Raw genomic sequence first — 69,112 nt, 5'->3', positions numbered from 1 at the left:
CAGCTCTCAGTGTCTGAGATCACCAATGCCTGCTTTGAGCCAGCCAACCAGATGGTGAAGTGTGACCCTCGTCATGGCAAATACATGGCCTGCTGTCTTCTGTACCGTGGCGATGTGGTGCCCAAAGATGTCAATGCTGCCATCGCCACCATCAAGACCAAGCGTACCATTCAGTTTGTGGACTGGTGCCCTACTGGCTTCAAGGTTGGCATCAACTACCAGCCACCCACTGTGGTCCCTGGTGGGGATCTGGCCAAGGTACAGAGAGCAGTGTGTATGCTGAGCAACACAACAGCCATTGCAGAAGCCTGGGCTCGTCTGGACCACAAGTTTGACCTGATGTATGCGAAGAGGGCATTCGTGCATTGGTATGTAGGTGAGGGCATGGAGGAGGGAGAATTCTCTGAGGCTCGGGAGGACATGGCAGCCCTGGAGAAAGATTACGAGGAGGTGGGCATGGATAGTTTGGAAGGGGAAGGGGAGGAAGAAGAGGGAGATGAGTACTAAAGAAAGAACTGGAAGCTTATTTCAAATAAAATGCTTTATCTTCAGTGTCCATGTGTGTCCTCATTTTGTCTATGCTTGAGAATTAGAAATTTGATTGGGAGTTGGGGTTCTGACTTTAAAGAGAAATAGCAATAGGTTCCTCTCTATCCCACTAATTTTCTATTCAGGCTCTGAGTTTGCTTCTCCTAGACAGGAGGAATTAAGGGAGATAAATCAGCTTCTTTAGGGTGCGAGTTCATTGAAAAAAAAGAACTTGACCCAGGTTACAAGATTTTATAATCAGAAAGTACAGTAAAGGATCGATAATCACAGCTAACTGGGACTCAACTATTTCTGCATTTTTCCTTGTAAGGAATGCACAGGACTGGGGTGGTGGGAGTGGTGAGGGGACTTCAAGACCCAGAGAAGTTGCACTCCCACTACAGCTCAGAACTCTTGAGCTCAATTGATCAATCAACTCCCCCTTAGCTTCCCTGGTGGCTGAGATCACAGGCATGCAACAGCATGCCCAGTTCACCTAGACTATTGCAATAGCCTTCTAATTAGTCACCCTGTCTCAAGTTTCTCCCACCTTGCCCCCCCCAACTCCAATGGCTCCCTATTACTTCTAGGAATAATTACAAAAGTCCTTTGTTGGCATTTAAAGCTCTTTACAACCTGCCATATCCTGCCTCTCTCGTCATACACTCTATTCCCCTCCACATACTCTATAATCCAGTCATCCCTGACCTACTTCTTCACACAATTCTCTATCTCCTACCTTTGCAAACATTCCCCAAGCCTAAAATGTCCTTCCTCCTCACCTCTGCCTCTTAGGATCCCTGGCTTTTTCAATACTTAACTCAAGCATAACCTTCAAAAAACCTTTCCCAATCCTCCCAGCTGCTAGTGCCTCTCCCTCTAAGGTTACCTTCTATCTACTTTGTTTCTACCATCTCTCTTTTCTCTCTCTCTCTCTCTCTCTCTCTCTCTCTCTCTCTCTCTCTCTCTCTCTCTCTGTACCTCTCTGTCTCTGTCTCTATCTCTCTTCATCTTTCTTTTTCCCTCCCTTTTTCTCATCTATGTATCTATCTATATATCTATCATCTATCTATCTATCTATCTATCTATCTATCTATCTATCTATCTATCTATCTATCTATCTATCTATCTAGTTTCTCTCTTTAGAATGGAAGCTCCTTGAGGGCAGGGAATGTTTTTTTTTAAACTTTTCTTTGTGTCCCTAGAGCTTAGCACAATGTTTGGCATATAGTAAATACTTAAGTGCTTTTTCATTGCTTGTTTAATTTGATTGTTTCAGGTCAAGTTTGGTCATTTTCATATGACAGTATTCACTTTCAACCATTTTGTTTTTGTTTTTTTTCCCCATTTATATCATCACGGTCATTTATACTGTTTTTCTGATTCTGCTTGCTTTACTTTGTGTCAGATAATTTGTCTTCTGATGCTTATCTGTATTCATCATATCTATTGTTTCTTTCAGCTAAGTAGGACTCCCATACATGTACCGCAAAATACTTTGTTTCCAGTCTTTTGATACTACAAATAGTGACTGCTCTTAATTTTTGGTTTGTATGGAGGCTTTCTTTTTGTCATTGACCTCCTTAGGATATATACTTGGCAGTGAGATCTTTGGGTCAAAAAGTATGGACATTTTAATGAGTTTCATAATTAAAATTATTCATCAATTCACAGCTCCATTAATAGTGTATTGTTGTATGCATTATTATATCTATCTTTTCGCAATCCCTCCACCAATGACTATTCCCATCCTTGTCCTTTTTGCCAGTTTTCTGGGTGTGAGATTAAATCAATCAACAAGCATTTATTAAGTCCTTACTATTGGGCAGACACTGTGATAAAACACTGGGAGAGTAAAAGAAAATAATAAATACTTAGAATTTTGATTTTGTCAGTATATGGAGTTCTGAGTAGGGAACTCCCTTTACTAATGCAACTCAGTTCCTATTCTGCAACTTATAGTCTTGGAGAGTTGTCTGGGGCATGAGAGGTGATTTACCCAGGGTCACGCAGCTAGTATGTATCAAAAGTGGAACTTGAACTCAAGTCTTCCTAACTGGAAGGACAACTCTATCCACTGTGTCAGATCGCCTCACATAAACGTTAGCAATACAAAGACAAAAGCAAAAAGTAGTCCATTACAATGGGTAAGACAATGTACACCTATACAGGTACATATGTGTGTATGTATGTACACACACACACACACACACACACATATATATATATACACACATACATCACACACACTCATATACTTGATAAATATGCATATACTTCTTTACACATGTATATAAACAATATGTTTATAAACAACAGCATATATACACATATACCTATATAAACATATGAGGTAGAGAGATATAGTATGAATGTATGTATATATATCTATATATACATCTATATATCTATCTATAGCTACATATACCCATCTCTCTATATGTATATACATATGCATAGGTGGCATATGTATGTACATATATACAAACATATAGCTAAATGGTACAGCAATAGAGTTCTAGGCCTGGAGTCAGGAAGACCTAAGTTCTAATCCAGCCTTAGACAGTTAATAGCTGTATGGCCCTGGATAAGTCACTTAACCCTGTTTGCCTCAGTTTCCTCATCTATAACATGAGCTGGAGAAGGAAATGGCAAAACCACTCCAGTATCTTCGGCAAGAAAACCCCAGATGGGTTCATGAAGAGTTGTACGTAAATGAAATGACTGACCAACAGAAAAAGTATATGCGTATGTATATTTGTGTGTGTATACACACACACACACACACACATAATGCAAAGTAGATACAAAGTAACCTTAGAGTGGGAAGCACTAGTAGCTGGGGGGATTAGGAAAGGCCTTTGTGTGAGTCAAGTGTTGAAGAGAGCCATAGATACTAAGAGACAGAGGTGAGAAGGAAGAGCGTTTTAGACTTGATGAATATTTGCAAAGGCATGGAGAAAGGAGATAGAGCGCCGTATGAAGAATAGAAAGCAGGGCACAGATGACTAAACTGTAGAGTACATGAAGGGAAGTAAGAAGGAAAGAAATAAGCACTTATTAAGCACCTACTATGTGTTAGACACTGTAATAAGTGCTTTACAAATATGATTTCATTTCATCCTACAACAATCCTGGGAGGTAGGTGCTATTATTATTCTCATTTTATAGTTGAGGAAATTGAGGCAGATAGAGTAAAGTGACTTGCCCAGGGTCACTCAGCTAACACAAATATCTGAAATCACATCTGAACCCAAATCTTTCTGACTCCAGGTCTAGGGTTCTATCCACCATGCCACAGCAGCCAGGAAATCAGGACAGGCCTGATTCTGAAGAGCTTTAAATGCCAAACAGAGGGGTTTATAGGTTTTCTCAGAGGTAATAGGGAGCCACTGGAGTTTTCTGAGTAGGGGGCTGTATGTGGGGTTGGGGGTGAGGAATGACATTATTTGCCCATGATTTTGGTAAATCACTTTGGCAGCTGTGTGCCGATGGATTGAAGTGGGAAGAAACTTGAGACAAGGAGCCTAATCAGAAGACTATTGCAATAATCCAAGTGAGAGATGAGTGGACAGATGTATTCAAAAGATATTGTGGCAATAGAAACAAAAAGATCTGGCGACAGACTGGAAGTGCAAAGGTAAGTGAGAGAGGAGTGAAGGCTGGAAGAACGTGGTGCTCTACACAGCAACAGGGAAGTCTGGAAGAGGGGAAAAGCTAAGGAGGTCTGTTTTGGACATGTTGAATTTGAGACGCTTATGGGACATCGGGTTCGAAATATCCAATAGGCAGTTCATGACACAGTCATGGAGCTCAAGAGAGAGTTTAGGGCTGGATATATAGCTCTGGAAGTCATCTGCATAGAGATGAGAATTGAACCCACGGGTGCTAAGGACACCACCGAGTGAAAGAATCTTTCTATATTCCCTCTATCACTGACAATTTCCATCCTTTATGATCTTTGCCAATTTTCTGGGAGATGAAATAAACATAAAATAAATAAATATGTAAAAAGCATGAATTTACAGAGCACAAACCTCTCACTCATGCAAATGATCTCTGTGGTTTCTCTTCGCTGTGAAGCGGGTTTTGATGAGACTAGGACAACTCCCCAAATCTTACTCGAGAGCCAGGGTACCTTCGAATCACCAGGATATGTATCGAGCTAAAATGTAACTAAGGCAAATAAAACTGTCATCTTCTTAACTACATTGTAACATCTGGGATACTATTATGGAGTCTGCAAAAAGCAGAGCCAAGTGATAAAAGTCTGCATATACCCGGCAGTGCATGGGGGGTCGGGGAGGTGGGAGAGGGAGGGGGAGTCTCTGATTCTAGCTGATTGTTACAAATATTTTAGGCAGACCACCCCCAGTGTGAAGGATAATTCACCACATTACCACAACTTGATGGAAGGATCCTGAAAGAAAATCCAACTTTGTTCTAATCCTCGGCTCACCGAGAAACCTTCTGGTTCTTTGTAAATTGGTCTCCTAAGTGGACTTAACCACCAGGAGGGAGAGCCCATGTAGACAACCGGCACTGGTTTTCTTGCCAGCCAGATCTCCCATGTAAATTAACAAATTGGCATTAAGGTTTATTATGTCAGTCTCTTGTGTGTCTGCTGTATGTGAACCAACTCCTCGGAGCTCCAGCGTAGGCAGAAAAAAATTAAGCTGTTTAGCTTGTAAGGGCTGAGCACCTGGCCGGGAGTTTTCACACCAGCGTTGCCAGCACAAGGAGGTGTAACCTCGACTCTCAGGCAATCTGTCTCCTTACTCATCTCTCCTTTAGCTTCATTTGCTTTTCCTGATCTCCCGGTGGGCTCACTGCTCACACAACCAGCGCCAGCCTTTCCCCTCACGTTGCTTTCTCTACTTCCCCAGCACTGTGTGTTCACAAGTCTCATTTCCCTTAGTTCAGTTGAGACAAAGTGGGCTTTTTCAAAAGGAACCTTTAATAGGAAATGAAAGAGGGAAAAAAAACGATAAAAGCATAAAAAAAGAATGAGTTTCTGCTAGGTATACACTCCTAAAGAGTTCTAAGACAAAAAGGTCCTTCATAGACCATTCACTGTCACACTGTGATGACAGAAAATTAGAAACAAAGTAGTTGCCCATTGATCAAAGAATAGCTAAATAAATTGTGCTGTATGAATGAAATAGCATGTGATATATGGAACGATGAATATGAAAAATTCAGAGAAGCACCATTTTATGGTTAGTGGATGGGGAACATGTCCTAGAGTCAGAAAGACCTGGATTCAAATCCTACCTCAAGGACTAACTAGCTGTGTGACCTTTGGCAAGTCACCTTTTTGTGCCTCAGTTTCTGTATCTTAGCCTACAGATAGGCTTCTTATCTATAAAATGAGGCAATTGGACTTCAGGGTCTCTCAGTTCACTTCCAGTTCTAAATTATTCTATGAACTGATGCAGAGTGAAGTGAATAGTTCCAGGAAAATAATTTACAAAATGGCTACAATGTAAATGGAAAGAATAACAACAAAGTGGTGGAGTTGTGAACTGATCCAATCATTCTGGAGAGCAATTTGGAACTATGGCCAAAGAGCAGCCAAACTGTGCGTACCCTTTGATCCAGCAATACCACTACTAGGTCTGTATTCCAAAAAAGATCTTAAAAAAGGGAAAAGGATCCACATGTACAAAAACATTTATAGCAGCTCTTTTTGTGCTGGCCAAGAATTGGAAATTGAGGGGATGTTCATCAATTGGAGAACAACTGAACAAGTTGTGGTATATGAATGTAGTGGAATACTATTGTTCTGTAAGAAAAGATGCACAGATAGACTTCAGGAAAACCTGGAAAAACTTTTCTTTTTGTTACATGAACATTTTTTATTATGACAAAGACATCATACAATTTTTATGACCTTGGTCTTTCCTTCTTGCCTTTGTACAAGGCCAGAAGAGAAACATTTGCAACTTTTACAACCTTGAATCGGACTCCAGGAATATCATCAACAGCATGACCTTTTCGACCAAATCCAGCAACCAAAACTTCATCATTTTCCTCAATAAAGTTCAAGCAGCCATCACTGGGAACAAAGGCAGTGATTTTTTTTTTTGCTGTTCTTAATCAGCTGGACTCTCACACACTTCCTGATGGCAGAATTGGGCTGCTTGGCTTCCACACCAACTTTTTCCAAGACAATCCCTTTTGCGTGAGATGCTCCTCTAAATGGGTTGGTCTTCAAGGCAGTGCCCAAATGAGCTTTCTTATGTTTGTCATGCCACTTTTGGTCTCTCCTGTGGCTTTGGAGCTTTCTAGCAGTACAAAGACCACAGCACTTACCCATGCTGCTGCCGTTGGGGCCGAGAGGAAAGAGAGAAAGCTGGAAAAACTTTAATGAAGTGATGCTGAGTGAATTGAGTAGGACCAGGAGAACATTGTACACAGTAACACCAATATTATGTGATAACCAACTTTGATAGACTTACCTCTTCTCAGCAGTACAATGATCTAAGACAATTCCAAAAGACTCATGAAAGAAAATGCTATCCACATCCAGAGAAAGGGCTATGGAGTCTGAATGCAAATCAAGCAAAGCATACTATTCTCTCTCTCTCTCTCTCTCTCTCTCTCTCTCTCTCTCTCTCTCTCTCTCTCTCTCTCTCTCTCTCTTTCTTTCTCATGGTTTTTCCTTTTGGTTCTAATTCTTCTTTACAACATGACTAATGTGGAAATATTTTTAATATGATCATACATGTATAGCCTATATCAGATTTCACACTGTCTTGGGAAAGGGGGAGTAGAAGGAAGGGGAGAAAATTTAGAACTCACAATTTTATGGAAGTAAATGTTAAAAACTAAAAAACAAACAAACAAATAAAAGAATAACAACAAAGTAGTATTCCAAACTGAACTCTGTATAATGATAAAGACCAAGCTTGTCCTGGGAGAAGAGTTGACAAAAGTGAACCTTTCCAGTTTCTTTGTCAAAGTGAGGGATTATGGGTGTGGACTATTGCATATACAGTCAGATTGGTGTAATTTTGCTGATTTCCTTTCCCCACCCCACCCCCACCCCAACTCTTTTTTTATTCTTTGTTATGAAGGATGGATCACTGATGGGGGGGGAAGGGGTGTAGTCATGGTGGTGGTAATGGTGGAAGCTGCAGTCAGAAAGGTAAGTAATATAAAAATAAAAGATATCAGTAAAAATGAAAACAAGTAAATTAAAAATTCCCCCCACCTACCTGACAAAACATAAAAGTATAGAGCACATATTTCATACTCAGATACTCAGAATGATCTGTCAGCTCATTGATCTGGATGATTTCTCCATCAGTGCAGGTTATGACTCATCCAATGTCATCCTCTGGGACTTATGTCCTTGTCCTTCTATAAATTCACCACATGGGGTTCACTGAGCACACTGGAGGCCTTCTTACCCTAACTTTAGATACTCTAGAAGTCACAGGTTGGTGTTGCCAGTTCAGGGATGCTCTGATCCCATTCCTCTACTCACCTTGAGGTTGGGGACTGCTGAGTCACTTTAAATTCCCATGAGCATTGTTGCTGGCCCTAACAGCATTCTCAGTTCCTTCCAGACACAGCTTCCTTTCTGTGCTGCATTCCTGTCACATTTCTGCTCTATTCTGGCCCTCCGAAAAGCTTTCCCTTGTCTTTGGGTAAAGCAGCTACCTCTTACTTGGATCCCATAATTCTTCTGCTGGGCTATCTTGCAGTATAACCTCAGAGTCAATGCCTCTACTTTCTTGGAAGTCTCTGTGGTGTCAGGTCCCTGGAAGTTTTATTCTTTTTGTTTTGTTTTTTGCTAGGCAATGGGGTTAAGTGACTTGCCCAGGGTCACATAGCTAGCCAGTGTCAAGAGTCTGAGGTCAGATTTGAACTCAGGTCCTCCTAACTCCAGAATGGGTACTCTAACTAAGCACCACCTAACTGCCCCGCAAGTCTTATTCTCGACATTGGCTTGTTTTTTCTCTGCCTCATTCCTTTTCTCTGAAGTATATTCCCTAGCAGGCTGTCACAGTTACTTCAACAAGAAATGGAGTTTCACTAAATTTGAACATTTAAATTCGAACATTTAAATTTGAGTAAATTTAAGCAATCACAGGGCTGCTGTAGTTTGCTGGGAAAGCAAAAATTGTAACAATTCTTATCAGAGAAAAATTCCCTCTGCCCTGTGTCTTGTTTGAACAGATGTTTCTTAACTATAATCACCTGTATGGTATATCACCTATAACCTACTTTGATTTTCAGTACCATATATCACTTATATTTTGGGTTTATTTTTTTAAAAATTCATTTTACTTTTTCAATTATCAAGCATTTTTTTTCTCTCTGTCTCATCCCACCCCTCCTAACTGAGGGAATGGGGGAGAAAAGAAAAAAAAATAAAAACAACAAACCCAGAATCCTTGTAACAAATATTCAGAGTCAGCAAAACAAATTCCTATATGTACAAAATGTGTGTCCTATTCTTCATATCTCTGTCAGGAGGTTTACCTATAAAGTAGAAATTTCTTAATAATGAGAATGGTCACACACACACACACACACACACACACATACACACACACACACATACACACACACTTTGCTAGTGTAGCCAATCAGGATAGAGGGAGTATTTATTTTTATTTTGTTGCTTTTCTATATAAAATAAGTCATCTTACAAAATCTAATTGTGTTTATACCGAGATATATCTCTTTTTTAATCTCCCTTGCATTGCAAGTAAAAAAAAATCTGGTGACTAACGATTGCATATTGGAGTTTTTCTTTCAGCTGTCACAATACACTCTTTGACTGAAGCTTGGCTTCTTCAATAATTATTCTAAGTTAACATCTGGGCCTAGTTTCCCAAGAGTCCTTGTGGCCTTGATTGTGGAGATCATTTTCCTTGGAGTCTGCTTTCACTGTACCAGTTTCCTTTTGTGTCAGAATCTCTGCTTTCTTATTTTAAAGCTAGTACTCCCTTTTGTGGGAATCTTTAGGTTCCTGTCTGAAAAATATCTCCCATCTTCCCTCCCTTACAGAGCAGATGACAGATATCTCCAGTTCAGTGATCCTTCTCATCTAGTCTCAGGTTACGGGTCCCCACCCACTTGTCCTGAGTTCTCTAGTGACTCATTGCTTCCTCACAAACATTAGAATTACTTTATATATAAAATAGTCATAACAGGCCATATTTTACTAATGCTCTTCAAGGAGCTTCCATTGCTTTTTCTTACCTCATGGAAAGGCTGTGTCAGGTTTAGTACCTCTCCTAATATCCAAGGTCAGAGCACCAAGTGTAAGAAAGAAAGAAAGAAAGAAAGAAAGAAAGAAAGAAAGAAAGAAAGAAAGAAAGAAAGAAAGAAAGAAAGAAAGAAAGAAAGAAAGAAAGAAAGAAAGAAAGAAAGAAAGAAAGAAAGAAAGAGAAGAAAGAAAGAGAGAGAGAGAGAGAGAGAGAGAGAGAGAAAGAAACTGGAGCAAATTGTTCTCTATTCTCTGAACATCTCCATTAACTCCCTGCAACTCTGGTCCACCTGCCCCAACCCTGACCTATCCATCATTTTGAGACCTTTCCTCATCTTCCTAGTTACTGGTACTTTCTTTTAAAATTATATATACTTAGTACTTACTTGTACTTAACTGTAAGCTCTCTGAGGACAAGGACTAGTTTCTTTTTTTGTTTTTGTTTTTGTTCTTGTTTTTTGTTTTCTATCCTCTGGGCATATCTCTAGGCATACCACAGTACCTTGACTATATTGGGCACTTGATAAATATTTCTTTAATTGAATTGAATTGAATTGGAGTTTTATCATAATCTGAAAGATAAGGGAAGCAGAAGGAATGAGAAGAGGAGGGTGAAAAGGAAGGTGAGGAATGATACAGAACACTTAGTTCACTTCCAGAAGCAACAATGGGAATCAAATCACTAGAAGAGGAACCAGGGCCTTCATTACCTCTCTTTCTCTGAAGCCCTTTCTCTGTCCCTTTGTTGCTTCTCCCTCTCTTAAGAGTAGGGTAGCTGGATCTCAGTTATGCTCCCTGTCCCAGGGTAGGAAGGACTCCATCTTTCCTAATGCCTTTTCTCCTGGGTCCACCTGATACTTTCATGCCCAGACTGTGACTCAGTCACCTTAGAGGGAGGGAAGGGTATTTGTCTCTCCCTATTCAAGACATCGGAATATCAGGCAGGTAGGACACCCTGATGTGGAAAGGGGAAATACAGCTGTCCTGGAACAGGACTCTGGGCTTTCAGCTTTAATTAGAAAGAGCTTCCCTGGCACCTGAGGTGAGCTTGAAGTTAGGGCCACATTGAAGGGGGAGATGAAGGATGAGACTGAGAAAAAGGGAAAGAAAGAATGGAAGTAGATAAGGTAGAGAGAAAAATGGTTGGTTGATAAAAGGACCTAGGAATTGGGAGGACAGTCACCCAAGGTCTCCCCCTGCTTTAAGAGGTTTGGGAATGTTCCAAGATTTTAAATATTACAGTATTACTGGGAACTGAGTTTTTATGTTGGGAAAGAGTTTGTTTTTGTTCTAAAAGCACTTCCTAATCTAGCCCACTATCTTCCTTCTGTTCAATTATGAGCCCAACTCATCATGAACCTGAAGTGTCTGTCTTTGATATATGAACTCTCTCACTGGACTGGCTATCCAGTTGCATGTCACAGTCTACAAACAGACATGCTTTTGCCATGTTGTTTTTCCTCTATAGATTGTTAAGCTCTTTTCTTTTGATTAATCATCAATTTATTGAGGAGGCCTGGGATATTGATGCAATCACTGTCATATCAATGACAGTACAACCACTATATTTGGACTCAACACTGCAGTCCCTGACATGCTAAGTGAGAAAGTAGAAATAGTGCTTAAAAATACAAAGTAAGGCAGAATGGTTATACCAGTCCAGTTAGTCACCAAAGAAATTTGTGCTAGAGGTGATGGAACATTAAAAACATTGGGAGAATCATTCAAAAACTTTTCTTGAGAAGGCAGATGACAAAAGAATGGGGGGAGGAAAGAAATCACATTTGCTTTTGTTGAGGCATAGGGGTTCTGGGACCCCAAAACAGTGACACATAGGCCCTGCCCAAATGAATTTGACCCAAGCCTTCTTTCAGCCGAAGACAAAGTTTGTTAAAAACACTGATGGAGGGTTGGTGAGATTTTAAGAATCTGCCACATTGGCCAGATTCTTAAGGAATCTAAGGAAGAGGGCCAGATTGAATCTGAGCCCTTTCATGGAGGCCACGATGGATCTTACATACAGAAAGGTCACGGAAGGGATCTAGGAGTGGCCAAGTAGTCTGAGGTAACTATGAGGAGGGGTCTAGGGAATATCTGGATGAGAGTGGCCAGTAAGCTGGGGTGACTGTGAAGCAACAGAAAAGGACAAGAATGCCAAAAACCTGGACCACATGGCTAAGGGATACAGGGAACTAGATAGGTAAGAGGAATGGAGGTTTTGGGTGGGGCTAGATGGAGACAATGAAAGGGCAGTTAATTAACTGGGAAGGGTCTATGCCTCAGGCAAACACCAGAGACTTGACCTTACAGGGAAATTCAAGGAGAGTTGGGGGTGGGGTTTCCAGAGCCTGTACCCTGTCAGTTAAAAAAGGAAATGAAGAGAGGACATCAATAATTACTAAACCCTAGCCTGCTTTCTTGTCTTAACACAATATCTACAAGAAAGATCTATATCAATGGCAAAAATAACTTCCATGAAAACATGAGGAAACAGGGGGATTGTACAAATTATTTTCTTTGGGGGAAAAGGTTTTGGTGATGTCGTTTGTTTTGGAATTTTAGATCACATTTCTTTCTGAAAATATATCCCCCCATTCTGACCCAGAAAGCTTTATACAGTACCAATTTAAAAAAACAAAAACAAAACCAAACAAACCCCAAATCTTCAAAAATAATCAATTTCTCAACTGGGTTCAAGAGTATATATTTCATTCCACCTTTCCAAGAAAAGGATGGCAGTACTACAAGACTGAAGAATGGTAAACTCATTCTAATTTTCCAAGAATGGAAGAGAACAGAGTCAGTAAACTATAAGCCAATGAGCTTAACTATGATTAATGGGAAAATTCTAGAATGAATCATTAAAGAAATGGTAAGCACAGGAGACAGTGATATAGCCATCATGGATGTATCAGCAACAAGTCATTCCAGACTAAATCTATTTCCTTTTTTTGGACAGGGTTACTAAACTGATAGAGAAGAGAAATGCTGTACATATAGCTTACCTCTAGTGTCTGACAAAATATGTCATATCATTCTCATGGGAAAGATGGAAAGATGTGGAATAGATGAAAATGTAATTAGATGAATTTGAAACAGGTTGAATGCTTAGACCCAAAAAGCAGTTGTTAATAGTTCCACATCACCTTGGTAGGGCTCCATCTGAATGCCTCAGGGAAATGTTCTTGGTCCTCTGCTAAGGTATTCACATCAGATTTGCAGAGGACACAAAGCCGGGAAGGATACCTAACTGACCAGATAACATAAGACTTTGACAGGCTAGGTCAATGGGGCTGAATCCAAATTCAATAGGGAATACATGTAAAGTCTTATGGTTGGCTTCAAAAAATCGACTTAAGAAATATAGGAAAAACTGTTTATGACATTTTAAAAAATTCATTTAGTTTTAGTTTTCAACATTCACTTCTACAAGATTTTGAGTTCCAAATTTTCTCCCCATCTTGCCCCTCCCCACCCCAAGATGGCATACATTCTGAATACCCTTCCCCTAGTCTGCCTTCCCTTCTATCTCTCCCCCCCTTCTCTTATTCCCTTCCCCTTCTATTTTCCTGTAGGGCAGGATAAATTTCTATACCCCATTCCCGTATTTCTTATTTCCCAGTTGCATGTGAAAACAAGTAAATTTTTCTTGTCTATGACATTTTAAAAAAATTTATTTTTTTAGTTTTCAACATTCACTTCCACAAGATTTTTGTTCCAAATTAGGAAAAATTGGAACTCAAAAGTATTATAAAAAATCAATGTTAAAATTGTCTTTACATGTAACTGGAAGAAATAAAATACTATTTTAAAAAAGAAGTATAGGATAGAATAGCGGTTTGTTAGCAATCAGTTTTAATGAACTGCAAGCTTAATATGAGTCAGAAGTGTTATGTGGCAACCAAAAATCAAATATGATATTGAGCTATGTTAAGACAGGTGTAGCTTCCAGGAATAAGGAGGAGAGAGATTCTTAGCCACAAATTTCAATGGATTCATTTACTTGGATGGGGAAAAAAAATGACGTCTTAATTTCATTAACCTCTAACTAAAATTTAGCCTTTCCTTCTGTTACAAATGTAGGAAAGAAATGTTATTTTGAGAAGGGGTCTGTAGACTTCACCAGATGACCAAAGGAATCTATGACACATAAAAAGTTCAAGGACTCCTGGATTTATACTCTGTGCTGACCAGATCATATCTGGAGTATGGTGTTCCATTCTGGGTACCAGAGCTAACAACGGACCTTGTAAGTAAAAGACCATCTAAAGGAGGGAAATCAGGGGCAGCGAGGTGGTGCAATGGATAGAGCACCAGCCCTGGAGTCAGGAGGACCTGAGTTCAAATCTGGCCTCAGACACTTGACATTTACTAGCTGGGTGACCATGGGCAAATCACTTAACCCAGATTGCCTCACCAAAAAAGCAAAAATAAAATAAAGGAGGGAAACCAGGATAGGGAAGGGCCTTAAATCCTTGTCATATGATGGATGTTTGAAAGAACTAGGAATGTTTAGTTCGGAAAAGAGAAGACTTTGGAGGACACAATAACAGTCTTCTTCAAGCTTCAGTTTCCTCATCTGTAAAATAAGGATAATAATAGAATCTACATCACAGGGTTGGTGTGCACATTAAATAAGATAGTATAGGTAAAACACTTTGCAACCCTCCCCTCCCAACTCTATGTAAATATCAGCTATATAAAAAGTATTTGGCTATCATGTGTAAGAGGGGTTAAATTTATTTTGCTTGGGCCATAGAAGGAGTAACTAGAAGTAATGAGTGGGAAGTTTCAAAGAGGCAAATTTACATTTGATGTCAGGGGGAAAACTTTTCTACAATTAGAGCTGTCCAAAAGTGGAATACATTGCCTCTAAAGGTGATGGAGTCTCCTTTATTGGATGTCTTCAAGTAGAGGCTACTTGATCACTTACCTTGTACATTATTATACTGGGCATTCGTGCAGGGTGTGGGCCAGACTCAATAATAGCTGAGATCCTATCCAGCTCTCATCTCTTCTCTCAGACAAAGCTTGGTCATGGTAATTAAAAAGCGTTTGGTTTCATTGTATTCTCTTTTTCATTCATCTTGTCGGCACCTTTGTACATATTGTTTTCCTGGCTCTGCTTACTTTAGTGTTCATGTAAGTCTTCCCATATTTGTCTGAATTCCTTATATTTCTTGTTTTGTATTCCCCAATACAGCAGCTAGGTGTCGCAGTGGGTAAAGTACTGGATCTGGAATCAGGAATACCTGAGTTCAAATCCAGCTTTAGACATTTAGTTGGTATGTAACTCTGGGCAAGTCACTTGACCCTGTTTACCTCAGTTTCCTCATCTGTAAAATGAGCTGGAGAAGAAAATGGCAAACCACTCCAGTATCTTTGCCAAGAAAACCTCAAACAGGGCCATGAAAAGTTGGACGTTGACTGAACGACAAAATTCCCCAATTAATGTATGCTCACTTGGCTTCTAGTTCTTTATATAGCAAGGGCCATCCTATGGAACATGTGCATTCACAGGCTTTGTTTCCTTTGCTGTTTCTGGTGATTCCTGGCTCAGTGCTAAAGGATTTGTGCTTTAAAGGGAAAAAGCAATTTCCTTATTGGTTCCTTGATCCCCTGACAGGAATAAGGGGAGTGGGGTTTATTTTTAGACTATCAGTCACTGATCCAGAATGAACCATACATTCAGAAGACTGTAAAGGAAAAGACAACTTCTGTTCTTGTTTTTTTCTCCAAGACTCTAGAAAGTTGTTATGGAACTCTCTCTTTATTCCCTCTGAAGGTGGGGAAGAAGGCCTCTTCTTAACCTTCAGCACTGATGCTTCCACATGACAGCTAGAGTGAACCTGAGCCTGGGCTTCAGGCCCCTGGCTGCCTCTATTACCTTGTGTTTCTTTCTTGAGCATAGGTGCCTGACATGGATGTTTGTGGCCCTGCAACCCTCATGTGAAGCTGAGCAGCAGCAAAAGGAGCTTTCTGCAATAGCATTCTTCTTCTTTGGAGGCAATGGAGGTTAAGTGACTTGCTCAGGGTCACACAGCTAAACAGCACTTTTATTTTGCACTTTGCATTAGGCCATCTTTATTTTTTTTTTTACTTGCCATGGACCTTTTTTTTTTTAAAAAATTTATTTATTTTTAGTTTTCAACATTCAATTCCATAAGATTTTGAGTTTTTAATTTTCTCCCTCTCCCTCTCCTCACCCTTCCCAAGATGGCATGTAATCTGATATAGGCTCTACTTAGACATTCATATTAAGCATATTTTCACATTAGTCATGATGTATAGGAGGATTAAAACTAAAGGGAAGAACCATGAAAAAGAAAAAATAGAACAAAACAACAAAAGAAAAGGAGAGCTGATAGCATGCTTCCATCTGCATTCAGACTCCATGGTTCTTTCTCTGGATGTGGATAGCATTTTCCATCATGAGTCTTTTGCAGTTGGCAGATCCTTGCATTGCTAAGAAGAGCTAAGTCTATCAAAGTCAGTCATCGAACAATGTGTGAATAGCACTCTTCCTGAAGATGACCACTGATAGGAAGGTAAGTCAAGCCATTGTCTCACTTGTCAGGAAATGTAGACTTCAAAACTGATACTTAGAACCTAACTCATGAGACGGTGGAATTTCTGAACTGACATTTCACCTTCATCTTGATTCTACACTGTCTGAACAACTCCCTCAAGGTTCACATCTTCTGGTAAGCCAATTCAGGGGTAGGGGTCATTATCATATTCGTGGTAATCTTCTCTGAGAAGGGTATATATAGTTCCTGCTGCCAATCAGTTCTGACCAAGGGACTAGGAATTTCCTGGCTTCTTGAATTCACAAGGAAGCCTCCAAAGCAGAAAACATTTATCTCAGGATCACTGCTTAATCACCTATGCTCAAGGAGAGAAACAAAGCCAAAGAGACAGCTCAGGCCTCAAGATCCCAACTCAAGCTCACTTAGATGAATATATACTCTAACTTTCTAGTATTTGAGCATTCAATGAAGAAGTGGGAGGGGGAGGGGGGTAGAGAAGTACCCCTCATAGGAAGTCAAAGAGAGAGCCTCACAGAATCCCTGTGTACTCAGTAGGTGGGAAGAGAGATCAATGGCAGAAGTTATCTCTTCCTGAGGAGGTGGTTCTTTCTGGCTCAGCGGCCAATCCTCTTTTGAAGCATCACCCCTCTCCTTCTGCCATCACAGGAACTAAGATATTGCTGAATCATTCCAAAACACAAAGTCCCTCAGTGCCAAGTCAGAGCACAAGTGGCCTGCCAGAAGTGGCCAGGAAACTCAGCCCAGCTCCACACATGCTTCATGAGTCATACTCATGGGTCATGTCAAACCACGTGAGAGTGGGTTGGGGTTTGTAATAACCTATGTTATATTGTTTATTATCTATATAGTTTATTTTGACATCTTTTGACAATTTATATAGTATTCCTGTTTAACTTTTTCATAAGCATTTGCTGTTTCCCAAATTAGATATTACAAGGTCCTGAGGTATAGGCACCATAGCAAACCTCATTTTATCTCAGCATTTAGCCAGTGATCTGCACATAGTAGGTGTTCAATAAATACTTGGTGTTGTTGATGATGGTGGTAGTAGTGAATGAGAGGAAAAGAGACAATAAATGTGCTTAACCACATAGCCTTAACTATGCAGAAGCAGTGAGGAGCCACTCAAAGATTTTTGAGGGAGATGGGGTGGAGTGTAGGTAGGAGGGTGACATGGTTAGATCTGTGCCTTAGGAAGATTATATTTGCAGTTTTTGAAAAAGGATTAGAGTGGTGAGAGGCATAAGGCTTTTCAAATAGTCTAAGTGAGAAGTGCTGAGGACCTGAACTAGAATGGTAGTAGTGGGAGGTGGAGAGAAGAGAATGCATGCAGAAAATGTATCAATAGAATTGACAGGGATTGGCAATTGATTGGTTATGGCATGTGAGGGTGAAGGGAAAGTATATGATGAGGCTGAGATTTTGGCCCTGAGTGACTAGAAAGATGCTGATGCATGCCCATGATAGAAAAAGAGAAGGTGAGAGGAGGTTTAGGAAGTTGTCGGGTCTGGAACATGTTGAACTGGAGGTGCCGGGAGGGATGTGCAGGGTGGATATGTGTTGCAAGCAGCTGGAGCTTTTAGATTAAAGTTTTCAGAGAAGTGCTTAGGGCTGGGCTGGATGCATAGATTTTTAGAGTCATGTGCACAGAGGTGACAATTGAATCCATGGAAACAGGATGAGATCACCAAGGAAAAGAGTGGAGTGAGAAAAAACCTAGGACAGAGCTTTGGGGGACACCCACACTTAGGAGGAGGGAAGAAGATGGTGAACCAGTAAAGGGAATTGAAAAGGAGCAGAGAAAAAAGGTAGGAGAAAAATTGAGAGAGTAGAAGCCCAAGCAGCAGAGAAGGTTCAGGAGGAGAGGGTGGGCAAGTATTAAAGGTTACAGAAAACTAGAGGAGCTGGGACAGACAAAATCTAACTATCCTTTCTCAATAACTTTTAAAAAGCTATAGCATTATGTGTTTATATTCTTATCTTTTCAGTTGGGGTGTAAACTTCAATTCAATAAGCATTTAAGTGCCTACAAAGTGCCAGGTGTGGGAATAAAAAGCCAAAATAAAAACCAGTCCTTTCCCTCAAGAATCTCCCATTCTACTGGAGAAATACAACAGTTTTACATTTAAGTCCATGTAAGATAATTTGACGAGAGAGTGCACAAGTGTCTCAGGCCATCAGGATAGACTTCCTGTAGGTGTAGCCTGAGTTGGGCTTTGAAGAAAGGTGAGGATCGTAAGAAGCAGGGGACATGGATGAATAGCCAAGGGAGGTAGGCTACTGCTTGTAAAAAGGAAGGATGAAATTCCAAGTTTGAGGAAAACCATGTAGGCTAGTTTAACTGAAACATAGTGCTCATGAAAAGGAGGAATTGAAAATTAATTTGGAAAGGTTGGCTTGGAGCCAGACTGGGAAGGGCCTTCCCTGCTAAGCATAAGATCTTATAATTTATCCTAGAGACATCAGGGAGCCACAGGAGATTCCCAGGGCAGGAGAGTGACCTGGTCCGTCCTGTACTTTGGAAAGATAATTTAGGCAGATGTTTGGAGGATAGATAGTTGAGATCAGGGACCAGAATCAGGGAATACAAGTAGGGGGTTATTTATAACAGTATTTATGTCATGCTTCATCAATATTATCACATTTAATCCTCATTACAACCCTGGGAGGTAAGTGCTGTTACATCCCCATTTTACAGATGAGGAAACTAAGACAAATAGAAGTTAAGTGACTTGCCCAGGGTCACACAGCTAGTGAGTGTCTGAGGCTGGATTTAAACTTAAATCTTGACTTCAAGTCCATGCTCTATCCACTGTGTAATCTAGTTTTCTCTGCTCTATTACACTAATCTAGACAAAAGCCCAGATTAAGGTGAAGGCCATGTGAATATAAAGAATGGGAGAGATGTAAGAAAAGGGGGGAGGGTTAGAACTGATGGCCCTTCACAATTCACAGGACATAGGGAGAGGAAGACTATGACATAGACATGGTCGACTGAAAGGGATAGATGCCCTAAGCAGAAATAGAGAAGTTAGCAGGAAAGGAAGGCAGGGGTTTGCGGGGAATGGGATAATGAGTTCCGTTTAGGCTATGTTGAGTTTGAAATGACTGTGGCACATCTACAGGGAGGTGTCCAACAAACAATTTATGATGCCTAACTAGAACTCCAGGGAGAGATTAGTGCTGGATATATAGGTCTGGAAGTCATTTGCCTAGAGATGCTAATTGAACCCAAAGGATCTGATAACATCAGCGAAAGGGAGGGTGTAGAGAAAGGAAAAGAGATCAAGCCTTTGGGGACACTTCAGATTAGGGGGCAGGGCCTTGAGGACCCTGGCCATATCTAGAAATTTTCTGTATTCCTCAGTTTCCAGGACAGTGTTGGCACAGGGCAGATGCTGAAGAAATATTTGATGACTAGATGAAAGTAAGCAGAAACTCAGATCTAGCTCTCTACACTTGCATTAAGCAGTGGAACCTGGTGATTCTGGGTTGAGAGACAATATAGAAGGGATAAGTCTGGGGAGGAAGCAATGAATTTAGTAAACGTCTCTTTAACTTCTTTTGGAGGCTCTCCTCCCAGTATTGCTATTGCGGGGATACATTAAGCTTCTTGAGCGAGATTATTTAAGTGTTGTTTGTTTTTAATCTCAGTATACCCCACACCTAGCACTGTGCCTGGAACTCCATAAATGCTTGTAAACATCGATTTGCATGGTGACATGTTTTGCATGATTGAACATGTATAACCTATATCCAATTGCTTACTGTCTCAGGGAGAGGGAAATGGAGGGGAGGGGAAGAGAGAGAAAATCTGGAACTCAAAATTTTTTAAATGAATGTTAAAAATTGTCTTTACATGTAGCTGGGGGAAAATAAAATATTATTTAAAAATCAATTTGAGTTGAAGGGGTTGGTAGTGGAAAGAGTTCTGTGGAACATGGCTGATGAAGAAATTTGTTTTGTATGACTATACATATTTGTAACAGATTTTATTTTTCTTGCCTTCTCAATGAGTGGGGGACGGGAGAGGGAGATAATTTGGAACTGCAAATAAGAGCAAATCTATAAAGAAAGAAAAAAGACAGAGTGCTGGGTTTGCAAACAGGAGACCTGAGTGAAAATTCCATTTCTTCTGAGCTGCATGACCTGTAAAATAGAAGGCAACGGTAGGCACTTAATAAATGATTATTGACCGACTGACTAGAATCAGAGAGTCTGGGTTCGAATCCCAGCTCTGCTGAATAGAGTATCTGTGTGACCTTGGGTAAGTCACTCTCTGAGCCTCACTCAGTTCCTCGTCTGTTTAAGAAGGTTGGATTAGATGGCGTCTGAGGTCCCTTCCCACTCTAGAGCCGCGATGCCCTAGGTTTTCTGTTTGTGGGTCCTTGGGCTGTAATGGCCAATTTTGCGTGAGGGGTATGCGTCTGGGGAGGGCTGTTGCTACATGGCACGCAATGAATGCCAGAGGGAGATTGGCAACTTGTTTGTGTGAGCCTGTTTGCCTGGCTGGCCCTCTGTTTTAGAGCGTGCGTCATCCTTGGAGCGTGTCTGTCTCTGCCTAGGCCTGTCGGTCCCGTTGGTGGTGTCGTCATGGTACGAGCCCAAAATAGCTTCGGCTCCGCCTCCACCTCGGAGCAGCCGCAGCGGCCCGCCCTTCTTCCCTTCCTCCCCCACCTCCCGTCTCCAAGCCGGGCCCCGAGCCAGCGATTCTGTCTAGTATTTTCCCTGCCTCGGGCGCATGCTCGGGCCCCTTCCCTAAGCTAGCGCGGGGCCGAGCTACGCAGTTCGGGAGCCAGAGCCGGAGGAAGGCGGCCAGTGTTAGCAGTTCCCCAGACGGGGGGGCGAGGGGCGGGGCTCCGCCGCACTGGAGGGCTGGGGGCCCGGGTGGCCTGGACGGGGCGGGGAAGGACCGCTTCAGTTTCCAGGGGGAGGGGGCTGCTGGGAGTGAGCGCAGGGAGCTCGGATAGGGCTAGCTGGGCCTGAGCTCTGTTTGCTATGGGGGCAGCAGCCAGGGCTGGCTTGTATTGGGGCTTGCTATAACACCTTCTTGGAGAGGAAGGATGGTGTGGATAGCTCACCCTGAAAGCCAGTGAGGCTCGAGCTACCCTTCTGCCTAGGAATTTTCCCGGAGGGCTATGTTCTTCCCTATCTCTTGGGGAAGCTCTCTAGTCTCTGACAAATTCCTCTTCTGCAGCCTCATTAGGGACAGATAGACAGACGAGCTACTATGGCATCCTACTACGAGATCCTGGATGTGCCTCCAAGTGCCTCCCCTGATGACATCAAGAAGGCGTAAGTGCCCCCATCCCTGGGCATCAGTGAGGCTTCTCCTTCTCTCAGTAAACTTCCTCCCGGCATGCCAGTACTGGTGGGTGTGCTTGGTAGCAGCAATGAGCGAACAAGGCCCTAGGAAAAATCTAGAGCTTTCTCCAAGTCTCATGGATTGAGGAAGCAATGTGAGAAAGCTATAGCAAAATGAAGGTGTTGTCATATAGTGGGGAAAAAAAGTACCAGACTTGGAGTCAGAGATCCTGGGTTTGAATTTAGAAACTCTGTTACTAATAGCTGTGTGATCTTGGACAAGTGAGTTCATCTGTCTGATCTTCAAGTCCCTCATCTATAAAGTGAAGGGATTGGTCAAGATGATCTAAGGTGCCTGCCTGTTTGATGGCTATGATCCTATGAAAATGCTTGTGTGCCTTGCACTGAGGGTTCTCTTCCTGAACCCCATCCCATTAGAGTTTAGGTTTCTTTGCTGGAGATGTCCCTGGGCAGCCTGCTTTCAGGCTTAGGGACCCTGATTATCATGGGATGGAGTAAAAGTGGAGTTGAGGTTGAAGGGGCAACACTTAGGGAAAATGGAGAAAACAATTGTCCTGTCCCCTCACTGGCCACTGCAGGCATGCATAAGGACTCCTGGTACTTCTGGGGTGATCCCAGGGAGGGATCAGAGTGGGGCTGCTCTTCCCTTCATTGCATCATTAAAAGACTCAGTACCTACCTCGTTCAGGGCACTGTGCTAGCTGTTGGAGGGGGTAGGGTAGGGTGGAGGGGTAGATATAAAAGTATTACACACAATCCCTGTCCTCCAGAAGTTTACACTCTAGTTGGGCAGGGGAAATATAGCCACTGAAAGGATATACAACAGAGTAAAACAAACATGGCAAACCACTCCACTGTCTTTGCCAAGAAAAGCCCAAATGGTGTCACAAAGAGATGGAAGCCACTTAAATGATGACAGTGAGGATGATGATGATGGCTATGGGGGCAAAAAATAAACAAGGCAGAGAGTAGGAGGGTGGGGGTGAATTTCCTAGTAAGACTTACTTGTGGACAATGAAGTGGGAGAGAAGGAACTCTGGTAACCTTGGGCAAATATTAGAAGCGAGGAGGAGATGGGAAGAGAGACTGAGGCCCAGGAGGACCCCTCTCACACTGCCCCCTACCCCCCCTTGTAGCTACAGAAAGAAGGCACTCCAGTGGCATCCAGACAAGAATCCTGACAACAAGGAATTTGCAGAGCAGAAATTTAAGGAAATTGCGGAGGCCTATGAAGTGCTGTCAGACAGTAAGGGCCTGAAGTCTGGTTCATTTCAGACTATAATTCTCATCTGTTCCTGTAGCCATTACCCCTTCCACTATAGATTACTTTTCCCCCTTGCCTGCTTCTATTTTCACTTGCAGGTCTCCCTGGGATAATGTATATTCTACCTCCTCTCTGAAGGGGACATCTGGAATTTTCTTTTGCTTTTTTTTGGCTTTAATCCTCATTCATCCATTCATTTTGCCTAGACCTCTCCTACCGGCTGACTCTATACCCAAGGCAACCCCAATAGGGACAATCTTAGCCCGCTCATGGATGGTCCCAGAATTGTGGCAGCCAGGGGAGGGAGTGGAAGCACATGGCTGTGGGGAGAGCTGACATTCACATTTTTTTCTTTTTAGAGCAAAAACGGGACCTCTATGACCGTTATGGCAAAGATGGACTGTCTGGGGCTGGTAGGTAGAGTTGGGAGGGAGAGAGATGGTGGGAAAGGGAGGGGAAATAGTCAGTGAGGGTGATCAAGCCTACCTAGTTACCTTCTCTTGAGAGTGTTCACTGCTCTTGGGAGCAGTTGCATAAAGCTTCTATACAGCACTCCCCTGGAGCAATGGGCCATATATTTGTCCTGTTCTGTTTCCTTCACCCCTTAGCAGGTTCAGAATCTCCAAGGGCTGGATCTGGTGGATTCACCTTCACCTTTCGAAATCCTGAGGATGTCTTCAGGGAATTTTTTGGGGGCCAAGACCCATTTGCTGACTTTTTTGGTGAGTAGGTGATCAGATATCCCTCCTCCATCCTGGTGATGTTTAAAACTAAGGGTGGGAGTGAGAAGACTTGAGTTCTTGAAGAAAAAAACAATTTTCAGGGGTGAGCTCCAAAGTAGTACTATGGGGAAAGAGGGGGATATCTTTGGCGTCTCTCAGGCAAGGGTCCTCAGGAAAGAAAGGGAAGCTAAGAGTGACCCCAGTGAGAATCTTTCCCTCCTTCTGTCCAATCAATACTGACAACATTGCTTGCTCTTTGCAGATGACCTGGGCCCGGGTCAGGGCCCACTGCATTCCAGAGGCTTTTTTGGTTTTTCATCTCCCTTCTCTTCCCACCCAGGTAGATATTGCTGTTCTCGCATTCCAGTCTCTAAATTCCATGATCCTTCAACTCTAACCTTTAATTGTTCCTTCTGCTTGCTTCCCACTGTTTGCTGAATTGATCAGCAGCAGCCCCCTCCCCCTCCCCAGCCTACTCCACTCTGCTTCTGAAGCCTTCCTAGTCAGGAAGTTTCAGGAGGTGTGCTCACTTGGTTCCATAGCTGCTTCCTAAATCCAATCCTTTCTTTGCTGGTGCCTCCAACCATTGGATGAGTCTGTTTTTCTCCTCCTTTTCCCTCATCTCTGCAGCCTTTGCTTCATCCTTCTCCTTCAGTCCTGGGGCCCATGCCCTACGTTCTGTGACCACCTCTACCACCTTTGTGAATGGCCGACGAGTTACGACTCGAAGGTAGGGGGCTCCCTGTAGCAGGTGATGTGGATGAAGCATCCAATCATGGATTGGAAGACTCTAGACTTAGCTTTTCATTCCGGATCTGCCAAATGGCTTTTCATTCCGGATCTGCCAAATGAAAGAGTTGGGCCAAATGATCTTTGAAGCCTTTTCTGGCTCTAAAATGCTCTGATTCTAAGGGTGGGGAGTGAAGTGTGGGGGCAGAAGTTTGGAGATTGTGGGACTCTGGGCAGGAGGATGTTGGTGAGTGGGGTACGACCCAGTGAGAGTAACTGTGCCATCTATTACAGAATCAGGGAGAATGGAGAGGAACGGGTGGAGATTGAGGAGGATGGGCAGCTGAAGACAGTCCTTGTCAATGGTAAGAGGTAGCATGGTTGTGCAGCCCCTAGATAGGAATTCCTAGCTTCTACTCCTCTTTCTGGGCTCCTCATTGGGTGGGAGAAGTTGTCCTTTGGCCTATCCATAGGGCAGGAATTAGAGGGTTAGGGCCATCCATGGGTGTGGGGAAGGACTCTGAGGAGGTGCCATCTACTTGTGGGAATACTCTGGTGACATGGCGCAGAGGGGGACAATACAAATGGAGATATAGAGGGTTCTGCTAAGGACCTGGTCAGAAAATAGGTGAGAACCCTCGGCAGGTACTGGCCTACAGATCAGGCAGAGCTTTGATTATCTCCTACAGGAGTCCCTGATGACCTGGCGCTGGGGTTGGAACTGAGTCGCCGAGAGCAGATGCATTTGACCAAAGAACCTAGTGGGGCTGTGCCCAAGTCTTTCGATGTCTTAGGCCTCTCAGACAATGAAGATGAGGACATACAACTTGCCATGGCCTATAGCCTATCTGAGAAGGAAGCAGCTGAAAAGAAGGCTGCAGGTGGGCGACAGGGCAGTCAACAGCATGGGAGTCCTGGGACCCGGGCCCACGAAGCAGCCAAGAAGAAGGCTGCAGGTGGGCGACAGGGCAGTCAACAGCATGAGAGTCCTGGGACCCGGGCCCACAAAGTAGCTGAGAAGAAGGCCACAGGGGGGCGGCAGGGCAGTCAACAGCATGGCAGTCCTGGGACCCAGGCCCACAAAGCAGCAGAGAAGAAGGCCACAGGGGGGCGGCAGGCCAGTCAGCAGCAGAGGAGTCCTGAGACCCAGGCCCAGGAAGCAGCTGGGAAGAAGTCTGCAGGTGGGCAGTGGGCCCACCAATGGCAGGGACATCCTGAGACCCAGGCCCAGGATCCGGGTGTGGGGGCGGTTCAAGAAGGGGCACAGAGAGTGGCCAGAGAGCCCAGTGTGGCTTCTGAGGATAAGGCGTCTCGCTGTATCATCCTCTGAAGACAAGGTCCCAGTCACCTTAAGTCAGCTCTCTGGGAGGTTCTCTCACAGCTGGAGCTCAGTTCATACCCCTAACACTGTCTAAGCTCCAATCTCACCTCCGTGGCCCCTTGGGCTTCCCTTCTTAACCATTAGCCCTGACCTGGGCTTGAGTCTGCTATGACCATGGGGTTTGCTACTGCCATTGTTACTGTTGATGCTGTTCTTGGCCTGTGTCGGGCACAGAAGAGTCAGGCTCTGTCAGGTGGGACCTGGACCTTGTTATTGGGGAGGGAAAAGTTCATCAGGAAGATTACCCTTGGGCAGGGGTCAGTGGGGGCCTTTAGGAAGAGAACCTGAGGACAGTGGTAGGGGCTGGTCGATAGAGACAGAATTCTGTCCCTGGGACTCATTTCCATCTTGTACATATGATGTGGTTTGTAGGCAAGGTCTCAGCCTGGAGTTACCCCGGATCCTGTCTAGGGTGGTGCACTTTGTGGTCTGGGAGAATTTGTCCTAGACTGGTGGTGGGGAGGGGTGATATGAGTGTCAACTTCTGTTCCTCTTGTACAGTTGTAGGCCATCTGCCCCTTGCCACATGGGTGGTTCTGGGGTGAGGACTAAGGTGCTGTGATGAGATCTGACTGTCTCTGTTGCTTGCCTCTTCCAATTCCTTGAAGCTGTACCTGCTGCTTCTCCTTCCTCAGACACCTCTCTCTTCCCCCCTTCCCTGCTGGCTGGCTGGCTAAGATACCCCCTCCCTTTCCCTCTTCCCCCACAAGGCCTTGGTGCTGAATGAGGAAGAAGCTGGAAGGGCCGTGGGTCTCCAGGGTAGGTAGGCTAAGGAGTATACTCAGTAGCCCCTTGACTCTGAACCCAGGTCCAGTCCATTCCCTCCTTCCTCTAATTGTTCCTATCCTCTGTTGGGCCTTTGAACTGGTTGGAAAATGGGGTGCCCAGAAGAGAGAGGGATGGTTTGGGGTAAGGGATTATCTCCAAAGCTTAGCCCATATGGGGACTGTGTATTCCCTCTCCTCATCTGAACCCCAAGGATGAAGCTTTGGGGGGGGGCCCAGACTTGGCTGCTGTGCTCTGCTCCAGGCTGCTTGGTGCTGACCCTTCTTTCCTGTCACCCCTGCCCTGCTCTCTCCCCAGATGTATTCTGAACTGGATGTCCGGGACCCAGAGCCATCGCAAAGCTCCTTCAGGATGTCACCCTTCCCTGGGTGCAGGGTGGGGGGATTCCCCTCCATTCCTCTCCCCCATCCATGCTGAGCTCGGAGCCATGGCCTGGATGGTGTGCTTCAGGGGCAGGTGGGCGGTGGGTTAGTAGTGGTAGACAACAGACTTCCTAGGGGGCTATGTTCAGTAGCCCTTGGAAACTACATGTCCCATAATGCTATGTACCCCTTCATGAATTGCCTGGGTGAAACTGTGATGTGGGAGCAGTGCATCTTAGGACATGCAGTTTCTACCAGTACCAGCCACAGGCTACCTCTCTTCTGTCCTGTGACTACACAGAGGGATCCTGTCCCTTGTAGAGGTGGAGAGGTGTGGGTACACTGGGGAGAGGAAGAGTCTGGGGTTGGAGCCAGCCAGCTGAACCCTAGGCTCCTCCAAATCTGTCTCACCATTGGACGCTGCTGGTTGGGGGAGGAGCCAAGATGGGGGTGGGGGAGAAATAACGGGGAGGGAGAAACTATTCATCTGTGCAGGGATGGGGCCTGGAAAACAAAGCAGCCGCCCCCACCCCTCCACCCCCAACATGCTGCCCAAAGGGCAGCAGGACCAGCTGACCGAGGAGAGACCTCTGAAGGCAGTGGCTGGGTGGGGGCATGGGTTGGGCAGTTGGGTATTGGTTGGGTGCGGCGTGGAGTTAGGAATGGGGTGCGAAACGGGAAACTGAAACTGGCCCCAACAGGCTGAGTGTGAGTTGTGCTAGGTCCAGTTGAATGGTGCTTGTGAGAGGGAGCTGAAGGGCATGTTGCTGCTTGTATGGCCTCGTCCAGCCTCTAACCCTCTTCCATTCATGATGACAGAATTGCCCTTCCTCTTCTCTGCCTAGTGGAGCCTCCAGGAGGGGAGGAGGTAGGGGTGGAGAAGGCATGACTGCTTCCCCAGGTCCAGCTTGCGAGGGCCTACTGGGCCAGGGTGTGCTTAGTTCAGATTCATGAGTAAAACACTGGAAATTAATAAACCTGATAATATTTGGAGACTGTACTGGCTATCCTTGGAGCCTCCTTTCACGGGCCAGCTCAGGTGAAGATGGGAGAGGCAATTCAAAGTAGCCTGTTGCCTATTCAGGTCTGATGAGTGCATTGTGGAAGATTGACCTGCTCCTTGGACAAATCTCCCCTCATCAGAGTTGGGTTCAGTTTCTGAGCCCTCTGTGGTACTCATCAGAAGCTGAGGCTTGAGTCTGATGTTGGAACTAGAAAAATCAGCCGCGTGGCTGGTAATAGCACCTGCTCACTGAGCGTAGAGTGAGGAAGCGTGGCATATTGGATAGGCTACAGGACCTCTGATGTTGGGTTTGAATCTCCCCTCACTCATTGGATGTGTGACCCTGGGCAGGTCATACATATAACCTATCTGAGCTGCTTTTTCTCCATCTATAAAATGGGGATAATAGCATCTAACTGGGTTGAGATGAAATGAGAATGTGTGTAAACTCTTTACAAACCTTAAAGTGCTTTTTAAATGTGAGCTATTACAGATTTAGGCAGCTGGTCACCTTCAGGTGAGCCTGCTGAGCCAGGACCTGGGGATGCCCTCCAGGAACCCTAAGTGTAATTACATGGAGTGTCTGTGTCATCTAGCCAACATTGGATTCAGCACCACCTGCTTGGGCAGGCTTGAAGGGGAAAGATCGGTTGCAGTGTTCGTCCCTGACTGACGCTTCTCAAAACCAGCATCCCAATGTGTAGCTGTAGGACTACAAGTGAATCTGTCTAGCATGTTGGTGGCACATGTGTCTTGTGGCGGAAGAAACCCTCAACAGAAAACTGGCAGGCTCTGGTTTTAAACCTACCTCTGATGCTGCCTGGGACCTTGGGAAAATTTCCCCTTTCTGTGCCTCAGTTTCTATTATCTGTAGAATGAAAGCATCATATGCCATGAGCTCTAAAGGTCTCTTCCTGCTAAGCAGTATATGAAACAAATTTTGCTTCAGTTTGGGGGTTCGTGGATGGAAGACCTCCAGTGGTGGAGAGATTGGGGTGATATTTGGGACCATAGGACATCAAGGTGGTCCAGAAGGTAGAGGAGGGAGGTTGACTCATTGACCCCGAGGAAAGAGCTATTAAAATTTTCTGTTAATGAGAGGAAGATAAACCTGGCAGGTAACCAAGCCCCAGAACTAAGAGAGAGAGACAAGGCTGGGGGTGAGGCTTTGGAAGTCAGGCAGACAGAGATAGGCAGGAGCCAGAGTTGCAGCGGCACAGACAAAACATGGACTTTATTCACAGTGATACAAAATTAGATCTTTCTAGAAAGGTTGATGTAGCACTGGAGGGAAAGGGAGTCAAGGGGCAGACGGTTGGTCGGGCGGTTGGGGAGTTGGGAGAGGGAAAAGGGACGGCCCAGAAAGGGCAGGATGCCAGAGAGCCACAGTCCTGGAGCCGAGAGCCTGACTCCCTCCTCCCCAAGGGGAGGTTGGGTTGCAGCTGTTTTGGCTCAGGGCAGGGCTAAAGCTTTTATAAGGTGGGAAAATTAGAGTAGGGTTGGGAGGATGGTTAGATAGGAATGGGGGTCAAAGCTGGAAACTCCCCTGACCCGCCCCCCCCAACACTTTTACTCATACTGAAGGTCTACCATAAGTTATAGGCAATCCCTCATGACCTGGGGCCTTTGGGGGGACAGGAGCTGGAAGGGCAGAGGATGAAGCCTGTGGGTGTAAATTTATGCCCTCCCTTCCCCCCTCCCCTTCTCTTATCTTGCAGACAGCTGCCCTTTAGTGGAACCTGGGGTTCCTGAATGTGGGAACCCATAGACCTGGGGTGTGTAGGAGAGGGGTCTGACTCCCACTCCGTGTTTTGGAGAGGGGCTCAGGTTCAGCTCTGAGAAGCCCAGGGTAGAGTGGGGGGCAGGAGATACAGAGTAGGGGCTGCTGGCATAGGACAGAGATGCTTGCACAGACCATGAAGGAGCACAGGGGTGGAACCATGCCCACAGGAGGGGCAGGAAGCAGAAACAGCAGGGTCATTCACTGAGGCAGAGCCTTCAGGATGGCATTTACTTCCTCTGCCACTGCTGTCAGTGCAAATTCAAACTGGTCCTGATGAGAGGGAGGGAGAATTGTGTTAGAGGATCAGGGTCAGGCCTTGGAGGACATAGGAAACCCCCTGCCAGGAAGAAGAGCTTGCATGATTTGGGGACTGGTGATAGGAATAGCTGGGATCCAGGGATAGAGACATGCAAGAGAGAGGCAGGGATGGGGGTGCAGATTGCTTTGTGGATATCAGCTATACCAGCTGCCTCAGGGGCCAAGAAGTGGGCATATGGTAAAAGAAAGAGCCAGGGAGAGAGGGAGGGGAAGTTGAGAGATGGGATGAGCCCGGGGACAAAGGGAAAGAGAGACACCTTGGTTCGGACAAGCCCAGGACGTTGGTCTCGAACATGCTCCAGGGTAGCAGCAATGTCAATTTCCTTCACTCCTGGTAGAAGGGAAGACATAGGGAATTTAGGGGGAGTGAAGGAGACCCCTGAGGAAGAAGGGTCTCTGGCAATGTTAGGTATTCCCAGAGGGGGATTGAGAGAAAACATTGGGGGTATATCAACCTGTCCCTCCCGTGGCCCTAGAGGCAGCGGTAGAATTGGATTTTACAGACAGAAATTGGGAAGACTTGGGGCTCAGATGAGCAATTGAAGACAAACTGGAGGTGAGGTAAAGGGAAGGAAAAAGCCTCACCTTTTGCCATCCGATTCAGCACCATGTCAATGAGGATGTAAGTACCAGTCCTCCCTGCTCCATCACTGAAATGAAATGTTTGGGGGGAGGGGGTGTGGGAGAGCACAGGTCCAGTTTGAAAGGGGAAAGGAGTACAGAAGATCAGATTGGGGTTGGAAATGTGTGTTCATGTCAGAGATTTGAGGGCTGAGATCAAAGGTTGAAGGGAAGGCAGATAAATGTAGCATGGAAATTAGGGATTAAATCAAAGGGCCTTCCCAGAGCTGTTCTGGGAGCATCTGCATTAATAATTCTATTATTAGAGAATGATTTCTCTAATTTTCTATTACCTCTATTGTTCACTCCTCCCACCCCAATGTGAGGAGATGAGAAAGGGTCAGTGGGGTGGGGTAGGGAACTACAAGAAGGAGCAGCCTTAGATATATAACCTGAACACCCGCCCCCCACTCTTATCCTGATTGTACTTAATAACAGACACCCCCCCACACACACCCCTTTACCTGCAATGCACAATGATGGGGCAGGATCGTCCACGGTAGCACTTGTTCACCTTCCTACAACAAAAATCAGGTGTGAGCCAGAGGCACAAAACTTCAGTTCAATTCAACAAACATTTATTAAGTGCTGACCACACACAAGGCACCATGACCAGACCTGGGAGTGCAAAGAAAAAAAAAACCCCACGGTTCCCTGCCCTCAAAGAGCTCACATTCTGCTGAGGGGGCCCAACATGTACACATAGGCATAATACAAGGTAATGAGTGGTAAAGGGAGCGAAGGAAAGATTTTCACTAAGACTAAGACCTCTAGACATGCTAAAAGAAGAACGGAGTGCTTATATCCGGGGGGGGGGGTGGATTTGGGTGAATCAGGGAGGGTTTCACAAGTAAGGAGGCACCCAACCTGAGCCTGGAGGGAAGATAGGAAATCTAAAAGGCAGAGAGAGAAGGAAGTACCTTCTGGGCATGGGGGGATGGCTCGTGTAATTGTATAGAGGTGGGGGATGGAAGGCAGAAGTTGAGGATTAGCTAAGTCATCCAGTTTGGGTAAAACATAGGTTGTACAAAGAAGAGTAATAGCTGAAGACATAGACTGAGGGCCGATCATGAAGAGCTCAAGATGCCAAACCAAGGCATAAATCAGCTGGAAAGGGAGTATAGTTTGTCTCCTATCATTAGGGACTGACATGGCATCATCCTAGGAAGGGCCGGGCCCTGCCATGAACAAAGGAGAATGTGGCAAGGTGCCTCTTTGCCCTTAATATCTTCCTATTGCTACCCTGTTTAGTCCTATTTGGGGTGTGGTTTCAACTTGGCAAGACCCCAGTGGAATCACTAGAACTGGGGACCAGGGAAGAAGACAGGGCAAGGACTAGAGGCCATGCTTCAGTTCAATTGATGCTGGGGAAGGCAGTACCTGCCTTTGGGAATCAGGGGCCGGAGGATGGAGTCTAAGACTCTAGAATCCCTGTGCTGGGAGGATTCTAGATTTCTTATATGTCCCCATAGGAATTTTCCACCTGCCCCACCCAGGGCCAGCTCATTACAGACAATAGTCCTCTGTCTCTTGGGATCACTTGGTGGTTCCTTTTCCCCCATCAGCTCCATAATTCCACAGACTATTTTCACCCTCGTCCAAGCTCTCTTCAGTTCTCTGAATCCCTCCTTAGCTAAGGGGGCCAGAATCTGATGGGGATGAGCATAGCGGGAAGACGTACTCCAGCATACTCTGTTGTTCTGTCTCTTGTAAAGAGACCCTTAATTTAATAATACTTTAATTTAAAATTTTTGGATTTATGAAAGAATATCAGATTTTAAATAGTTCTATTCCTATGGGACTGTATAGTTGAGTCATGTGCCAATGAGTGTTTTGGTCCATTTAGGTTCCAGATTCTTTTCTGACACTCTCACAGTTCATTCTTCCTTGCTGTATCTCAGTGACCAATTCAGCATTTGTCTCTTATCACATATTGTCTCTGTGGGTCCCCCTCCCCCCATCTCTCTTTTATATTGGCAGTGCTAAACTGAAATCCTAATCTTCCTTGAGGTTAGGGAGGAAAGGTGAGTCACCTACAAGACCTACTAGCTTAGTCTCTGAAGCCTCTCCCAGCTCTGTAGGGAAGATGGATGGAGCTTTGAGCCAGGTTTGGGCAGGTGACTCCTACAGTACTAACCTCCTTCTCAGACTGGTTATCCACCTGACGGGGGGGGGGGGGGAGGAGTGGGCAGGGCCATATAGCTTTTCCAGCACAGGAGTCAGATGGTATAGTGATGACACTGAACACCTTGCCAAATGCTCAGGATTTGAACCCAATTCTCTCTCCCATATCAGCTTCTGCTTCCCTTTTCTCTTTCTCCAGTGCCTAGAGGTTTTCAGGGCACATACAATATAGGATACAGATCCGTATATGTGGGGGTGTAGAAAAGTGGAGTGAGGAGAAGAACCCTAGCATTCTGCCTGTCTGTCCAAAGGGGAGTGTCCCAAGATGCCAAAGGCAGCTCCATGGATTTTGTGGTTTTGTGGCCAAACAGGAGTCCTTTCCATCCCATAGCCCCAAAACGGATGCACCAAAGCCCCAAGAAACAATGATAGCATCTTTCCTCCCTTTTTTCCCTGCCCTCTGTCAGGGTCCCCCAGGGCCCTGTCCTGTCAGGCGGCCTGCTGGGGCTTTCCTGGGGCCCATCCATCCTGTCCGTGCGGCAGCCACACCTGCCAATGATCACTTTTGTGACTATGCAACTGAAGTCAGAATACTAGCTGCAGATCACAAAAATGACACTGGCAGCTGTGAGAGAGAGAGACAGAGACAGAGAGAGAGACAGAGACAGAGAGAAAAGGGAGAGCAACTGAGGAGACAGAACAAGCAGGGAGGACAGGGAGAGATGGAAATGGAGAGAGACAGACTGGCAAAGAACCAAAAGAATTAGAATAGACCCAGAAAAGAGATGGACACAGAGAAGACAGTCCTAGATTGAAGGATATGGAGAGGGGAGAGCAGCCCAGGGTGAGAGGTCAGAGAGTGAGCCCCCTAAGGCAGGGCACAACATGGTACACTGGAAAGAGCTATGGATTTGGAGTCAGAGGACCTGGGTTCAAATCCTGGCTCTACTATTTTACTAGCTGTGTGACCTTGAGCAAGTCACTTCTCTGGACCTCCCTTTCCTCATCTGGAAAATTGAGGGGGTGTGGACCAGATGGCCTTTAGGGTCCCTTTCAACTCTTAAGCTCTTATCTTATGACTCAGCTGGTTCTTTACTCCCTACACCCCATTATTGGGCTGAAAGGAGATTTGGCAGGGCTTCCCAGGTGTTATGAACTGGTCCATGGAGGAAAAAGGTAGGCTGGGAGATAATGGGGAACTATAACCTGAGCCTTATTGTGAGTTCCATTTCACAAAATGCACTATCTCTCCCATCCCCCATTTTCCTTTACCAAACCAAGGAGTAGACAGTGTTACTGAGACATGAAGGAGTTTTCCCCCCTAATGTTGGCTTCTCAAGGCTCCAGCTCCTCCTGACCAGGGACATGTGTGCTACTGCTTACCCTAAATGATTAAATTTCTATTCTCCTTGCTTCTCTCAAACCAGACCAAATCTATTTCTGGCTCCATCCCATCCCTGTCCTCCTTCAGCTTTATCCCACCCCTGTCCTCCTTCAGCTTTATCCCACATCCCAGGGCCTGGTACTTACCTGCGGAAGTCCAGCAGGGGCCGAGTCGAAGTTGGGGTGCCCTCAGCTGGCCAGCTGAGGAAGTGGAACTGGGTGAGGGTGCGTGTCTCTTGGGACTGCACGTTTTTCAGGTAGAAGCTGCGCACCAGGAAGTCCTCACACCAGATGTGCTCCGAAACCAGGTTCACCTGCATGGAGAAGGGGCTCAGTCTCCAGGTGATCCTCTTTGTTAATGGGGGCGGGGTGCTCCTCACTGTCCCCAGGACGTATCTTGTGCTTTCCAACCTTTGTTCCCCCATTGAAAGACTATTCCCCACCTTCCCTTTCCCTTCCCACCTACTGGCATCTTTCAGGCCCAGTCTCTTTCTTGAAGTCTCCCTTAATCACCCTGGTTGACAAGAATCTCTCCCCTTCTTCTGAACTTCTCTAAGGCAGTTGCTGTCTTGAACTATTCATTTGGCATTTGTGATAGCATTTGCTGCTAGAACGCTTTCAATTTACCTTGACTATATCTGGTACGTACGTGGTTGTCTGCATGTTGTCTTCCCCCTTGGAATGTGAGATCCTTCAGGGCTGGGACTGTTTCTGCCTTTCTTTGTATTCCTTGAGCCTGGCCTAGTACTCGATTAATAAAATGCTTGTTCACTTGACTAAAATGGTCCTTAGAGATTAAGTAGTACTCCAACCCTCTTATTTTACATGTGAGGAAACTGAGATCTTAAAAGGGAAAACTAGCAAGAGACAGGAGCAGGACTGGAACACAGGTCTTCCGACTTAATCTAGTGTTCTTCCCCACCTCCATGTCACTGGGTAGCCTTTGAAAAGTCACCTAAATAACTCTGAGCTTCTGTTTTTTCATTTATAAAATGGGGCTAATAACAGCTGCATTACCTAGCTCTCAGGTTGGTTATGAGGATCAAAGTGCTGTTATAACCATAAATCCTCCTCTAGACCATTATTGCTGCCTTGTATTGCTAATTAAGTTTTCATGTGTGTGTACCTCTGGTTACCCAAGCTAAACTATAAACTCCTGGAGGGCATGAGTCATATCTCAAACTTCTTTTATCTCCGTGGGGTACCCAGCAAGGGTATCCAGCACAGTGCTGAGTAAAGCGCAAGTGCTAAAGAAATATGATTGATAGACACGTCAAGGGCTGCTGATGGGGAGGTATTAGATCTCTAGTCCCAGGCTCCTTCTGTTCTTTCTTTAAAGGGTGAAGAGTTTGTGCCAAGTTCTGTTTCTTCCTTTTTCTTCATGACTTTCCTCCTCCCTTTCTGTTTCGTTTTCTCCTTCCTTTCCCCCTCCCTTTCCTCCCACGGTCTCTTGGGGTACTGCCCAACCTCATAGACATGATAGAGGGATGAGCCCTCGTCTGGCCAGTAGCGGTCACATTGCTTGACTCCGTCCTCCACCAAGGGTGCCAGCATCACGATGACTGTGCAACCATTTTCCCACACCATCTGAGGGAGGAGAGATCCCACAGTGTCAGAGGGGTCAGAGGGGACAGAGATATCCAGGACATATGCTCTATTATATCCCTGCCCAGTCCCCCAATTTCTGGGCTGTACCCAGGTGGAGATATGGGGAGTCCCCTGGGGCAGCCCTCCTCATTCATCCCCACTTTTCTTTGGGAGCTCACCTGCCAGAAGTCCGAAATAGTGTGTGACAGTGGGCCCTGAGTGGCGATGTAGGCTGGCATCCGAGGATCGTGTTCAATCTAGGTGAGGTATATCACGTTGGGGTAGAGAAGAATCACAATTAGGAATAAGAAATGACATCAGGGTGGGGGTGGTTTTGAACCTTAGTTTAGCTTCTAGAGGAAACTGTGTAGGATAGTAGAAAGACGGTTGGGAGAAACCTGGGTTCATGTCCTAGCTCGTCAGTAGTGTAACTCTGGGTCTCAGCTTTGCTCATCCCTAACATGGAGATAATAGTACTTACAATACCTACTCTCACTGGGGAATTGTGAGGAAATTGTTTTGTAGGCTCTTAAAGCATTCTATAAATGTGAATTATTACTATCATTATTAGAATAATAATAGATAAGGCTTTTTAGGGGCTGGGGCCAGGATAGATGCCATGACAAAGTGGAATTCATGACAGAGATGATGAACAGCTAGGGAAAAGGAAGGAAGCCCAGGTCAAGATGGGAGTTGGGGTTGGCTTTTTTTTTTGCTGGTGGTAGGGAGTTTGAAACTCACAATAGGGCTAGCGTTGATATAATCACTCCGAGAAGGACTGCTTTCCACCTTCAGCTTGATTCGGGCATGGTCATCTGCACAGAACCCCACCCCATGCCACACCCCGTCTTTGGGTCATCAGGGAACTAGCATCTCCCCCACCAGCCAGCCCCTCCACCAAGAAAGAGTTCCCCATTAGGGATACCCAGGCTGCTCCTCTAAACCCTCTTGTAACCAACCACCCCTTGGTTCAACACCTGGAACTCTGGAACAAAAAGGGGAGTGGGCAGGGCCGGTTCCCTACTAGGTTGGGGCCAGGGGTCACTCACAGGGCACGAAGTCAGGGTTCCTGTTCTTCTTGAGGTTGGCATCACCCTGGGCCATGCTACAAGCATTGGGCTCTGCCTGGTAGGCACACAGAGCTTGCCACTCCTTGGCCAGCCGGTCACGGTTTCTTAGGTGATCCTCCATATATGCCTGGAGAGTAGAAGTCACTTGTTGGTACGCTTCCTTCCCACTTCCCATCAAACTAGTTCAACCCTTCAGGTGCCAGCCCCTGCCCTCCCTGCTGCAGCCCCCTTGCCCTTTAGCTTCCATCCTAACTAGGATCATGTGTCCCGTGGAGATGTCCATGTTGGCTTGTGCGGGCTCCTCACACCAGGATGGAGTACTGCTGTGCGAGCTGGGACTGGCCTGGGCAGCATCGCTGAACTGAGAGGAGATGCTGCTGACCCTTGACGGCTCTGGCGGTCCCTCTGACCGGCTAAACAGAGACTTGGTGGCCATGTGCTGGCGGCACAGCTCCTGGGGAACCAGATGAAGGGAGGCAACGCTCAGGAGCCATCAGATATGGCCCAAAGACTTCCTATCAATATCTGAGATTTACATTTGGGGACCTTTTGTTCCCTGGTTTATTCATTTACTCATTCAAGAAATAATTATGACTCTAACCCTAACCTTGGGAATATAGAGTGATGGGTGGGGTACCAAATTACACAGGATGGTCCCTGTTCTCCCCAAGTCTTCTGGGTTTGGTTGATTTCAAAAAGAATACAATTCCAGAGGGAAGGACTCTATCTATGTCTCTTCTTACAGCTGAAGGCCTATTTGAATGGGATTTGTGACTCATAGGACCTTAGAGTTGAAAGAGATCTTAGAGGTTATTCAACTACAGTCTCCTCCCCCAAGCAGGCATTCACTTCACTCTGTAGCATTCTAGAGGGGTGGTCAACACCCAGCCTCTGCTAGCACAGGCAGGGAATTCGCTACTTGGTGATTCAGCTAGCTTCCCAAGTCTCATCCTCTCCATACTAGGTCCTGTTGTTCGCTTGTTCATCCACCCCATCAGTCCCAAGTGTCCTGGCCTTTTCTGAGCCACCCCCCCCATCTCCCATGAGGAGCCCGGGGGAACCACAGACCTGGTACTCCAAGGTGGTATCTGCATGGGCTCCCTCAGGCCCCAGGGCTGCCAGGCGTTCCTTTTCTCGAAGTCGCCCATGCTGCCGCAAACAGATGGCCAAGGCTGCAGCCACTAGCAGCCCCGCCACGCCTGCTAGGGCCACCAGGGTCAGCAGCACAGAACGAAGTGGGGGAGTCCCTCGAGCTGGCCGGGGGAGCACTGCGGCTGCTTCTTCACGCTGTTGACATAGTGTTTTGTGAGGGAGGTGAGTTTACTAAGTTTAAGGGAGGTGGAAAGGAAGAAGCCACTCTCCCCTGCCCCATCCACTTTTGGTCAGGACAGAAATGTTCAGGGGTTGGGGCAGCCAGGTGGCACAGTTGATAGAACACAGGCCCTGGCATCAGGAAGACCTGAGTTCAAATCCAGCCTCAGACACATAACACTCACTAGCTGTGTTACTCTGGGCAAGTCACTTAACCTCAATTACCTCACACACACACACACACACACAACACACACACACACACGAATGATAAAGAAAAGAAATGTTCAGGGGTGATAAAAACCATAGCCTCAATCTTCAGCTAGGCTGACACTCTTGGAAGGAGTCAGTTAAAGCAAATCCCTGATGATTCTTTGGTCCCCCTGCCCAACATCATGCTGCTTGATGATTTAGGGTAAAAGCAGGACAGGTACTTGGAAAAACTGTGGTCATTAAAATTAATGCCCAGACTTTCCCTTATAGTTGTCAATCAATAAATATCCATTAATAATAATAATAATATTTATATATGGGCAGCTAGGTGGCACAGTGGATAGGGCTCCAGCCTTGGAGTCAGGAGGACCTGAATTCAAATCTGACCTCAGATACTAGCTGTGTGACCCTGGGCAAGTCACTTAACCCTGTTTGCCTCAGTTTTCCCATCTGTAAAATGAGCTAGAGAAGGAAATGGCAAACCACTCCAATATCTTTGCCAAGAAAACCCCAAATGGGGCCATGAAGAGTCAGACACAACTGAGCGACTCAGCAATAACAAATATGCTAAGCACCAGAGAAGGAAGGAAGGGATGGAGGGAGAAAGGGAAGGAGGGATGAAAGAAAGGATACTGTTTCTGATAGCTTGCTAACTAAAGGGTGGGGCCTAATTCATTTGGGACTTTGTCTCCTTAGTGCTGGGCACATAGTTGATGGTGTTTAATAAATATTTGTTGATCGAGTTTCTTCCTTTCAGCTCTACTCAGATTGTCTGAGCTAGAAGTGCCCCAAGAGATCATTTAGTCCACCCCCATCATTCTATATATGAGAAAACTGAGGTTCAGGAGTGACTTACCCAAACGAGTAAGTAGAAGAGCCAGGTCTCAAACCCATGTTTTCTCGTTTCAGGTCCAGGCTGCTTTCTCCTAACTAACTATACCATCTCCCCTCCCTCCTTCATAGAACATCACAGAATTTAGAGCTGAAAGACATCTCAGACATCATCTAATTCAAGGGTTATTAGCCTGATGCTCATTAACTTGTTTTTTTTTTTAATAGTTTGTAAATTGTATTTTAATACAGTTGGTGTCCCTTTGTAATCTTACATATTTTTATTTTGTATGTTTAAGAACATTATTCTAAGAAGGGGTCCATAAGCTTGACTAGACTCCCCAAGGGAGAGGCCCATGACCCAGAAAAGGTTAAAAACCTCTAATCTAATCCAATCCTCTCATTTTACATAGGAGGAAAATGAGATTAAAAGAGGTTAAGCAGTTTGCCCAAGGCCAGCCAATCAGTACGTGTCAAAGCCTTCATTCAGATTCCAGGGCCTAATTACCTTCCTGCCATGGCATATCTCCATCACTAATATGATCAACTCAGTCACATGAATATACAAAAACAGCATCTATTGCTGTTTCCAAGATTATCTACATCTTAGAAGAGGGGAGAAGGCGATACTTAACCCAAAGGAATGAAACAGTAGGTAGAAATTAAGGCAGATCTTGCTTTTAGGAGGAGGCAACCTTCCCAGCCCATTCTTTCTGGGTATTTTCATTTTAGTTCAGGTAGTTATAAAAGAACTTGTTAAAAAAAAACAAAACCAAAACCCTATCTTAACCTGACCCAAAATTTGCCCTCTTTTGCCTTCCCCTATCTTAATCTCAAACTTTTCTCATAGAAAGCCAGAGGATGCTCTCATTTGGTAAATCCAGCAGCATCCCCTGCTGGTAGTAGAGAGAACGGCATGTAAAGGTAGTCTCTCTGGCCCTGGGACACACCGGCTATCACCATCTCCACAGTACTAAAGGATATCAAAACTGGAAGGGACCATAGAAGACATGAAGCCCAAACTCCTCACTTATAGATGCGGTGCCTGAGTCCAAGAGAATGCTCAGACTCCGAAATCACACAGCTCTCTACTTTCTTATCTTCAAGATTCAGCTGAGATTTATCTCTTCTGTTTATCTCTTCCTTGATTCTTCCTAAGGCACCCCCCTCTTCAAATTTGAATTTATTACTAGTATACTATATGTGTGTGTGTGTGTGTATAAAATTTGTGTACATGTTATATTTGTCCAGTCAGAATGTAAGCTGGACAGCGGAGACCTTTTATTCTTTGTATACTTTAGCACCTATCATGATGCTCAGTAAATGTTTGTTAACTGCCTGACACTGGACCCTTCTGAGGTCCCTTCCAGGTTTCAGTCCTTTGACCCTAACTCAATTCTCTAAGTTGTACCTTGGTTTCCCCTGTGTACCACTAACATTCCTTCCTGTATCCCCCAGAGACCCTGGCACTAGCATCAGCCCCAGGTTAAAGAGAAAGACTTTCTTGCATACCTGGCCCACACCTGTCTGCACAATTCGGAACCCTGTCTCTGCTTCCAGCTCTGACTTCACCAGTCCTGCAAGAAGGAGACATCTTAGGCCTTTTTTCAGCCCACAAGAATTCTTACACCATTCCATGCCCCGTAGGTAAACTGAGTTAATCAGGATGAACAGACGTAAGTCAAGGGGTCAAGATGGGGCTGGGGGTGGCATTTACCAGCTTGCTGCGTCACGTCAGCCAAAGACATGTTCTGTTCATTGTTCCGGATTCTGAAGGTGAGGGCTGATCCCACCACACTGAAAGGCAGGAGTCAAGTCATGGTCTCAATCCCCAAGGCTCAGTCACTGATGGTAAAGCTATATTTGGTAGGACTAAGGAAGGGATAGGTTAAACTCTCTAGGGGAAGCAATGAAAGATCTGAGGCCAGTTCTAGATTAGATGATGGGCACATACCCCTAGGAAATGTGCCATCAAGCCCAGATGTGGCTCCATCTCAGAGAAGAGAAAGAAAGCATATCTCATGGAAAGGGGCAGGGCCAGGGTAAGAAAGGCAAGATAGGAGCAGAAGGAACAGAAGGTGGTAATAGTTTGAAAAGCAGGAGAGCCAAGGACAAAAAGGAAGGAGAAAGAAGAGGATGATGATGGGAAGGAACTGGTGACCGATGGCAGGGCTGAGAACAAGGAGCCACTTTGGTGGCTGCTGTTCCCCAAACCCATCCTCTCCCTAACATCTCAAGGAAGAAGTGGACTCTGTGCTTCTTACCTTGCTCTTCATATACCTTCCCTCCCCCTCTACCTAATTCCTTCACCCAAAAGTTCAGGGCATCAGCGCCACCTGATATTGATGAAATTCCCAGAAGACATGTGGATGTGTTCTGCCAAGATCTCCAAGAGTCTGACACCAGCAGTCAGTCCTAGGGGCCTGGGGTTAGAGTGGGCAGAGGAAATGGGAGGGAGGTCTTCTCAGTTACATCATCTTGGGAGAACATTCATTCCATAGCATTGAGAGCCTAGTAACCAGCCTCCTTGCCTCCACCACCACCTTCCTCTCCCACCAATAACCATCTTCCTTCAGTTCTAATATTCTTTTTCTACCTACAGTGATGTATTGCCTTTGTTTTATGCAAGGCAGGTAGTCTATGTGTCTCACTTCCTCTAGCCCCTTTGCCTGCCTCTGGATTCCCATGGTCTTCCCTTCCCAAGAATTCTTACTTCTGGTCAGTGACTATGTAGCCATACTCCTCTGTAGAGGGAGCTGGGGGCTGATCTCCCCCAGAGAGTCCTTTCTGACTCAGTGGACTCTTCTTCTCCATCAGGACAGGCATAACAAGGGAAGGTGGTGGCTCTGTGGGGCCTTCCATTTCGGCCCCCTGGGCATGAATTGGGGTGGTGCTACCAACAGAGAGTTCAGGCAAGGAGGCCATGGCAGAAGGAGATTCTACTCTATCTACTGTGTGCTGCATGTCTCCTTCCATTACCTGTCCAAAAGAGGAAAAGAAAGACTTGAGGGATTGGCCCAGGTTAGTAGAAGCACTGCAAAGGGAACTCTAACATGCTTGTGTCTGGGGCTCTGAGAGTCCTGTCATAGGGCACCTCAACCAATGAGGCTGGAATGGGGTGGTGTGACAAAGCAACATGAAATGATGGAAAGATCCGGGACTGGTAGTTGGAAGTAGGTTCTTATCTTGGCTCTGCCTCTGATTAGCTGTGTGACCATCTTTCTATATAGCATTTTCCCCATCTGTACATAAGGGATGTTGGATTAGAAGCAATTACTAAAATTCCTTCCCAGTTATACCATTCCATGGTTCTATGAGAAGGGGAGGGCGTTGGTGTTAGGGTAAATTCAGCAGAGTTTGGGCTCTATCTTACTTTCTTAGTCTCAGCATCAGTATTTCCAGTTTCACCTGTGGGAAGGATAGAAAAGGCTCATGAGGCCAAGGTGAAGAGAACCCAGGACAGAAGAGAGGGAACTTCAGATTAAGGTTTCTATCCTATTGCCATATTCCTGTCATTGATTAGGGTCCCATGAATCCCACTAGGCTTCTGGATTGTTGCCCTGCCGTCGGTCACCAGCTCCTTCCTATCATCATCCTCCACTTCTTCCTTTTTGTCCTTGGCTCTCCTTTTCTATTAAACTATTACTACCCTTCTGTTCTTTCTGCTCCTATCTTGCCTTTTCTCACCCTGGCCTTGCCCCTTTCCATGCGATATACCCTCCTTCTCTTCTCCTTATTTCCTTCCTAATTCCTGGTTATGCATAATAGCCATGGAACAATGATCATCTCCTTAAAGCTGACTTTCCCAGGGGTCTTGGATCTCTCCACCTGGACACTCACCCCGGCTCTTCCCAACCCCCTTGGGCAGCAGCTGCATCAGAGTGTAGAGGCTGGTGAGTTGCTCCCGACTCAGCTGCTTTAACTCTACCCCATAGTTAGCCAGCACTGCTGTGAGTCTCTGCAGAACCACATCTGTCAGGGAGTCAGAGAGAGAGAGAGAGAGAGAGAGGGCTTAGAGCTGGGGATAGGAGTAGGAGGGGGAAGGGATGTGGTGCCAGGGGTACAAGGGATGCACAGGAGTGGAAGAGGAGGACCTAGCGATTTGAATAGCTTCTACTGATATACTGAGGAAGCCAATTCACTCCCCAGCCCTTTTCCAAGTGTTCTGAGAAAACTACTCATGTGAAAAGGGTTAGAGACATTCTGGATCTCATCTAAGGGGCCACAGTCCTGGACAGGCTGAGCTCCCCATAAGACAGGGACAACTGGCTGAAAGAAGGGAAAGATAGATGGATGGAAGAAAAAGAAGAAAGATGGAAAGGGAGAATGGAATGATGAGCAGGTAGAAGACTCAGTTACCTGGTTGGGGGCCTGGTGATAGGGATGCTAAAGCAGGAGGCTCTGGTTCCCGCTCCCCAGTGCCCCCTATCCCTTCCTCCCCATAGGTCTTTGGAGACTCTCCTCCCTGGCTGTTGCTTCCCTGTTCATGTAGCCTTTGACCCTTGACCCTGACTGAGGCAGGGGGCTCCTGGGCCAGGTAGAGGAGTCCAGGGTCCTGGAACAGCTGAGCAGGTACGGGTCCTGGAGGGTTCCTGTAGGAAAGGCTGGGATGGGCACCAAACGCATTCTTAGAAGCAGCTCTGCTGAAGAGGGCTGGGGCCTCGGCCTTTGGCTGAGGGACGACTGTGACCAACCCTGGGGAGCTGTCCAGGGCCCGGGAACTTTCCTGGGAGGCAAACTGTGTGGGAAAGCAGAGTTTATGTCAGAAGAAAGTTGGGGGTGTGGTGGGAGTAGGGGTGGCCACAGCCTTAGGTCTCACCTGGTGGAAGAGGTAGGGCTGCAGCAGTGTGGGCTCATAGCTCAGGGCTGGGAGTGGGGGCTGTGGGGGGAGCAGCAGATGCTCCAGGAGTGGAGGCAGCAGTTCAGCTGGGAGGGAAGGCAGCAGAGCCCCACCCCCACCCCCACCCAGCAGAGGCCTCTGAAGTCGCTGTTGGGCTGCAGGGGTGGAGCCCGTGGCGGAGCCAGGTGGAAGCAACTCCCCAGGGAGAGCAGGTCTCCTGGATGCCAGGCTGGACCTGGGGAGGAAAGCAATGTGTGTGGTGGGGAAGGACAGACAGGTAGCAGGTGGGGCAGGAAGAGCAGTGGTGCATGAGGCCCTATAGCTAGCTGAAGGAAGAGACTGGGCCTTGAGTAGATGGGACTTCCACTACAAGAAGGGAGCAAAGCTGGGCTAACTCCTCCCTTGACCTGGTCTTCCTGGCCCCACAAAGCAGCTGCTAGGAACAAACAGTGTGAGGATGTGGGGAAGGGAGGGCAAATCTCTCCTTCCCAGTCATGGCAGCAGGATTGTATGCTGGGTTCCAAAGCTCTAGGTCACCCAGGTGCTCACTATCCACCATACCACCATCGACTATATGTATTTCAATGTTCTTTGTCCCCCTGTTTACGTCCCTCCCTTCCTCAGTAGAGAAGAGACTGAGCACCAGGAAACTGTCGTCCATATGGCCCATCCGTTCATGGCCCAGGAATGTCATATATGCATGTGAAATGAGGGGTGAGCAGAAGGGCAGTTAATTACTTTCTTACCAATAGTCAACTCCTGGAGTGTTGGCAGGCTGGCTGAGATTAGCAAAACCATGCCACAACCTTGACTCAGCCCCACAATGCCTGTCTACAGATCTTCAGCCCCTCTCCTTCTCCCCTGTACCTTTCTCAGATCCTCTACTCTCTCCTTTTTTCAGCACAAAACCCTTTCAGCTGGGCTACAAAATCCATCAGCCTATGCTGGGGGTGGTGCATGCTCTCCTCCCACATGTCCCCAGGTCCCACCTGTCCTTGGAGCCAGGGTCTGGTGCCCGGAGTCGGGGGATCCTCTCCATCTCTTGGGATATCACATACTGAGTGATGTCATCCTGCCAGGATAGGCCTGAAGGGATGGAGGAACCCAAAGAGGATGGTACTTTGGGACAGGCTAGTTCATCCAGAGAACCAGAATGAGACTAAAAATGATTCCCAGTATGTAGGATTCAGGGCCAGGCATGATGGGTACATTTTTATCTATCTTTGAATACCTCCTTCTAAATTATCTTTCTGTTGTTTTGTTTCTCAGACTGGATCTTCTTATCTCATTCAGGTTGGTATCTACTCATGGGTCTCCTCTCCTGGGGACCCACCATATTGGTGCCAGACTTAACAGCTCTACTCTGGGCAGGATTTCTGAGTTCAAGAGATTCACTAGCCTCAGCCTACCTTTCAGCAGGGATCACAGTACCACCACACTGGACTCCTCTAAAACCATCTTTGATGATCCTGAGGCAGCTCCCATTTCTGTCCCTCCTTTGATAAGTAAGAGCTTTTTAGTTTTAGCTCCCAGATAAGCCAGCATATAAGGAATCATATATGCTCCATCTCTCTCTTTCTTCTCCTCCCTGTGTAGTCTGCCCTGACCTTACAATTCATTTTTTAAAAAAAGTTCTTCCAGTAAAATAATTCTTAGGTCCCTGATCCTGATGCTCAGGCAGAACTAAAATGTGGGGCTGGTCAAGAGCATTGTATGTTGGCCCTAGTGGCCTCTGTACTGGTCTAAATGGTTCTTTTGGAATCCTCTAGTGTCCATTAAAAGGCAATTCCCCAAATGCTGATGTGGCTTCACTAAGTAGGTGAAAGAATGGGTGATTATAGATGTAAGAGTGGTAGAAATGTTTTGGGTAGATTAGGACAGGGAAGAGGCACCTCTTTCTCTAGGAAGAGCTTCAACTCTCATTTCTTTCACCCTTAACAGACTCCTGCACCTCTCCCTCCAACCTCTTTATACCTCACTTACCTTGGGACATGAGTTGCCGAAGCACATTTTGCAATCGCTGGAGGATGGGTGAGGTGACCTGCAGCAGGGGCCGTACTCTCCCTGCACCTGTCTGGCACTGTCCAAACAAACCATCTAGGGGTACAACGAGTGATATTTCTAGGACACATGGCCAGCTACCACATTTCATATATTCCATAGCCCCAGGACCACCTCCTCTTGACTCCTGAGGGGACATGAAAATCATGCTCCCAGAAGACCAGGTGAGATGGGACTCCTGCCCCTCAGCTCTTGATAAAATCAAGTGTTCCCTCCTCCCACTCCTTCCCTTCTTCCCATCCACAGCTCTCATTGCCACGTGGCTAACTTTCCTTTCTCCACTCACCCTGGATACAGACCTCCTGATGAGAGCAGAGCCTACGGTCAAACAGGCAGCCTGTGGATGGACAGATGAGTTCATCAATTTGCCAGCCAAGCAAATCAGATAGTCATACAGATGGAAAAGGGGGAGGGATGGGGAAGGTCATTTGGATCCATCCTAGGGAAGGTTTCATATATGATAAGAGAAATGATGCAGGAGGAGGTCTGGAATCCTTGGGGAAAGAAAGCATTAGGACCTAAACAGAGGGTTGATCAGGATCTTGGTAACATGATTCCTGAAAGCCTCAGTTTTCCCATATGTACACTGAAACTGTTTACACACATTCAGTATTCCACAGCTCCTCCTATGGGCACAACATTCAGGAGACCTGCAAGACATTTACAATGATGGGGGATGTTATCATGACTAGGGGGTTAGTGGGACAAGAAGACTAGCTCAGCTACTTTGTAGGGTCCTTCTGGGATGTAAGGCCTCTGGCATTGTGGGCTTGGTAGTGGGGAGGGCCTCCCACTCACACGGTGAACAATGAGGGTGGGAATGTGGAAGGGGCGGAGACCAGTACCCTCCTATGGGGAAAAGGACTTGGGGACAGGAGGGGCTTCTGAGGGTTGGGAAGCAGGAATTGTGGGGCTGATGGAAAAACGAAGCAGTGCTCAGGGCTGCCGGAGTCGACAACCCTCCCAGAACACTCTGCCACTGTCCAGGGTGCTGACGTTCAGGACCGGGTGGGGCCGAGGGTTTGGAATCCGGCTGCTCAGGGCGGTGATGGGAGGTGGGGAGGGGAATGGGCGAGGCTTTTGCGTGAGGCCTGTTACCATCCCCACCATCAGAACCCACACGGCCACCGGTGCTCTCCCCTCGGTCCTCAAAGACAAGGACCGGCCTGGAAAGGGGGGTGTCAGACTAGGAGTCAGCCTGCTCACTCCCCTTACCCACGCGCCCCCCCCATTCACCCCCCCTCCCACCCCCGCTCCCAGTTCGTGAGTCAGCGACTGACTCTGTCTCCGGCCGTTCAGCCGTGAGTCAGCGTCGGGCCCGGGGGATGGGGGGAAGGGGGGAAAGAGGGAAAAGACCCCCTCCTCCCTCTATCTTCTCCTGCCCCTATGCCCCCATCTTCCTTTTAGCGCTGGGGGCCCTGAACAGGTCTGACCCGGCCTCCCTGGGAAACCTTAGTCCCTCTTTCAACTCAAGCTTCTCTTTCAGAGCCCCGAACCCCTCTAGCCGGCTTCCCAGGCTCCTCCAGCCTGGGATGCCCAAAGTCATATCTGGAACCTTTAGCGATCCCCCAGAGACGCTCTTTTCCTCTCCCCACTTTCCTGTTCCGACTTCTTTCCAGGCTCGCTGTGGCCCTTGCATTTGCTTCGGTCTTAAACCCTTGAAATCTGAAGCCCGTCTCCCCCCCCCACCTCCCCCCGCCACTTCTCTAAAGCGAAGGCCCCATCACCTCCTGAGCCCACTTCGCCCAAGGTCCCGCCTCCGTATCCCGGGCCCCACCCCCAGGACTACGCCCCCTTGCTTCCTCCCCCTGTTCCTTTCAACCCCCCCCTCCCCACCCAGTTCCTTTCTGAGTCCTTGTCCCCTTCTCTCTGGACTCTGTACCCCTATATCCCTTATCCTGGGATTCGTCCCCTTCCCATTTCCCCAACCCTTAGGCTTCCTCCTGACCGTGGGCGCTGGTGGCGCTGCTGCCCGCAAGGTGAGCGGTCAACAGCAAGAGGCAGAAAAGCAGTCGGAACCCCCAGAACCCCGGGAGCCACCGCATCCTCCTCCTCTAGGCGCGCGCAGGTTCCCCCGGCAGAACCGCAGCGACACTGGCGGGAGCCGGACGCAAGGGGGGCTCGGGCGGGGCCACGGCACACCCCACCCACTTCAGAGGTGGGTTTCACACGCCCCTCACGGTGTTGCTTGTCCAATCATGGGCAGTCCCAGAGACGACTCTCCCACCTCTCCATCCCTTATTTTCTCAGACTGGCTTTTGCGTCATAAATGTCGTCATACCCCTGACCTCAAGGGGGTCTGCATCATGAAGACCCCTCCTTTTAACGTCCACCCCTTTATAGAAGCCACACCCCTAACTGCCATCTGTTTCGCCTCTGCATCAGACTCTACCCCTAACTATGGGAAGACGAGGTTACACGGGGCAAGGTGAGACAGAATTAGGATGAATTAGCTTTCTGCATCATTCACATTTCCTTTCTAGCTACGTCTCCATAAAGATCTCCCTTTAATACCTGCAGTCTGGAAGGGAAAAGAAGGCAATTTCTTTAGGCTATCCTATAGGGCACCCAGGAGTCCTGACAGTGAAATAGGTCACAGTTAAACCGGGAGAAATGAGGAAGCGAACATCGATTCGGTCTGGAAAGTAAAGATGCTACTCCCCATTCAAGCTCAAGCAACTGTTCAAGGAGTCAAAGAATCCCTCTAAATAGACCCTGAGGAAAGACTTAATGAACTTTGACCTAACCACACTGGATGCTTGGACAAGGCAACTCTGGCTGTGCTCCTAATTACAATGCTATCAAGTCAACTGCCTTGGAAATGAGCTCAGCTCTCCTCCACGCCAGATTCATTCAATTCAGCTGCTACCAATAAGTTTTTAAAGTCTTTAGACAGAAGCAGCGGATAGTGCAGTAGATGGATTTCTGGTCTTGGAGTTTACTAGCTGTGTGACCTTGGGCAAGTCACAACCTCAGTTTTCTCAATTGTAAAACGGGGATGATAATAGCACCCACTTTGCAAGGGTTGTTGTGAGAATCAAATGAGGTGATATTTGTAAATGCACTTAGCACGGGCCTGGCTGATAGCAAGCACTATACAAATGCTTTCCCCCCTACTATCCTTATACTCATTCTTACAGAGGAAGCGGATGCCCTAGGAGGTTAAGTTGCCCAAATTGGTGTGCCTCTCAATTATTGATGAGCTAATAACAATAGTAGCTGACAATTTATTTCTGAAGTATCTTCAGGTTTGCAAAGTGTTTTGATTCTCCCAAATTTGTGGAGCAAGTACTACACGCATCATCCTCATTTTACAGGCAAGGAAGCTGGTTCAGCTAAGGTTAAGTAACAGTGCTATAAAGTGTTAGCAATAAGATGTAGATAAACTCAGATGCAGGATTCTTTCCACCCAACCAGGATAAACTAACTTGCCTTTGCCATCAAGGCTGAACAGGTAATTCCAGGGTCCATCATTCCAAGGGAATGATAGAGGTGCTATTTGGAGCTTCTTAAATTTTTTCCACTCAAGACAACCTCAATAATGCTTAAACCCACAGTTTAAGAAGTGCTGGACAGAGCACCTTTGTTAATTCTTTTGGATGAATACTTCCTCTTTATGGGGAATTTGGGAGTTGTGATGAGAAAGGGTACAAAAAAGGAGTTTAACCCAGGGGTTATCCCAGTCACATACTTGACTCTAAGGATGAAAAATCAGAAGCATTCAGGGGCAAAGGAACAACAGCTCTGACTTAACCTCAGCATATCTAAAACCAAACCCATCATCTCTCACTCTGAAATCAGCTTCTCCTTCTGCCTTCTTAATTTCTGATTTTTTTTTTTTTGGCTAGGCAATGGGGTTAAGTGACTTGCTCAGAGTCACACAGCTAATAAGTATGTGTCTGAGGCCGGATTTGAACTCAGGTCCTCCTGAATCCAGGGCCAGTACTTTAATTTCTGATATTTAATGCCACTAAAATTCTTCCAGTCACCTGGCCTCAAAACTTTGTCATCTTGGATTCCTCTCTCCCTCAACAACTACTCAGCAACCCAATCCTGTCTATTTCCTTCTTTGCAATGTTTCTCACCTCTGCCCCTTCCCCCCATCCCCCACCACCACCCCAACTTGAAAAGGCAGATTACAGAACTTGTAGCCAGAAGAAATCTCTGGCCAGATAGTCCTGCCTCTGACACTTAGTAGGCAGGCAAATCACTTAATCTCTCTGAGCTTGTTTCATCTTTAAAATGGAGATAAAATTGTACTAACTCCCTAAGGCATTTTTCAAACCTTATGGTTCTCCATAAATATTCAGGTACAGTCAACTGGTCCATAGGTCTCCACATCAAATCTCTCACTTTCAAGCCATTCTTCATACCACTACCAGACTAATTTTCCTAAACTGCGGCTCTGATCACATCATACACACATCTCCCTCGCTTTAAGACCTCTAATGGCTACCCACTGCCTGCCAGTTAAGTCTATTTAATTCAATAAACATTTACTCTAAACACCTACTGTGTGCAGAGTGCTGGAGCTTGGAAGAGCTTACAAACTATTCCTACCCTTGTTCTATATTATAGACAAGGCACACTACTTACAATCACCTGGGAAGGTTTTAGGTTTGTCTGGCTTCAAGACTTTATCCATTTCATTCCCCCAACCCTCCTTATCCCTGTCCATAGAATTTCCTAGGGGGAAGAGACCTCAACAGTCTTTTGGCCCAATGTGTACCTGAAAAGGAATCCCCAATACAACATAACAGACATGTGGTCATCCAGTCTTTGCCTGAAAGCCTCCAAGAAAGGTAAACTCATATCCTCTTGAGGCAGCGTATTCCATATAGGGATAGACCTGATTGTTAGGACACTTTTCTAGATATCAAGTCTAAATTGACCTCTTCGATACTTCCACTTATTACGCCTAATTCTGCTTTCTGGGATCAAACAAAACAAGCTTAACCCCTCTTCCAACTGATTGTCTTTTGAATATTGTACTTGAAGACAGCTATTACGTCCCACCAGTCTTCTTTTCTTCACACCAAACAGCCCCAGTTCCTTCCACCCATCTTTGGTTGACATGGACCCAAGGCTCTTCACCATCTTCGATGCTTTCCAGCTAATCAATATCCTTTCTAGATTGTGGTGCTCCAAAATCAACACAACATTCCAAATGTGGCCTGACCATGGTGCAGTATACTGGCTCGTGTCTCCTTATTTCTGGAAGCTGTGCCTCTCAATGCAAATCAAGGCTGTATTAGCTTTCTTGGCAGCCCCCATCACTGTTGACTCAGTGAACTTGCAGTCCACTAAATGCCCCAGGATCTTTTTTAGACAAAATGCTAAGTATGCTTCCTCCATTTTGTAGTGGTAAAATCCATTGAGAAAAAAAGTGAAAGATTACATTGCGTTTGTGCATTGGCGGCGGGAGGAGCCTCTACTCGTGATTTGTTCAGTTCTCTAAAGAGGAAACTCCCTCCGAAGTTTCTTATCTATAACTTATAAAGAAGTGCCTTGGGAACACCACAGGGATGACTTATCCATGGTCACACAGCCCATGAATCAGAAGTCTGAGGCCAATCTTCTCTCCATTTCAACTTGCACTAACTCCTATGAAATTCCAGCATGGTAGATTCAGCTCCATGTTCCAGCCTGTTGGACCCAGTCATCCTTCAAAACCCAGCTCAGATCTTGCCTCTTCCGTGAATCCATCCCAGCCAGAAGTAGGGCTCCAGCTCTTCCCTTTGAACTGCTCTTAAGACATGATCACATACTGCCTTCCAATACTAGTAGGGACCATGTCTTTCTCACCTTTGTTCCCTTCATAGTGCTTTCTTCCAACAAAATGAGACGAGATCACAGAGAGTGGCACTAGAAAGGGTGGGGATTTGAGTTGAGGGAGAGCTAAGAGTTAACCCCTTCCTAATTAGAAGTAAATACAAGCAAGCATGATGACTGGTACTGTTCTGTGCATTGCTGTACCCTAGAATGCAGGACTGCACAGTAAAGAAGGCACTGGATTCAGTCAGAATACCTACATGCTAGAATCCTGAGAGCTCCATCCCTGATTTGCTACATTGCACTGGACAAGTCATTTAGCTTGTTTTTCAATGTCTCTGCTTGTAAAGTGGGAATACTAATAATAACAGCCTTATCTACCTCACAGAATTGTCATAAAAATATACCAAGAACCAATTTGATCAGGTTCTTTGCAAGATATCACAAGTGCTATGTAAACGTTGATATTTCAATTATGTGACGCTGGGGAAAGATGCTTTCTCACTTTTTTCCCTTCCTGCTTTCATAAGCGAGCATGAAGATCCTGGCTAATAAGCCAAAGCATCCTTGGAAAATTCTCACTGATAATGAGTTAGTATTTGTTAGTTAATCAGAATTAGAAAGTTTGTTAACGCATTGATAATGCTGAAGTCATAGGAGTAATCGGGATTCCAGGGGGACTGCTCCAGGGTGGGCTTCTTCTTTCTGCTGCCCTTTAATGCACCCTCCAGACTAGCTCCTTTGATTACTCTGCAGAGCGGCACTCATGCTGGGAGGGTACAGCAATGTCCCTGCAGCCTCAGCTCCTTGGATGGAAGGAGGAAGGAGAGAGAAGGCTGTGGTATGAAAGCAGCATCTTGGCCCCACTCCTGGGGAAAGAGTTAAGACGTGGATTTGGAGCAGGACAATAACCTCACATGTAATCAGTCCTTACCATCTCATCCCTCCTGCCAGCTCACTTCTGGGGTAAAGAGAAGGGATGAGAGCCCCCTTTCCTCAATGCACCTTCCTTTTGGCTCCTGCCCTGGTCTTCTCATCCCAGGGACTCAACCTTCCAGTGCCCCCCTCCCTCAAAAAACCCAGCAGGGCAAGAACAAATGAAAAATTTATTTTAATATTTCAAGTCTGAGTCAGGTGAGAACTGACATTCTACGACTTAATGAGATAAGGAAGGGAAGAGAAGCTCTTGAGAGGCCTCAATTGACTGCAAAATTGCGGCTCACAACAGGAAACAGCTCGAAGAAGCCCTGGATTGGGACAAAGTGCAGTGACATAGCTAGGTGTTAGAGTATGGTGTGATAACCTCCCTATAAATCCTCCCTCTTATATCCCCCACTTTCTCTCCCTTGATTCCCCTGAGAAGACTGGGGCTTGGCCTGGGTCCCTCAGGCTGGGGCTGAGCTGGTCTGCTGTATGCATCCATGGCATCACCATGGTGATCAGCCTCGTCACGTAGTGGGATGACGTTGCCCCAGCAACCAATCCTAGGGACTGGAAACACAGCTGCCATGGTGAAGTGGATAAGGGAGGGCAGATGAAGGATTACCTTAAAGAGAGTGAGGGTCTGCAACACACTGGAGGTACATGCCATCTCACGGATGGAGTGCATGGCCAGCTGGGGGCTGCCCAAATCAAGCACCCGCAGCCCCAGACGAGAAGCGAGGATGGGCCCGATGGTCGAGCCACAGGGGGAATCATTCCGAACCATGAACTCCTGCAGAGATGGGAAGGAGTGTCTATAAGAGTACGCATACAGGAAGCAGGCCGAGATGGGAGGTCTATCAGTGACTTAAGACCTCTGAGTCACGGACAGAGAAGGAAGCACGGCACATGTGGACTCTGGAGTGACTCAAATCTCTGATCTCCATAGGAATCTTGGCTTTGCCGTCATAACCTCCAGACACAAAGGGCCTAGAGAACATCTAATGATATCTGTTAACCCTAAGATAAGTGCAGTAACTGGAACACTATGCGTCACTAAGGATTGGTACATGTGCTGCGGCTGTCCCTGTGTGATCAAGGGGGAGACCAGTAATTTTCCACATAGGGCTCTCTACTGGGATGTTACCCACTGTGACTCTGCTGTTCCCTATGTCTTGTCTTCAACAGGGCCACCCCTTCCTGCCAAAATGCTCACCTGAAGTGGCACCCCAACGCGGGTTGCCACCTCTCGGATCAGTGCCTCGGACACAGCATTGGACGCATAGCGTTGTTTACTGTTCACCTTGATCACAGGGCCCTGGTGAGGGCGAGAGGGGGTGGAGGAGAAAAGAAGCAGACACAGAGCCCTAATCAATCAGTCTTCATCACCACTGCTAAGTGTTCCTAGAGGGAAAGTTGGGGCTGGTGGGGAAGTTGGAGGAAGAAGATAGGATCTGGGTGGGAGATATGGCCTGAGGTGGAGTGAAGAAGGGAAAGATATAGGTTGAAGAGAAGCGAGGTCCAATGCAAAGGGCAAAGCAGGAGATATGGGGAAGGGCGTACATAGGGCCTCAGTGGGGAAAGAGGAGGCCTACAGAGCTGGGAGGGACAAAGACAGGGCCTGTAAGAAGGGGAAAGAGACTTTTGGAGGAAAAAATGAGGATCGGTGGTTAGGGGGAGAGAGACAAGGTCTAGCAGGGGAGGGGAGGTTGGGTAGGAAGTGAGGTGAAGGATAGGGCCTGGCTGAGCCGGGATTGGGGAGGAAGGGTGGTTACCTTGTGGAAAAAGGGTCGGTGGTTTTCTTCATGTTTATCCCTAGAAGAGAGATTAAATGTTCCCCAACCTTGAGCTTAGGTTTGCTATTAGGAAATCCTAGCAGTCCTGACCTCAGAGCATCAAAAGAAGGTAGAGAAATGGGGCTACTACATTATCCCTATTATTTTATCCTTTAATAAGAGGATTTGTTCTGTGAAGCTTGGGTTCAGTCCAAGGGCCTTGAGGCTGCAGATTCCCCACCCCTGGGCTAGATGCTTTCCCACCAGCAAGAGCACCCAAGAACACCCATAAGCTGAGACCACCATCAGCCAGTCCCAGACACCCAGAGAAAGCAGGGCCCAAAGCAACACCCTCAACACTGGTGATGCAGAGGCCCCTGGGGACTCACAGGTAGTTAGGGTGTACAGCGTGGGCCATGTCAGCACTGATCATGTAGGATTTAGGTATTGCCTCCTCAAAGGCTGTCATATTCTGGGCTGAGGCTGAGATACGCCGGAGGACCAGCTCTGTCAGCAACGACTCTGCTCCCTGTGCACTCTGCGATCCAACCTAGGGGGGTGGTGGGGGCTCAGCTGGGGGCCCCTGAGGCAGACAGATCAAAAGACCAGATCCTCCCCCATGTCCCCTACCCCCAGCCCTGAGCAGCAGTCTGGGGGGGTGGGGAGGAGAAGTCCATTTGCTTAATCTTCCCACCCTAGGGAATGGTTTCATCCCCATCTTCATGAAAACTGGAAAGCAGAGTAATTCCTAGTCATTTCCAAGCTAGAGATGGCATTTTTTGTTTACACTGTTTACTGGCATTTGCCTACTGTTATCCTTGTTGGTAGCAGTTTAAAAAATATTATAATTACTAAAAATAATTAAATTTCCACCGCCACCTCCACCTTGCTCCTTAGAATACTGCTGTGCATGTTAATGCTCATTCAATACACATTTGCTGAATGAAACACTGCTCGGCTCTCAAAGGGCTTACAACGTGTCCCTCAGTGCCATCATTACAGATAGAATGCTCCCTCCCTCCTAGCAGTCGACATTTACTGGGCCACGGTAACTGGCTGTAACTGGCCCTAGGATACAAAGGAGTTTAAACACACAGGTCTAGCTTCTGAAGGGTTTACAATCCCGGCAGGGGAGAGAGTTGTGGTGTAGTGGAAAGGACATGAGACTGGGAGTCAGAAGAGCTAGGTTCCAATCCCAGAAGAGGCAGCCCTTCTCTTTGCCAACACCAGACCCTCCCCTTGGGCCCCTCTTCTTCTCCAGCAACTTGATTCTTTGATCATCCCTTCCTGCTTCGTAATTTTCTTTTCTTTTTAAATTTTTTTTCCTGCTTCCTAATTTTCAATCTCTTCTTCTCCAAGAGGGCCTTCCCTTGATGCCTAAAAAAATACTCAGATCTCCCCCCTCCCTGAAACCTTCACTTGATACTGTGGTGCCCTCAAAATGTCATCAAATATTGGTTACTTACTCCTTTTCACAGCCAAACTCCTAGAAAAAAAAAAGCTGTCTATTTCTGAGGTGTCTACACCCTTCTCCCACTTCCTCCCCTCTGCAGTCTGGCTTCCGTGCCCACCCTCTGACTCTCTCCAGTCACCCAGAGTCTCTTTGTTGCTAAATCCTCTCACTCTTCTTCTTTCTTGACCTCTCTTCACTTCTGACAGCGCTGACCACCCTCTCTGAGATGCTCTCTCCTTCCTTCGGTTTTCACGGCACTGCTTGCTTGTGGGCCTCTTCCTACTTGTCTGACTTCTCCTTCTCAGCTCCCTCTGCAGGATCCTCAACCATGCTCCATCCTCTGTTCCTGTCTGCAAACCAGGGTGAGGCGCCGACATGTGCTAGATGGACCCCAGCACTTGATTTTGAATCCTGCCTCAGAAACCTACTAGTGACCCTAGGCAAGTAACTCAACCTCTTTGTGCCTCAGTTTCTTTTTTTTTTTTTAGGCAATTAGGGTTAAGTGACTTGCCCAGGGTCACACAGCTAGTAAGTGTCAAGTGTTTGGTCTGAGGCCGGATCTGAACTCAGGTCCTCCTGACTTCACGGAAAGTGCTCTATCCACTGCACCAACCTAGCTGCTCCAGTGTGCCTCAGTTTCTTCACCTGTAAAATGAAGGAGTTGGACACTATAGCCTCTTCTGGTCCTCAGTCTATAATCCCATGGCTTTGTCTTGAGCCTCTCATCGATTCTCCCATGGATTTCACTCTAAGTGGATGACTCCTAGATCTACATTTGGAGCCCTCACCTCTCTTCTGAGCTTCAGTCCTGTATCTCTAACTGGGCGATGGACCCCTCCAACCTAGACGTTGCATAGGCATCTCCAGCTCGACAGATCCAAAACAGAACTCAGTATTTTCTCCCCAAACTCTCCTCTGCTCTAACTTCCCAATTTCTGTTGAAATTCCTCCAGTCCCTCAGATTTGAAACCCTGGAGACATCCCTGCCCTCATGTCCAATCGGTCCCTAACGCTTATGGGCCCTTCCTTGTCAGCGTCTCTCAAGTCCATCCCATTCTCTCCACTCACACCGCAGTCACCCTTCTGTAGGCCCTCAAAAAATCAGCTCTTGCCTGGCCTCCTGCAAGGGTCTTCTCATCGCCCTTGCCCCCCCAGCCTCTATGAATATCCCTGACGCGTGGATCCCACCACTTGACTTTCCGACCTAAGAAACTCACGGGGCTCCCCATCTCCCAACTCCAAACTTTTGTACAAGCTTACCCTCATGCCTGGAACGCCTTCCCTTTCTCACCTCCCACTTCACCTCTTAAAACTTCTAGCCTAAGGCTTAGCTCAAGCACCAAGAGGCCTTTCCTGATTCCCCAAGTTGACAGCCTCTCCCCAACTCACTATTTACTTGTTTTTTTTTTATTTAATAGTATTTTATTTTTTCCAATTACACATAAAGACAATTTTCAACATTCATTTTTTGAAAGATTCTGAGTTCCAAATTTTTCTCCCTCTCACCCTTTGCTTCCCCTTCCCCAAGACGGCCATCAGTCTGCTATTTACTTATATCCTGCCACATTCTCTCAGTACGGTGCAATCTCCTTGAACACAGAGACTGACTCACACTGGCACTTGTTAGCGTCGTGTCTGACATATAACAAATGCCTGATAAATGCTTATTGGTTGAGTGAACTCTTCCACCTCAGTTCACTCATCTATACAGGAGAGATAATAACCTGCATTACTCATCTTATAAAAAGGTAACAGACATTTGTTAAGCATCTCCTATATGCCAGGTCCTTACAACAACTCTGGAGGGGGTGTGGTAGGTGCTATTATCATCACCATTTTACCAACAAGAGCAGACAGAGGTTAAATTAACTGGAGGGAGGGAGAGGGTGCTAGCATTTTACATATGAGAAAACTGAGGCAGAGAGAGGTTAAATTACTTGCTGGGGGAGGGACAGGTAATATTACTATCCCCATTTTATACATGAGGAAACTGAGGCAGACAGGGGTTAAGTGACTCGCTGAGGGTCAAACAGTTAGTAAGCCTCTGAGACCACATTTGAACTCAGGTCTTCCTGACCTTAGACCCGCTGTTCTATCCACTGCATTATCTGCCACCGAATTGTGAGGATCAAACAAGATACTTGTAAAGTATGAAAAATACTTTATCAACTATAACTGTTTCATCTCTCCTGGTCCTATTTATACAGGATATCCCAAAAGTCTTGGTGTACTTTTTCACTAAGACTTTTGGGTCATGCTGCTTCCTACTGTCTGAGGCAGCATTAGAACCCAGGTCTTCTGACTCTACACCTAGCATTCTTTTTACTACACCCAAACTCTCTCCCCCAACTGACATGTAAACCTTTCAGAGGCTGGCCTTCATCTCAGACTCCTTTGTTATCCCAGGGACAATCCCAGGGCTCTGATCAGAGGCCCCATCAAGGCTGACTGCTGCTGAGGGAGGGAGGAGTCTGCCTCTGCTGTGGCCCCAGGCTACAGTCACGAGTGATCTGAGGATTGGAACCAAGTCTGTCATACATTCAGAAACTATCCAGATGGAAACTATGTGCAAGGCACTGTCCTAGGCACAAGGGGGGAAACCAAAGAGCTCAGAGATCTAGCCATTTCCCACAAGGAGCTGATAATCTAGTCTAGGAGTGGCTGGGATGGATGGAGATGGAAAAAGAGAAAGAAAAAACAAGGTAAAAGACGATAGTAGGGAAAAGAAGTGTACACGACCCAAGGAAAACTCTGTATTTATTTTGGGGATCTGTGTCTTGGATTTCACCAGTGCAGGGAGATTCCCTCCAGATCAGCACCTCGCTTGTAGCTTGGCTTAAAAAGTCTAACCAAGATGCAATGTGTCATGGGCAAGACCTGAATTCAGGTCTTCCTGGCTTCTAGGCTGGCCTTCTATCCACTAAGTAGCATTGCCTTCCCCAGAGCAAAATGAGAAAGAGAGAGAGAGAGAGAGAGAGAGAGAGAGAGAGAGAGAGAGAGAGAGAGAGAGAGAGAGAGAGAGAGAGAGAGAGAGAGAGAGAGAGATGGGGGAGAAAAATGTTCTACGCAGAGCAAAGAATGTGGCCTTCCTCTTACCATCTCCAGCCCCTTCCACAGGTCCTTACATAGAATAAATGCTTAGAAAATGTTAACAGGTATGGGCAGACACCAGCACCCTATCCTCCCCTCCCCTCCCTTTCCCACCAGGCCCCAGGTCTCACCTCTTCATGGTCATACAGTGCAACCATTCGAACGTTAGGGTCGGAGGCAAGGGATGCTGGGGCTGAACAGGAGTCAATCAGAGCCTGCGAGTGGAGACAGAATCAGTCGGTCACAAGCATTTTTTATTTTGCTAGGCAATGGGCTTAAGTGACTTGCCCAGGGTCACACAGCTAGGAAGCGTCAAGTGTCTGAGGCTGGATTTGAACTCAGGTCCCCTTGACTCCAGGGCTGGTGCTCTATCCACTGTGCCACCTAGCTGCCCCCACAAGCATTTTTTAAGTGGCTAGTACGTTGCCGAGCGCTGTGTTGTATTTTTAAAGGAAAGGCTACTTCTGGGGGCCAAGGTGGCTCTCTCCCTTGCTTCCCCACCCGCAGTCACCATGGCTATAACAACTGGGGCTGCTGAGGCAGGCCAGCTCTCTCCCACACGCTCCAACCTACCCTTCCTCAGCATCACTGTAGGAGGTGCTACTAGGAAAGGGTGGACGATACTGTTGGTGGCAGCCCCCTGTCTCCCTCCCACATCCCCTCAAGGGTCTGAGACAGAAATGCTGGCCTTCCTCAACCGCTGTATGTTTGCACTAGTGACTCCCCCCACACGTCCAAGGCTTTGTGCTATGGGGATGGAGTAGGCACATAGGTCGGCCGAGCCCCTGGCTCCACACCTGGAGGGCACAGAAGCAGCTGTGCAGGTTGTCCAGCCGGGGAGCAAAGATGAACTCCTCAAAGGCACCTCCCAGGACCTGGAGAGATGGGATGGTTAGCCTGGGCCAGCCCTCCTCCCTCCTCCCCACAGTCCCAAGCTTCCACTGATCCTTAACAGGAAAAACCCCTCCTGTTCTTTGTTCTGCACTTAGCCTCTGAGCTCCCAGGGTTTGGTATCTATTTCCAACATGTAGGGCTGAGCCCAGGGCACTGGCTGAGGCTGAGGGGGGTCTACTCTCTCCTCACCGCAGGCTGAGTGTCTGCGAGACACAATTCCATCTCCAGGATGTCCTCAGGGCTCTGCCCCAACTGGGCAGACAGAAGAGACATAAGCACTGACTGGTGTCGGTCCATCTACAGGGAGAGGTACGAGTTGGAGAGTGGTCACTTGGGGACACTTTATTCCAAGACTTCTATGTGCGCTTTCCTACCCCTAGCCCCCACATCCTCCTATTCCTTCCCTTCTTGCCATCCTAGATGCTAGTCCTCTTCCTCACCTGGTTAGTAGGAGCCCCTGAATCAGGCATCCCCTTCTCCAGCTCTTCCTGGACTGCTGTGGCCAGAATGGGTATTCTGCAAGGAGGTGGGGGAGAGGTTGATGTGGGAAACAGTTCCCTATGGGGACAGCAGAATGAGGGAGAGTGGGGCAGGGGAAACACCTCTAAATCTAAAGGTCTGGATGTATGCTAACCCAGCCCATGCCTCCTATTACAAATGCCCATCTGGTCCCTAAATAGCCCTTCATCTTTCATCCATCTAATCTCTCTTATCCTCAAGCTTTAGTACAGTGATTCCCAACCTGGGGGTAAGAGGACCCTCACTTTGTGTAGAATAAATAACATCTCCACACAGATATATATTCTCCCTAATCGTAGTGATTAGTAACATAGTTCACTTAAAGCATTATTGAATTCACAGTAGCTTTCTGTCATCATGGGTTTTCTCAATCAAAACACACGACCATTATGTGGACCCCTCATATTCCTAAAGGTGAGGAACCACCACCAGCATCCCTGCCCCCCCTCACCCAGCTGGCCTCATCCTGATCCACATCCCCCAGGGGGTCGCACCTGTAATGTCCTCCCCCCCCACCCGCTCTCCCCCATCCCTAAGCCCTTTTCTCACAAGTGGGTCTCAGCGTTGGGACCAAAGCTCTCATTGACGGTCCGATGAAGATGAATCGCCAAGTGTGGGATGCGCAGTATCGGCTTCTCCAAGTGCACCAGCCGCTGTTCAATTTGGTCTGAGGTAGGATTCTGTAACCAGCCAGGAAATGTGTCAAGCCAGACCCCACGCCCTTCTTTTGTGTGTGGCCTCACAAGCCCTCAACAGGTCAACTTAAGCTTCCAATCTTCTGATTGGCAGAGGCCCCAAACCCCTCTTTAGAATCCCCTGGCCTGGGGCAGCTAGGTGGTGCAGTGGATAGAGCAGCAGCCCTGAAGTCAGGAGGACCTGAGTTCAAATCTGCCCTCAGACCAAACGCTTGACACATACTAGCTGTGTGACCTTGGGCAAGTCACTTAACCCCATTGCCCCCCCCCCGAATCCCCTGACCCTGGGGGTCCCAACCTACCTTTTCCTGAGCAGCTCTCTAAAGGGGATGCTGTGGGCATAAAAGGATTGATTCCTGCCTAACTCCAAGTACCCCAGCTCCAGTCCCTACCTTGATAATGACTCGTCCAGCCAACGTGAGGTCACGGTCAAACCAGGAGCTCCAGATGCCGCCCCCGTAAGTTTCTACACCAACCTGCAGGAAGCCTGCATGATTCCGTCGGGACCTGCGCTTCACCTGTGATAAGACATATAGTATCAGGTGATAAAAAGCTGTAGGACCCTGCATCTGCCTCAAGGGGATTATAGTCTGCTTGGGGAGACTGAACATACACAGGAAAAAATCACGTATGTTTTATAAAGTAGGATGAAGTATTATTATAGCGTGTAGGAAACAAACCCCCTCCCCCAGGGTCTTCAACCTCAACTCCTGGTCCTCCTCTCTCCCTCCCCCTCTTCTCGCCCTTGGGGGTCTGTCCACCGGTCCTCCTATCCCATCTCAGGACCCTGAGCTGGGGCCCATGAGTAGGGTCCCCCAGATTTCCATACCCGCAGGGAAGGGCTGTCCGTGTGGGCCCCGATGAGGCTAAAGCCATTGCCTGGAGAATACTGGCCCCCCACTGCAAATGCGATGATGGTGGAGGAGTTCCTGGTCACAAAGTACTGAGGAAAGAAGGGGGAGGAGTCCTCAATGTGACTGCTTGGGGAAACATCTGGCTCCATCCTCCAGATTCTGACCTCACATGGATGTCCCTGCCCCAGCCTTCCATACCTTGCATTCAGGCTGCAGCTCCCATTTCTCAGTCTCTTTGAGCTCTTGGAAGCCGGCCTGGAGGAGTCGGCTTCGACATTCTGCCACCACTGTAGGGGGGGAAGGTGACCTCCATCACAGAGGACTGGGGAGTGGGAGAGGGTGGGGACTCCAGAATGGGGCTCAGCCTTCTCTCTTCTCCAAAGGGCCTGGCCACTTACCGTGAAAGGGAGAGGGTCCTCGGTTCACGAACTTGAGCAGCTCTCTGGCTGCAGCCTGAACGGCCTCCTTTCTGGCTAGAGACGTTACTGAAGTCTGGGAAGGCAGAGATTCGGATTGCATCCCCCCTCCCACCCCCAGGACCCTCTGCCACAACTGTGCCTTGTTTCCCCCCTCTTTGGAGACCTGCTAAGATGATTCCTTTTCTGGCCTCCATACTTTTAGCCTCCAGGGTGGCAACTCCTCCCATCCTGTATCCCCAGGCTCCCCCCCCCCCCCACTGACTTCCAAGACCTGAGACTGACTTTTCAACCTCTTTTCCTCCCGGCTGAGACACTTTTCAGACTGGTTCTCAGTCGGGAAAAACTTCCCTGGCCCTTAACTCAAAGTCTTTCTCCTTGCCCTGCCGGCCCGCCCTCTCCAGCGCCCCCGTCCCCAGCACCCAGCCCTGGCTCCAAGCCCAGAGGCTCCTCCAACTCTGGATTCTCTGGGATAAGACTCGCCCCGCCTCCACATTCTGAGACGACTCTCCCCCCCCCCCCCCCCCCGTCCCTCGGGCCTGAGACCCTCCCTCTCCCCCCCCCCAGCTCATTCTCTCAGATCCCAGGAGGAGGGCCCTTCCAAGCATGCAGGAAAGGCGAGGCTACCCCTGCACAACCCCTCCCCCTCCCGGCGCGGCAAGGTCAGGACCCCCTTCCTCATCTCAGGTCTGGCGTTTTCTGTTTCACTTTTGCCTGCAGTCCCACGGCTAGGGTGGGGTGGGGTGGGGTGGGCCTCTCAGGCGCCTGCCGGGGAGCGCAGCACGGAGCTGGAGGCTCCCACCTTACCTGCATGACTCCTGTCCTGCTTTCGTGCTCCCGGACCGGACCCGACTCCCGCCCCTTCGCCGGCTCCAGCCACTAGTACGGCTTCCAGCTCCGTCCCCGCCCTCCCGTTACGGAGCCGGCAGCCCGGAGCCCTCTGCTGCTTGGGAGGAGCTAGGACAGCCCGGCTTCAGGGCTCTTCCAGCCGGCCAGGCCTTGTGCCCCAGGGGACCGCCCACCGGCCCGAGCAGTGCGCGGGCGAGGCCGCGAGGGGGCGGAGCCCGAGCAACTATTAAGCGCCTACCGGGTACCCGGGGTCCTGAAAGAAAAAACCAAGATCTTGTTGATTTATTTTAAAAAGTTTCTCACTCAGTTATTCCTTTTTAAAACTAGCTTTTTAAAATTTCTCACCATCTATTTAAGACAGATTTTAGATATTTTTTGGTTTCTCACCATTTTAAAAAATAAAATTTTGATATATATATATATTTTAGTTTCTCACCATTTATTTTTAAAATAGATTTAAAAATTTTAAAGTTTCCTGCCATTTATTTATTTTTTAAAATATATTTTTTGATTTTTAAAAATTTCTTACCAACCATTTTAAAAATCGATTTTTGATATTTTTAAAGTTTCTCACCGACTATTTTTTAAGAACTTATTTTAGTATTTTATTTTTCTCCAGTTCCATGTTCACCAACTATTTTAAAAAATAGACTTTTGATACACTTTTTAGTTTCTCACCAATTACATATTTTTTTGTATGACCACACTACATTTAATATACATTTTGTAAAAAGTCATGTGTAATAAGTTCACAGTGTCGTGTAGAATCCTCTTTTTCTGACCTCTGTATATTGGAAATGTTTGTTTGATGATAATTTTCTATTTTATAATTAAAAAAAATTTAAAATTGTATGTTGCCCTCTATTCTCAGGACATCTGATGGGGTGCTTGGGTGCTTGTGCTTAGACCCCAATTTCTCCCTAGCCTCAGAAACACTGTCCCTGGCAGTTTCTCCCCAGCCCAAGCACACTGTGCTTAGCAATTACTCATGAGTGGGCCCCAGCAAGACCCTTATCTCTCTCCCTGGTGAGAGCACCTGAAGGAATTATTAGTTTTAAATGGCTTTGCACTGGGTCATAAAGATATTCTTACCCACTGCACTACCTATACTACTGCCCTTCCTCATTATCTGCATCCTGGACTCATCATCTGTATCCTAGACCTAAGGCATGTGTATACTCCCTACATCTATCTTGTCAAACAAGACATTGACTGGTGCTGGACTGGACAACTCTCAGTTACTCCTGAACTCTAATGAACTTAGTGACTTAGCAGGCCTAAAACCATGTGGCCCTCCCTGTGGGCTTTTCCTAGTAAATTCTAGGTAAAACGCCTGTGCAGTAGATACAAAAAGTGCATGTTCCTTTAAGAACTGACCGCTCCTTAACCACTCCCTGATCCCACCCTGAATCACCTAGTTAGCATATTTGACACATGTTTTATTATATTTTATCCTATATAAACTTTAACTGTGCCCCTCTAAGGTCGCAGGTTCCTTAAGAATCCTTGCCCGCAGAAAAGTGTAACAATAAACTTTTTGCCAATTTGACTTAAAGAATGCTTGAGTCTGTGAATTCATTCCAGACGACCCCATCCTATATTCTAGTCTTTGAGGGGTCACAACCTCTCAGACCTCAACACATCATTGATCTCCATACTCCTATTAGACATTTTCTTCCATATTAAAACTAAATGTCACTAAGTCGGGTCCTGATAGCTTATTTTCAGGACTTTAACAATTGTTAGACGTATTTGGGAAACTTTCATAATAACTATGTGTGAATTATCATGTGACAAGTCTGGACAAGCAAAATCTTATAAATTTTGGCTTCTTTTCTTTAATTATACATGTTTATTATTTCTCCCTCCCTTTCTCACTCTCCCCACCCCCAACTGAACAATAAAAAAAAAGAAAAAGAAAAAACTCAAAATAAATGTGACAAATTCCCATATTGGCCATATCCAAATATAGAAGTCTCAGTAAGTCATTACCTCTTGGGCAAGAGGTGAGTTGTGTGCAATTACGTGTTTTTAAAAATAGATTTTTATGTGTTTTTTTAAGTTTCTCACTTTTCTTTTTTAATAAGTGCTTATAGATACCTTCCATTTTGATACCACCTTGGATCCCTTCTGCTTCCCATTCCAGAGAGCCATCCCTTATAACAAAGAATTTTTTTTAAAGGGAAAAAAGAAGAAAAAAAATTAGTGAAAGGGATTTACTTTTTTCTCTTGTACCTAGTCTTCCTCTGCAAAGGAAAGGAGGAAGAAAACTCTTGTAAGCAGGGCGGGGTGGGGGGGAGAGGGGGGAAGAAATGGAGTGTTGGACTTGCAAGGTTTTCCTAATTGTACTTCACACATTAGTGGTGTGATCCTAGTCACTTAACCTCTCTGTGCCTTATTTTCCCCATCTGTAAAATATCAGTCAATAAACACTTTTTTTTTGAGGGGCAATTGGGGTTAAGTGACTTGCCTAGAGTCACACAGCTAGTTCAATAAACACTTATTAAGCACCTACTATGTGTTAAAAACAATGCTAAATTCTGGGATTAAGAAGAAAGGCAAAACAAACCAACCAACCCAAAAAAGATCCCCCCCCCAAAAAAATAAACAACCCCAAACCAAAAAACCAAAACCAAAAACCAGTCTCCATTCTCAAGGATCTGGCAGGTTAATAGAGGAGATGATATGCAAACAATTATGTACAAACAAGATATAGAGAGGATAAATTGGAGATAATCTTAGAGGAAAGACTGGGAAAGGCTTTGCAAAGAAGGTGGGATTTTAGCTTTGACTCAAAGGAAGCCGGGAGACAGATGAGGAAGTCACTTCCAGGGATGGGGACAGCCAGGATTCTTTGCTTGGACTCACTCCTCAGTGGTGAACACACTCCCACTCCGTCCTATTCTTACTCACCCCAGTGATTCTGAACCCCCACATGTCACCGTACAAACTCCTTTCCCCATCTCCCACTGCTTTACTCTCATCTCCCTCAACCATAAACCTCTTCCGCCATGTCCCATGTCAGATCGGCCCATCCCTTTTGCTGTGTTTTCTGGAATGCTTGTTTCATAGTTAGTACACTCGCTTTCATCTTCAACCTTTTCCTTTCCCGCTCCCTTCATCTTCTGACCTGGATACCCTTCTTAGTACTGATTGCATTTTTACTCATTTGCCTCTTTTTCTCTCCCCAGTGCTTAGCACAGTGCCCGGCACATAGTAGGCACTTAATAAATGTTTACTGATTGATTCGTCTTGATTACCCCTTGACTCTGTTTTTGTGGTGAGGGAGCTGGAAAACTCCTTGTTCCCCATTGCCACTTCCAGGCTTTCCCTCTTGTCATCGCTACTCAGTAGTTTCTCCTTCTTTGAGGTTCATTCATTCAATATGTAATTATAAAGCGTCTGGTAGCTGTTATGTACCTACACCCAGAGAACACCCTCCTTCCTTCCTCAATGAGTTCAGTGCCTGACTCAGAGGCTTTCTCTCCATCCCAACTCTTGCTGTTATACTAGGAGACTTCATATTGATTCACGTATTCATGTATGACTTCATATATTGATTCGTTTTCAGATGCCCTAACTTCCCACTTCTTCAATTTTTCTTATCTCCCCGTGACTTAATCCTCATCTCCGCTTCAGTTATGCGCAGGGTTGGTCGTACATTTTATCTTGCTGTCATCTACAAGTGTTCCATTTCTGCATTCATGAAATCTGAAATTCATTTATCTGATCGTAATCTTTTGCCGTTCTACCTTTCCTTCTGCCTTGTGATTCTGAACCCTGTTCTTCACTTTCACTGTTACCTCCAGTCTCTTCACCACTCGGTTATTTCCCAGGCCATCATCCCTGCAATGCCTAAGGCGTTCCTTCCTTCCTTAGCTTGATGTCTTCGTGAAGCAATTCAGCTTCGCACTCTTTTCCACTTTTCCGCTCTTTTGTTCTTTACCATATCATCGCTCATTCACAGCCTTGGATTATTTCCATAATCCACTGCCTTCACTCTTATTTGTGTGCTGCTGAACAGAGCTGGAGAAAATCCCAAAACCATGTTGTGACTGAGTCCACTAAAAATTTATGTGACATAGTCTCAACTGGACCTTCACTGCAGCCAAGTAATTCTTTTACTGCTCTGTAAGTGTCTCACTGTCCTACTCAGCATAGCTAACAGCTATTCCAAGCCTTTTCATGACTCCTCAAGCCTCCCATGTGTCCCTTTTCCCCTATCCTCTCATCTGAGGACCTCACCTCACACTTCAATGAAAAAACTGAAGCTGCTTGATGACAGTCGGTTCTTCTATCCCCACTCCCCCACCTCATCTTACATCAGATGTCTTCTTTACTAGCTTTTCCTTCATCCCTGTTTCTCATGAAGAGAGAGGTGACTTCTCCTTGTCAAGGCAAACTCTTCTACATGAATCCTTCCATCCTTTCCCCTATTCTTTAGTAGATTGCACTCCCCCCCCCCCCCCGCCAATCTTCTGTCCTTATTGACTACTTCCTTGCTGCTTATAGATATGCCTAGGCCTCCCTCCTCCTTAGAAAGCTGTCACTTAATTCTATCATTCCGTTAACAGCCAACCAATATCTTTCTTCCCTTTTTTGGGCTAAACTCCTTGAGAAAGCCATTTACTATCTGTGCCTCCACTTCTCTCACTTAATTCTAAACCTTTTGTAATTTGACTTCTGACCTTATTATTTGACTCAAATGTCTGTGTCCAAAGTCACAAGTGATCTCTTACTTGTAAAATCTAATGGCTTTTTTAAAAAAAATTATTTATTTATTTTTAGTTTTCAACATTCACTTCCATAAGATTTAGAGTTTTAAATTTTCTCTCCCTCTTCCCCAAGATGGTGTGCAATTTGATATAGACTCTACTTATATATCCATATTAAGCATATTTTCCCATTAGTCGTGATGTAAAGAACAATTAGAACTAATGGGAAGAATCATGAGAATGAAGCAATAAAACAAAACAACAAAGGAAATGGAGAGCATCTGCCTTCATACTTCACGGTACTTTCTCTGGATGTGGATAGCATTTTCCATTGTGAGTCTTTTGGAGTTATCTTAGATCCTTGCATTGCTGAGAAGAGCCTCTATCAAAATCAGTCATTGCACAGTGTGGCTGTTACTGTGTACAATGTTCTCCTGGTTCTGCTCATTTCACTCTGCATCAATTCATATAAGTCTTTCCAGGTTTTTCTGAAGTCCACCTGCTCCTCATTTCTTACAGCAAAATAGCATTCCATTACGTTCATATACCACAACTTGCTCAGCCATTCCCCAGTTGATGGGCATCCCCTCAATTTCCTTTTTTTTTTGGGGGGGGGGCTAGGTGATGGAGTTAAGTGACTTGCCCAGGGTCACACAGCTAGTGTTAAGTATCTGAGGCCAGATTTGAACTCAGGTCCTCCTGACTACACGGCCAGTGCTCTATCCACTGTGCCACCTAGCTGCCCCCCATCCCTTCCATTTCTAGTTCTTTGCCACCACAGAAAGAACTGCTGTAAGTATTTTTGTACATGTGGTTCCTTTTCCTGTTTTTATGATCTCTTTGGGATACAGACCCAGAAGTGGTATTTCTGGGTCGAAGGGTATACATAATTTTATAGCCCTTTGGGCCTAGTTCCAAATTACTGTCCAGAATGGTTGGATCATTTCACGACTCCACCAACAATGCATTAGTGTTCTAATTTTCCCACATCTTCTCCAACATTTATCATTGTCCTGTTTTGTCATGTTGGCCAATCTGATAGGTGTGATGTGGTACCTCAGAGTTGTTTTGATTTGCATTTCTCTAATCAATAGTTATTTAGTGGGGGCAGCTAGATGGTGCAGTGGATAGAGCATCATC

The 69,112-nt window shown here is 46.4% G+C and overlaps 4 protein-coding genes, 1 long non-coding RNA gene and 1 pseudogene across 15 annotated transcripts in view; 3 read left to right on the top strand and 3 right to left on the bottom strand.

Moving 5' to 3' along the window:
* Positions 1–556, top strand: part of LOC110219478 (tubulin alpha-1D chain-like) — a 6,760-nt gene extending 6,204 nt beyond the window's left edge. Inside the window, 1 exon segment of the mRNA XM_021002855.2 lies at positions 1–556. This exon segment is cut by the window's left edge and continues 51 nt beyond it. Coding sequence (XP_020858514.1) covers positions 1–507 — 507 coding nt within the window. The 3' untranslated portion in view covers positions 508–556.
* A 5,810-nt stretch (positions 557–6,366) lies between these two features.
* Positions 6,367–7,294, bottom strand: LOC110219421 (small ribosomal subunit protein uS12 pseudogene; annotated as a pseudogene).
* Positions 7,295–18,034: 10,740 nt separating this feature from the next.
* Positions 18,035–27,874, top strand: DNAJB2 (DnaJ heat shock protein family (Hsp40) member B2). Of its 11 annotated transcripts, none has more exons than XR_002327624.2 (11): positions 20,993–21,125; positions 21,503–21,600; positions 22,767–22,876; positions 23,254–23,307; positions 23,503–23,616; positions 23,879–23,956; positions 24,247–24,346; positions 24,640–24,710; positions 25,035–25,526; positions 26,228–26,485; positions 26,810–27,874. XR_002327624.2 is itself a non-coding variant. In XM_021002750.2 (11 exons), exons 2-10 carry the CDS (start codon positions 21,536–21,538, stop codon positions 26,451–26,453), a joined length of 1,101 nt encoding a protein of 366 aa, XP_020858409.1. In that variant the 5' UTR covers positions 20,994–21,125; positions 21,503–21,535; the 3' UTR covers positions 26,454–26,485; positions 26,810–27,874. The 11 variants fall into 11 exon arrangements, 6 of the variants coding, with proteins under 6 accessions (XP_020858409.1, XP_020858411.1, XP_020858412.1 ...); XM_021002750.2 differs by having other exon boundaries at positions 20,994–21,125; positions 26,437–26,485; XR_002327631.2 differs by having other exon boundaries at positions 20,996–21,125; positions 25,035–25,226.
* A 1,209-nt stretch (positions 27,875–29,083) lies between these two features.
* PTPRN (protein tyrosine phosphatase receptor type N) lies at positions 29,084–48,064 on the bottom strand. Its single transcript, XM_021002747.2, has 23 exons — positions 47,968–48,064; positions 46,306–46,356; positions 45,942–46,055; positions 44,948–45,044; positions 43,938–44,193; positions 43,478–43,856; positions 42,959–43,090; positions 42,492–42,526; positions 41,832–42,097; positions 41,455–41,541; positions 40,836–40,915; positions 40,631–40,695; positions 37,832–38,050; positions 37,017–37,217; positions 36,743–36,890; positions 36,435–36,508; positions 35,873–35,950; positions 35,574–35,693; positions 34,254–34,420; positions 31,064–31,117; positions 30,564–30,628; positions 30,236–30,309; positions 29,084–29,930 (listed from the first exon to the last, which is right to left on the bottom strand). Exons 1-23 carry the CDS (start codon positions 48,062–48,064, stop codon positions 29,859–29,861), a joined length of 2,931 nt encoding a protein of 976 aa, XP_020858406.1. The 3' UTR covers positions 29,084–29,858.
* Positions 34,366–45,753, top strand: LOC144454829 (uncharacterized). The gene is made up of 2 exons (XR_013483373.1): positions 34,366–34,448; positions 40,577–45,753. It is a non-coding gene; the product is annotated as an uncharacterized LOC144454829 (long non-coding RNA).
* A 4,819-nt stretch (positions 48,065–52,883) lies between the features above and the next one.
* Positions 52,884–63,374, bottom strand: DNPEP (aspartyl aminopeptidase). Its single transcript, XM_021002749.2, has 15 exons — positions 63,216–63,374; positions 62,391–62,484; positions 62,191–62,279; positions 61,968–62,081; positions 61,531–61,656; positions 60,993–61,123; positions 60,365–60,440; positions 60,114–60,221; positions 59,828–59,905; positions 59,162–59,245; positions 54,877–55,037; positions 54,488–54,527; positions 53,929–54,030; positions 53,338–53,505; positions 52,884–53,038 (listed from the first exon to the last, which is right to left on the bottom strand). The coding sequence occupies exons 1-15, from the start codon at positions 63,219–63,221 to the stop codon at positions 52,988–52,990; spliced, it is 1,428 nt and encodes a 475-aa protein (XP_020858408.1). The 5' UTR covers positions 63,222–63,374; the 3' UTR covers positions 52,884–52,987.
* Positions 63,375–69,112: the final 5,738 nt, after the last annotated feature.

This window comes from Phascolarctos cinereus, unplaced genomic scaffold, assembly GCF_003287225.1.
Source record: "Phascolarctos cinereus isolate Bilbo 61053 unplaced genomic scaffold, phaCin_HiC Scaffold_7;HRSCAF=346, whole genome shotgun sequence".
Lineage (NCBI taxonomy): Eukaryota > Metazoa > Chordata > Mammalia > Diprotodontia > Phascolarctidae > Phascolarctos > Phascolarctos cinereus.
This window is presented reverse-complemented; position numbering and strand designations above follow the sequence as displayed.

Coding starts and splice junctions, on each gene's coding strand:
- DNAJB2 (XM_021002750.2), top strand. CDS start 21,536: ATGGCATCCTACTACGAGATCCTGGATGTGCCTCCAAGTGCCTCCCCT. Junction 24,347..24,639: donor CGACGAGTTACGACTCGAAG/GTAGGGGGCTCC, acceptor CATCTATTACAG/AATCAGGGAGAATGGAGAGG. Junction 24,711..25,034: donor GAAGACAGTCCTTGTCAATG/GTAAGAGGTAGC, acceptor TATCTCCTACAG/GAGTCCCTGATGACCTGGCG.
- PTPRN (XM_021002747.2), bottom strand. CDS start 48,064: ATGCGGTGGCTCCCGGGGTTCTGGGGGTTCCGACTGCTTTTCTGCCTC. Junction 43,091..43,477: donor ATCACCAGGCCCCCAACCAG/GTAACTGAGTCT, acceptor ACTCCCTGACAG/ATGTGGTTCTGCAGAGACTC. Junction 29,931..30,235: donor CTGGGCTTGTCCGAACCAAG/GTGTCTCTCTTT, acceptor CCCTCTCATCAG/GACCAGTTTGAATTTGCACT.
- DNPEP (XM_021002749.2), bottom strand. Junction 61,124..61,530: donor CTGGACGAGTCATTATCAAG/GTAGGGACTGGA, acceptor GGCTGGTTACAG/AATCCTACCTCAGACCAAAT. Junction 54,528..54,876: donor GCTGTACACCCTAACTACCT/GTGAGTCCCCAG, acceptor TCTCTCTTCTAG/GGATAAACATGAAGAAAACC.